This window comes from Leopardus geoffroyi, chromosome D2 (assembly GCF_018350155.1).
Source record: "Leopardus geoffroyi isolate Oge1 chromosome D2, O.geoffroyi_Oge1_pat1.0, whole genome shotgun sequence".
Lineage (NCBI taxonomy): Eukaryota > Metazoa > Chordata > Mammalia > Carnivora > Felidae > Leopardus > Leopardus geoffroyi.
Genome location: NC_059334.1, coordinates 75,031,727 through 75,103,815, shown reverse-complemented (window position 1 = coordinate 75,103,815; position 72,089 = coordinate 75,031,727). Strand labels below are relative to the sequence as shown.

The window sequence follows — 72,089 nt, the reverse complement described above, 5'->3', positions numbered from 1 at the left end:
TTCAAATATGTGCCCCATAGGCAGCGACTAGTAATCTTTCTTTCCTGTTATACACAATACACTATGTTGGCAATATTACTTTTGTAATTAAGAATGAAATGTGAGAATATTGTATTAATTTAACAATTTTAAGAATATAACGAAAGGCTCATAAACATTTGTACCGCAAGAACTAAATGACTTTGGTTTCGTCAAAATAGAAACCAATGCAAATTTGCCAACAAGTATTTTAAAATTCTAGTTCAGATCAAGAAGGAAGAAAACTTTGATGCTGGAGTGACACTCTGTTTTGGCTTCTTTGTTGTTGCCCCTTAATAAATGCTCTTCAATTTTCTTTAAAAACATGGGTATTTCATTGTTGCTGTGGTTAGACGCAATTCAAGGTGTGAAATTAGTATGTGGCAACATGAAAGGGGGGTAGTTCTCTGCCTAACATCGTCCATGACATGTCTTAAACACTGTGGCCATTCAGGGGACACCCAGAAGAGCAGAGTGAGAAATACTTATAGCATATGAGTGTAATAAAAAATGTAATCATGAACAAACAATACATTAAATTGGTAGGACACAGTTTACATTAGATCACAGGAATGGATATCAAAAATATAGTCAATATTTTTGAAAAAACAACCAGCAGTGAAAAATTTATTTATAATACAAACCAGACACTCCAAAATAATTTGTGGTTTACTTAATTCTTACCGTTCATCCTATATTCTTTTGAATAAGCTGAAGTAAGGCACCCGAGTAACTACCTCAGCTGTTTTTAATTTTGATATTGAATTTTCAGTGAGATGAAAACTCTGGTCTATGTAACAAAAAGAGATGGCATTTTTAGAAATTTGGATTTTCCCCCCTCAGTGTAGATTCCTATTAAAAAGAAATGTATTACGATAAATTACTATATTTCCAAATTGTCTCATTATTGCTGGGCAAACAATAATTGCATATAAATTCTGAATAAAGAAATATCACATTGCATTTTATGTGTTCTGCAATATGCACTCATAGAAAATCATTACAGTAACAGAACCAGCTGCATGTAATAGAAAGCAAATGATTTACAATGTTACTATGAGAAACTACTTTATTTCATATTATCATAAAAAGAGCAGAACTGAATATTTGCATGACAAACAGAAGAATCCAGGAAATTCCAAAAGCAACTCGGTTTTTTTTTTTAATAGGTATTAATGCTGGAAGGTGATTTGAAAGCCTTCTACTCTAGAGAATATTAGCAATTATAATTTGCAGTCATTATTAGGCCAACAATCGAGAAAGAAAAAAATCTACAAACATTAATAGGATATAGAAAGAAATACTTGAAGTAATATGTTGTGTTTCTATCACACGACATCTATGTTACAAGAGCTTACATTTAGTGACGTTGAACACTTCATTTCATTTAGGCTGAGAAGTGGAATGTTTTTGTTCCTAAATGAAGCTCAATCCTGAAATTTGAGCCACACCAAAAATCTTCAATGTCTGTATTTTAATGTGTTTTGCATGCCAATCAACGTATCTGCCTATCAACAGCTCAGTCCAAGTGAATTGGCCCCGCCCACGTCCCTAATACAAGGGGGAAATCATCTGCAGACCTCAGGGCCCTGCGCCCTCTCCTCCCACCCATCATGGGCACAGGTGCAGGTGGCATAGGCAGAGCTATGATATGGCTTGCAGAAGAAACGTTGGGCTGGGTTGATGAGACTCCTTCTCAGCCATGAACTTAAGTCCTGGCAAAGGGGAAGGAGCATTCGGATGAGGAAGAGGTGGCAGCACGAGGCAGAGGTCATCTACACAGTCCAAGGTGGGAGTGGGTAGCAGGCTACACAGTGGGAAGCCAAAAGCAGCCTGGGCCGGGAGGAGACACACATCGGTGGTGGATCACTGGGGCAGTACATAAACCCCTGCCACCAAGAATGCCAACCGTCTCCAACTCCAGCTCTCGTCTCCCGGACACCAAGCCCAGAACCGACTCCTAGGCTTAAGTACCCATATCTCTAGTACCTCTCTCTAATTTTACTCCATATATTATCAGTGTAGTAAACAAATTAACTGGTAGGAGTCTCAGTTTGTGCAACCCCCAAAACCTATAAATTATATATATATATATATATATATATATATATATACACATATACATATTAATTATATACCTTATACACAGTTCATAAATAATAAAATAATTGGCATATAATATGACATAATTGTATATTTTATATTTATAATATGGTATAGTATAATACATATAATAGTACATATATAGTATATGTATAGTATAATATATATATAATATAGTATAATATATATATAGCATACTATATATAATAGTATAATATGTATTATATAGTATATATAGTATATATAGTATACTATATACTATACTATATGTATATACTATATGTATATATATGTATATATGTATATGTATATATATGTATATATACTATATGTATATATACTATATGCATATATAGTATAGTATATATATATGTATATAGTATATAGTATATAGTATATGTATATATAGTATACTATATATACTATATATACTATATAATATATATAATATTTATATTTTTTTAATATTTTATATAATACTAAATATATGGTAGCCGCATATATGTTATATGCTATATTTACATGTATAACATTGTATGTTCTTATATAAAATACATATTTATGTATAAGTATATATAAAATCAGAGAGAATATATATTACCTATATACCATTGTTTGTTCCAATTAGCGATCGCACTTTTCAAAGAATCAACTGGTTTGAGTTATTTAGTAAACTTTATGGTAGGAGCAGAGTATAAAACATATTTTAAACATAATTTTACAAGGCACTAAATGAGTACAATAAACTGATTCATGTTTTCATTGCTTACCGTTGTATCTCGCAGTGACCTTACACAGCCACACACCAAATGCTACAAGAGTAGGCCATCCCTCTGAACCTTGGTGTTCTTGCAGGATGTCTTTGCTTTATAAATTTGAGCATTAATGGTCCCTAAAGGATGATAGATGTAAGTGGCTAACTATGTCAAGTGTTGTTAGTCGGCCAAGGAAGATGACTGAAGATTGACTCAGGCAGTATGTAGGTGTAGAGTGGCCAAAGACAAAAATCTGATTGGAGCTTGTTCAAGAGAAAATGGGAGAAAGAGAGAGCAAGTATGGACGAGTCTTTCAGGAAATGTTTCTTTGAAAACACAGAAGCGGTGTCGTAGCTGGAGGGGATATAGGGTCAAATGAGTTGTTGTTTTAATATGAGAAGTATTAGAGAATATGTCTGTGGATGAGATGTGAGCCAGCAGAGAAGAAAACAATTGAGAATGCAAGAGGGAGAAGGGATATGGCAGATGCAATATTCACGTGTTCATGAGAACATATGAGGAGATGAGGCCCATTACCTGTGCTGAGGAACTGTCTTCAGATGAAAACACAGATAGGCAATCACTATAACAGGGGAGGAGAAGGAAGGATAGTATTGGGGCACCTTCGCGGACTGTATTTCCATTAATGCACCCAAACTTTGCATTAGCTTTTCCAGAAGCCACGCCACAGTATCAATTTCAGTGGCAGTTGGGTTCAACCATGGCCCTACATCTTTTCCCTGTATGCTGTTGTGAGGTTGTCCAGTTCACTTGCAGGTGATTTGTAAGACCACGTTCATTAGAGACTTCACTTCAGGTTAATACATTTGTATATGTTTTACATATGTTAATGCATTTTAACAGGCAGCCCTAATGTACAACCATAAGCTGATAGAAAAGGAGATCCGACGCTATCTTATAACATCATGGAGGGGCCTCTCAAATCCATGGGTTCTGGCAGTTCCCCCACTTTTCTTGCAATGTATTATCCCTTCTAGCAAATGTAGCATTTCAGGCCACGTACTCAGGTGATATGAAAGATGTGCAACTCCATTTCCCTGTCATTCAACTTCATCTCTATTTGGGTTCTCCCATTTCCGCTCCTGTCAAAATTCATCCAGAAAACATCCTAACTGGATATATTCAGTCATTTCAGGTTTTACACTCAGTAAGATAAGAATTTCTGTCTATCCTTCTCCCCGGAACAGATCTGAAATTCTAAGGGCTAAACTGAAGCGGAGGCCCCAGGGGAGAAGCCAGGATGAGTCCGTGGCTGTCGTGTCTATTCCCACTGGCCTGTCATGTGTCCCCCATCATGGTGGGGCCCTGGTCCTTGATCCCTGTACTCCATATCTTCCAGATCTCTTGAGTTGGGCAATCATTTAGGTCTACCGGTGTTTTCTTAGTCATTTTCACACCTTTGTCGAGAAGATAAAACTCTCAGAGTTTATCTGGTGCTTCTGATGATGGGGAGCTCATGGAAAGCTTTCCTCCAAGCTTCTCTGTCTAGGGCGTCTCTGCCCTGCTAATCTGCTGCCACTATGTTCCTTCAAGTCAGCATGGTGCAAGGCACTGGGGTTGGGGGGGTGGCTCTCAGACCTTCCTCACTTTCAAGGACCCTCCTAGGAAACAAGATTCAACTGATGACTGCCTTTGGTGCTCAAATTGGGCTGGAGGCTCTATCAACAATTTGCTCAGTTCCCATTGCCAACAAGGGGGAAAGGGAAAGGTCTTGGAGACATTTAAAAATGTGCAGCAAACTTGATCTTCTCCCCCAGTCTTTTTTTCCTTCCCCCTGACCAGTGACATCTTTGTCAGTTCAGGCTCTTTCTTCAACTGGATTGCTCCAAAATTCTTCATTTACTACGTAAGCTTTGCTTTTTATACCTCTTCCCCTACTGGCTACTATGAAATGGGAAAAGTGAAAATGGTCGTTGGAGCAATAGTAAAGTCTGGCTCTGCCTAATGCTGCCTGAAACTGGGAGAAAGGTCACAAGGGGGACTGGGTACTATTGGGAATGAAAAACACACCAGTTATTATCAACATATTATCAACCTTACAGCCACATGAGCTTGTGAGAGTGTGTTTTTCCGAGAAGGCACTGGGCTTTTCATTCCACAGTAAAGTTCAAATTCAATCTGTCAATACAACGTAATCTATCTGTCCCACAACGGTCAACCAGGTTTGGTCCATCACATATATTTATCCACTTAGCTATCAAATTCTTTATCCGTTGCCCTTACAAATGTGATTGTATTCAACATAGAATTCTCTTGCTTTTAAATCTGTTCAACTCTCAATCATTTTAAGCAACTGTGGATGCCAGGAGAATGTGGGGATGCTATGAGGTGTATGTTTAATAGATACATGCCTAAAAATTATGATAAAATCTTATATTTGTAAAATTGTTCACAGTTTAACAAACTGCTTTTCCATACATTGTTGGGTTTTGTTCTCCAGCAAATGTCCAACAAAACATAATGGGTAGGTTGAGATGGTGTGTGAGTTTTGTTCTCCTGAATGAATGAAAATCCAGTGTTTTTCTTTCCTTTCCTTTTCTTTTCTTTTCTTTTCTTTTCTTTTCTTTTCTTTTCCTTTTTTTTTTTTTTTTTGATGTTTATTTTTAGAGAGAGAGAGAGAGAGCAGAGAGAGCGAATCCCAAGCAGGCTCTGTGCTCCCATGGGCCTCAATCCCACAAACCGTGAGATCATGACCTGAGCCAAAATCAAGAGTCAGACGCTTAACCGACTGAGCCAGCCAGGCGCCCTACGTACCCAGGATTTTTCCACAAAAGACTACGTATTGGGATTTTGTCTTCTGATTACGAAAGTGGAAGAATGGGGTGATGTAAAAAGTGATTTTTTTTCTCAATGTGTTCAGTAATACATTTCAACCCCTCTGCAGTTTATGGATGCTGAACACCACAGCCCAGGCCTGCTGCTTCACAGAAGATGCTATGAGTTGCAAAATCGATCAATTGCCTTGTGCTTTTCACTAAAGCAGCGCTAGGCTCTGGGATCTGTCAAGGGTGTTTTGATAATGCTTAAAGCCAATTGAAGAACAAGCATTGGTCAAAGGGTATGAAGGATCTGGTTTCCAAGTTTCCTGCCTCATCCCCGTGTGAGCAATGCCTGAAGACGAGAATCCACCACACCCACGCCCTTCATTCTTTGCGATGGGATAGGAAACAACAATCATTGTATTTGCATTGACTATAGTGCTACCTCTTTGAAATCGAATGAGATTGTGATGTTAACGGCTTCGGCATAAGGTTAGCAGTCAGCATATGTTAGCCATTGCTTTTATCAAAAGAGATAACATGCTTAAAATTAGAGCAGCCCATGGGAGTCAGAAAACACCGATTAGTCGTGCAATGTTTGTAGCGAGGTGTACCAAAGGATGTCACACTGGTGTTTTTAAATTCGTAACATTTCGATGTGAAAATCTAGTGTATTAAAATATTATCTGGTATCTGATCTGTCACTCAAGTTTCTAATTCATCCACTTATAGCGATGGAAGCTTATATTATTTAGCGAGTCCCTATTTTTCTGCGACTCGGAAATCAGATGAATTCTTAGGAAGATGTTGAAATGATTGTTTAAAACGTCATCCTTAAATTCCAAATGAAGGTTTGAAACATTCCTGGGAGAATAGAAACATTCATTTCTATTTTTGTTTGGGAACAGTGTCTGATAATGTTGGGTTTGGCTTAAGACAAGAGTAACTCAGGGTCTCCATTCACTGGCTCCTGCCTGCTGGGCTAGAAGGGCATCTGCCGCAGCCCCAGATCCTTAGTTACTTGGTGAAGAGCAGCCCAGGACGAGTGTGCCATCCAGTCTTACCTTCAGAATGAGGAAAGCAGTTGCAAAGAGAAGTGGGGTTGATCACCAACCTCCCAGCAGCAAACATCTTGTGAGTACTTCCTACGCACCAGGCCCTCCCCGAGCTGTGTCCAACCCTTCATTTAACCCTCCCAACAGCCAATTTAGGGTTGCAGACAAGCAAACCTAAATTTAGAGAGTTTACACGATTTGCCCAAAGTCACACTGGTAGTGAGTAGTCAAGGGACAAAACCTATCCCGGGACAGCCACTCAAGGAAAGCTGAGGGAGTGTCTGTATCCTGGGAACTTTGGAGAAAATCTTGTCTTTGAAAACATTGCCGGCCCTTGACTCCTGATGTGTCTCATGCACCAGACTTCACTTGTATAAAGCCAGTTTGCACCTTCATATGATGCACTTCATACTTGGATGGGAGTAATTTTTTTTTTTAAATGTCATCATTTTTTTAAGACCTCGGTTTACAAGAGCACGGTTATAGACACAGATTACACAGTGTAAACACCTTATCCTCCTGCGCAAGCCTGATAAACAACTACAGTGAAACAAAATGGCTCATTGGGGTGAGTCTACTGGGAAGACATTCTAGCTCATCTGAGATCCAAGTTTGGAGGTAGAAGAAATTTTCAAGTTGCTATTTTACTGAGGAAGAATTTAAGTTGCTCAAGGTTGTACAAGCCATTAGTGGTTTGAACCAGATGACTTCTTCAGTTCGATGTTCCTTTCGTTATACCACTTAACTTCCTGGAAGCAGGTATTTCTTCTCGGTCTACATTTCAAGCTAAGTCCTATGCTTAATTCTGCATCATCAGTGATGATTCCAATAGCTACAAAATGATTATGATACAGTCTCAGTAACAGTCCTGCTCTATGTTATAACCTATAAATGTTCTGAAGGTGACCTAATCCAGACTGGATAAAAGATAAGCACCCAGTTCCAAGTCAAACCTATGAGATATTCAGATGGACTAAAACATTGTTCTGGATGGTGGAAAACTGCTTAGCAGAAACGGTATAAAATCTGACCCTGGAACAAGAGAGTTGGATTCATCCCTCAAATTGTTCCACCTAGTCAGCCTTTCTGTTACACACACACACACACACACACACACACATGCACACGCACATCAAATACTTTTAAAGCCCTTTGCTTTGGTTAGCATACATTAAATATGTATACAGGGAGAGACTACTAGATCTTTTGTATGGGAAAAAAACACAACCACTAAATGTTTTTGCCAGCTGCCCACCAGTTTAATGTCCTCCAAATGAACGTATGTATCAGTTCCAGAAATATTATAATTCTAATTCCTTATTATTTGTTAAGAAATTCTCCATCTTGGATTTTAACTGAACATGAAAAAATGTTAACATGTTGACAAAGTACAAAGATACTAAGTTTACGTAACTATGATAAATCTTACTTCCAATAATATTCAGAATCATCCAGTGTGTGTTAACCTCTACATAAATCCATATAAGTTGCAATGTTCTAGGAGATTTCAGAAAGGCTCAGGATGACACAATTGAAACTTGAAGATAAATATCTAAGTTTCACAAAACTTCTTCCCAGAACCATAATCTTTGCTCTTCCGTAATTTTATATATATGTAAATTTATTTTATTTTGTATGTAAATATATACAGAGAAATAAATCATATACAAATTAGTATGCTATATATATATATGCTACATGATATAACTTAAAAGAATATGTTATAAATTGCACATAGTATGTATTATATATATATTAATAGTATATATAGTATAATGAGAAAGTAAATAGTATATATAAATTAATGAGTTAATAGATATTATATAGCATAGCACACATGATATATATGTATCATTCATAATATATAATATGTTAAATTTATTATGTAATATATAATACATAATATTATATATAGTATATATTTATATATACAATAATATACATTATATAACATAAATGTGTATAACAGTTATAATACATAACATATAAATATATATAGCATATATTATACATAATATAAAATATATATAACATATGTGTTTTATATATATATATATATATATATATATATATATATATAGTAATATACTTATAAAGGGCTTTGAGAACTCTGAAGATGGAAAGAAACTCAGTGGCACAGAATGATTATGACTTGTCAGGATTACAACTCCTTAGTTGTAGATCCAGGATTAGAACACAGATCTGATGCTCAGACCCCTAGATTTTCCACACTACTATTCACAAACTCGTAATAATTTCAATGTCAGCTGTCAGAAAGAGGCACAATTATGAAAAAAAGTTCCCTGCACATATATACAGGAGACTTACACGGATATCTCTGCAGCATTGTTTATGATAGTAAAAAATTGGAAACAATTGAAACATTGTTCAGAAAGAAAAGAGCAAATGAGACTTATTCGTCTTGCCCAACACCATATAACAGTTAAAGTACATGAATTCACACTCTGTGCATTAACGTGGGTAAATTTTTTTAAAAAATTTTAATGTTTATTTATTTTTGAGACAGAGAGAGAGCATGAGCAGAGGAAGAGAGAGTGAGAGAGGGAGACACAGAATCCAAAGCAGGCTCCAGGCTCTGAGCTGTCAGCACAGAGCCCGAAGCGGGGCTCGAACTCATGGAGTGTGAGAGCATGACCTGAGCTGAAGTCGGACGTCCAACTGACTGAGCCACCCAGGTGCCCCAACATGGGTAAATTTTGTTGAGGGAACAAAAATCACACAACATTAATAGTATGATAGCATGAGGAGGAAATTAAAAGACATCCACACAAAACTTTCTGATGTGTAAATATCTATTCTGGTCCATAAATTCTCGTCCTCCTCAGTCTGCATGTCTTTGTAGCTTGAAAAAGTTGCAAAGAATATCAATTGAACTTATGTTTATTGCTACAAGTGAAAAGTTTAAGTCTTTCCAAAACCACTTATATGTAATTTCTTCCAAATCCTGGGCTGTTAGTGTCAATTTCCTCATGTAGAGTCTGTTAATAAAAGTTGTATTTACTTCCCTTCTGTGATGATCATTTTCATTTGTGAGAGAGACTCTCCAGACATTTTGAAGATTTTTTTTTCTCTTGAATTAGAGGATCCTTTATGAATAAGTTACATAGAAAGGGAATCTGCTTTAGTGTGTTGACTGAATTCAATTAGGAAATTAAAATGCAATTTGCTTCTTTGTGTTGTGGACGTACTACTTAGAATTATTAAATATTATAGAATGCTTTAGTGATTCCTATTATAGACTCTTATTTTACAGATGAAGAAACAGAGGTCCAAGGAAGGAAAATTACTTCCCTAAAGATATGTAGCTAGTAATAGGCAGACTGGGGATTAAGACCCAAGTTGCTGACTAGAGCTCTTTATGTTATACACCCCACTGCTTCTCGTGCACTATATGCTGAATCCATATACTGCCCAATCCCAGAAGACAAATCCACCAATCCAGCGATGAAAACAATCATCAACACCTCCCAATAGTAGTTTATTGTGATTATAATTGTAAATCAACTTGCCAAATACTCTTTTTTGACTGATTATGTGAAAATTAATCTATGTATATATCTTCAACGTGATTCTGGAATTTTGCCATATGTATATATGTACAAGTTATCTATATATTTGAAATGTGCGTGTGTGTGTGTGTGTGTGTGTGTGTGCATCCGAAGTCTGAAGATTGTAATGATACTTTGGAAAAGCTTCTTGCTGCCCTTATGTCTCTGAACCTCCAACTGAAAAATAATTAACATCTGTTACATTATGTATATGGGAATCACCTAGTGGGTTATTTAAACACTAAGAGCATTGTAATTGTCCTACAATAGATTTGCAAGTTGCAAGTTTAGAGATGCTGCTGCCCAAAGGGAAGAGTCTTTCACAGTGCTTGGAATAAGTCTCCCTATGGGGCGTTACTTAAAGGTGCAGCACTTAGTAAATATTTTAAACTGGAATCTTCCACTATTGGAGAATAAATATTGACTTTATTTTCTGGTCAAATTTTTCCTAATCATTGCAACTGGCTTTGTAACGGTTTAAAATGAGAAATTTCAGCATTTTACTCCTTTAAGCTGTGTTATTTTCCCAAGCCCTGGTGTTTGGTTTCCCAATACTAAATATTTCTGCACATATCATTAGTCATAGGATAATAAAAACAAGTGACTCTGTTCAACTCTGGTATGTTATCTTTATGTATGTAATCCTTCTTCCTTTTTTAAAAAAAAAATTAATATTTTTATTTATTTTTGAGAGAGAGAGAGAGAGCGAGCACAAGTGGGGGAAGGGCAGAGAGAGGGGGGGAGACACAGAATCTGAAGCAGGCTCCAGGCTCCGAGCTGTCAGCACAGAGCCTGATGCAGGGCTCTAACCCATGAACCATGCGATCGTGACCTGAGCAAAAGTCCGACGCTCAACGACTGAGCCACCTAAGCACCGCTCCTTCTTCCCTTCTTAAATTACCTTCCATGTATATCTTAAAATTAGTAAGAGATTTTTAAAACTGTAAGACAATAAACATTTTGCAGAACCACTTTGATCCCGGATCTTATATAATTGCCGTTATTTTTCACTGTGAGCCAACCACATATTCGATCCAACGGACAAGTTTTTACTCTCTTAGTAAACAATTGAGAAATTTCTTACAGGCAACCACTTCACTTTTACAATGTAATTCTGGCTTCTTTTTAGCTCATTTTTGTTGCTGTTGTTTATTTGCTTCCCTGGGGCAAAAATATGCTATTTTCTTATTCTGGCTTACGATCTTTAGGTCGTAACTTCTGATCTTGCCAGATAGTAAATCTAAACAATTTTGGCCCTAGCTAGGTTTGGGGAAAACTCAAAAGAAATTTCGGTGCCACAGGAAGAGATGTTAGTAATTCCAGTTGTTTCGCTCTTGCCTTTAAGAGTATTCCTTGAATTGAGTTGGAGTGTGTGGTTGTGTTGTTGTGAACTATGGCTGCTAACTCCTACCCTGGAGATGGCTGTATTTCAGAGATGAGTGAATTGATACTTGTAAACAAGTTGATAATCGTTAATAAAGCTTACCAAACAATTTAAGCTCTTTAGAAACACACATCCACTATTATAATTAATTGCCTATTGTTTATTTAATTACAGCCTTTAATAGAGGCATGAAGGCTTCTAAAAATGCAACTTATACAAAATCTGAACTTACATTTGTTTTCACGATGTTTATTTTGTTTCCGTGAGTTTCAGGTGTCAAATGATTTCTCCCTGGAGATCCTGGTTGAAATTCCACCACTGACTATTCAGTGCCCTCTTTAAAAATCATTAAGAATATTTTTCTTTAACGTTGACAATGGCCCACTCTGGGATCCAGCTGCTATATTCACAGTATGATGGTGATTTTGTTTTATTTTCCACACATGGCCTTTTCATACACTGTGTCTCAGAGATGGAAAATTCTCTTTAAAAAAAAGAAAAGAAAAAGAAACCCCACTTTTATAGCATGCTTTCTTTAGAATGACCTAAAACCAGGTCTTTTCTTTCTAGATGGTGTCTAGCTCAGGATTATTCAAGATTCATCTATAGTTTATTCTACCCTGAAGATTTTGGTGGCAAATCCATCCAATGTCTCTTTTTGGAGTGCCTACTTCATGCAGAACTCACACCAGTCACTGTGTGTAAGCAGAACTAAAAAACTGGGAGTTTCCAATAGATGAGAGGAAGTCTGTAGACACTAGCAAGTGCCAATGGGTCCCTGAAAGAATGTGCTAGAATCTGGGTAGTCTTTGAGATTTGTGGTGTCGTCCTTTAGAATTAGGACAATATCTTCTTTCTTCAAGATTAAAATAACGTATAAGGTCATCCCCTCCCTAACTAAAGTTTTTCATTGGCTGCTCTGGTGATACAGATATATTAGGCCTTCACACGCCTCCATTCAAAAAACGTTTAATGAAAAGACCTTGTTTGTTAGTTTTAAGTGCTGCAGCTAGTATCCTGTAAATATGGGGCACTGAGGAATATGGACAACATAATGTCCTCAAATGGAAAAGTTGTAAACCTTGCCTAAAAATAATAAACACAATACCTTACTTTTACAGCCATTTTATTTTATTTTATTTTTACGTGTATTCACTTTGAGAGAGAGAGCCAGCATGTGTGAGTGAGCAGGGGAGGGGCAGAGAGAGGGGGAGAGAGAATCGCAAGCAGGCTCCTTGCTGTCAGTGCCGGGGGCTTGATCTCACAAACCACGAGATCATGACCTGAGCCAAAATCAAGAGTCAGAAGCTTAACTGACTGAGCCAACCAGGCACCCCGTTTTACAGCCATTTTAAGTCGGAAAAGTATATGCACATCTATCATATTGTTTGGGTCTCAAAATTAGTCCTATAAAGGGAGAAAAGGCAGTAAGTCATTCAATAGGTCAAGTACCTACTGAATGTCAGCCACTGTGGAGGGATGATCCATGATACACAAGGCAGTTCAAAGAATTTAGAATTTCCTTGGGAAGGTAAAACATGAACAGAAAGAAATACAATAAAGGTAGTATATGCAGGTCTCTTGTCATTGAGAAATTGAGGGGCAAAGGAGACTCGGTGCCACACTATGCTAGGAAACGTACATTATCTCAGAATACTCCTCCAAACTATTTTATTCACAATCAAATCAAATCAAAACCTATCTACAATCCAACAGCCACTTTATCTACAAGTTACGGACGAGTCGGAGGCTCCCAGAATCTCAGTTCCTTGCCTCAGGAGGCTAAGTACATCACAAGCGCTATACTGAACTTCTGGCAGAGGCAGAGCGTCAAGGAAGGCTCCCAGCTCATCAGCCATTATCCATACTTTCCCCACCAGATCAGGCTAGTCCAGGAAAAGCTCAGCATGAACAGATCCCCATTTTCTTCTCTTAAAAAAAACCCCTTCCATTCCAGCAGCACTGGTGTCCATTCGGTTTTGCCCTAAGGCGCAGGTAAGGCCATAGTCTGTAGCCCTTGGTGAAGGAGAATCCTCTCTGGGTTTGGCTTCCGAAGTAGGATAGTCTACCAGACTGTGCCCACGATGTGTCCTTTTGACGTTGAACCCATACAGTGGCCAGCGGTCTTAGACACGGTCTTCTCACCCTTGAAGAAACTGGGGCTCAGGGCGGGGAAATGACTTGTCCAAGGTCACACAGGCTGATGGTAGCAGACATGGGTGTAAAACCAGGTCTTTTGACTGCAGCCCAGTGTCTCTCGCGATCTTTATTAAATTCCTGTGCCGGTTTTGGAATCTTTTATCGGCTGCCCTCTCTTCCTCCACTGAGGTGGAGGGTGGGGGATGTGTTTCCAGTGAATTTGAGAAGAGTGGATAAGGGGTTGGGGAAAAGTGTGTTTTCGGTCAAGGAAGAGGGCCCATGCATCCCACCACCATTTATCTAAGGTCCGCTCGGTGCCGAGCGCCAGGCATCAGGGTACCCCCAAGACGGTTCCCAAAGATGAAAACTGGGTCTCTTCCTAGATCGGGCTTCCCCGGGCCCTGGTTGCCACCTTTCAGGAACGTTCCCTGGCTTCCCCAGCCGCCCCGTGCAGGTGCCCGCGTCCCCAGAGCCCAGCGCCGTGCCAGGCCGCAGCAGCGGGCGCGAAACCCAGGAGGAGCACTCAGCACTGGGAGAGGAGCTCGCGCCGCGCGCCCCCGGTCGCCACGGCAACCAGGGAGGCGCTGACCCTTGACCCCGCGGCCCCGCCCGGCCCCGCCCCGTCGCGTTCCCGAGATCAACATGGAGAAGGCCAACCCGGAAGTGCCGCCGCCGCCGCCGCCCGCCGGGTGTTAGCAGCAGCCGGCCCGGCGAGGCCGAGCCCCGTGCCCGCCGCCCTGCAGCCCTCGGCCCGCCGGCGCCGGGGCGGCCGCGTGCCCCGTCCCCCGTCCCGCTCCACAGCCAGGCGACCCGCCCCCGCCCCCGCCCGAGAGGAGGAGCCGAGGCGAGGGGGAGGAGGAGGGAGGAGGAGGAGGAGGAGGAGGAGGAGGGAGAGGGAGAGGGAGAGGTTTGCGAGAGGGAGCCAGGCCGCGCGAGCCGCCGGCGGTTCGTATTACCGGGGTCGGAAGGAGGAGCCGGGCCGGGCCCGCCGGCCTGCGCGGGCGGGCGGGAGGTGCGGAGGAGGCGGGGGCGGCCCGGCCGCGAGGAGGCAGGCGGGGGGCGGGGGGGGGGGGCCGGGGGCTGCGAGTTGGGGCGGGCGAGCCCTAGTCGGCCGGGCCGGGGGCGCCCTCCCACCCCCGCAGCCCTCCGCGGGTCCCGGCGGCCAGGCCTCACCTGCCCGCAGGCCCGGGAGCCGCCCGCCCCCGCCGCCGCCTCCGCCCAGGGCCCGTCCCCGCGGCCGGCGGCGCGTGAAGGTGCGGGGTCCTCGCGGAGGCCTGGGCGGCGCGGCCTGGGGATGGTGGGCCCCTGCGCTTCTGCCGCGGCGAGGGCACCCCCAGAGCAGCCGTGCCCCGGGGCTGCCCCAGCAAGGCGCTTGACAGTGAGCCCTGGCGAAGTTGGGCAGCTGTGAGTCTGCCCGTCGCCGTTAAGTGCCCTTAGGATGCAGCGGTTAAGGAATTAGGCTCTCCCTCCGGGAGGGGCACTGCCTGCGCTTGAGAACCCGGTGCAGAGAAAAAGGACAGAATGATGCTGTCCGAGCAAGCCCAAAAGTGGTTTCCTACCCACGTGCAGGTCACAGTGCTCCAAGCCAAAGATCTGAAGCCCAAAGGCAAAAGTGGCACCAATGACACATACACTATAATTCAGCTGGGCAAGGAAAAGTACTCCACCTCTGTAGCCGAGAAAACCCTTGAGCCAGTCTGGAAGGAAGAGGCCTCTTTTGAGCTACCTGGGTTGCTAATGCAGGGGAATCCAGAGAAATACATTCTTTTCCTCATAGTTATGCACAGGTCCCTGGTGGGTCTGGATAAATTTTTAGGGCAGGTGGCAATCAATCTCAATGACATCTTTGAGGACAAACAAAGAAGGAAAACAGAGTAAGTTATATAATTTATTTTGAATTTGGGGGGAGATGATATCTTATTTATGGATTTTCTGTTCTTGGAAATTATTTGTGTAACTGGGGCGTTGGTTTTTGGACTGAAATATGACCTAGTTTTGGGCACCACATTTGCACACATCTGAAGTCGAAGTAGCCCTTCTGAAGAAATATTTTTTAAATGGAGTCGTTAAGGATCCATTACTCTCATTTTGCGTTTAAGGGAAACATCTTAAATAATTGAATATTTTGCATTGAATTGTAAGTAAATTGACATTGTTTCACTACTCCTAGGAGGACTGGATCCCAGTGTTGACCAACTAAAACTTCACGTCTGTGTAAATTGTTATAATCATTAAACATTACAATTTTCCAGGAATTGGAACGTCAGAAAATTAAGTCTTCCAATATCAGGTCACATACTGAACTCTGTCAGAAGATAAATCACCACATTTAGAGCTCAGTATTTCATTGCAGCTTTATAAACTTGGCCTTTATTTTAGCTCAACCATCTTTCAGGGTCAGTACAGCCTGATGGAGTCTAAAGCCGTTACAAGAAAAAAAAAAAAATGAAAACTATGTACAAATACTCTCAACCTTCAATAGACACTAACATTTTTCTTTGAATTTACAACGTATTGGAGGGAGTGTATTACTTCAGAATTAGTTCTGTAAAGTCGGCATGTTTAGACTATGTGGAATGTTCTCAGATTGGAGACAAGGGTTCAGTTCTGATGAAGTGATTTGATGACCTTTTCAATACAAACATGACCTTTTTTACCTGTGACTTTCAAGCTTAGAGTAGATACGTTCTCATTTAAAAAAAGGATAATATAATTTAACACTGGATGTTATGTCTCAAGTCGAAAAATAGTAAATTTCCAGAGATAGGTGTACTCACCCTTTCTTAAGCCTATAATTATTCTGGTCTGAGAGACCCTTAAGATTAATGGAATTAATGAGAGAAAAATACAGGTTGAATTTATAACAGGACTTCAAGTTTCCGAAGCAGCTTGGGTGTTTCTTTCAGTCATAACTGAAATTTATTTGCCCTTTTAAAAACTTTTTATAAGCGTAACTTTCTTGAGGTTCATGTTAATTTCTTATATTTTGAGAACAGCCGTGTCTTATTATTTTCTGTACATATCTTCCTGCAGGCTTCTCCTGGTTGCAGTTTCTATTTTTATTAAAAAATGTCTTTTAAATCGGAACTGTATGTAAGATTTAATATACGCAGGGTAAAAGGGTAGAGGGATAAGTACTGGGAATGCATGAGGGAAAATGGTAAACATTTAAGCTCACCAAGAGATAACAGTATTTTAACAAAAAGAGAAAGGGCTTAAAAAATGTAAAGTTGAATATATATCAGTGATGTTGATCACTGTTTGATACCTACAAAGTGGTATTCAGTTTCCCCTGAGGAGTTCTTCATCAAATTTAAACTGAAAAAAAACAGTGGATAATTAGCAAATAATTTGTTTCAAATCACCAACTTTGGATGACACTCACTCTATAATATTTAAAGTGCTTTGAATGTAAACTTTTAAGTATATTATAAGTTGAAATATTATGCTGCACTTTGGGCATTTTTTAGGTTATCGAATGATGTATTTCAGGCCTTCTCTCCAATGTAAGTTTTCTGAGTGAAAGTAGGCCCAACTGTGAATTCGGAAACTCAGAGGATGAACTAAGCTTTTAAAGTTCCTTCTTGTTGTACTCTTTATCTTTGTCAGCATCCGAATGACAATAAATTTGATCATAAGCAACACTCTCTTATCGTAGTCTCCCTACGGGAATTCTCTATTGGCCACTACATAAAACTGATAAGAACTTTTAGGGGGAAACCGCTTTTAAATGTTATCAACAGGGCTTGTGATGTTTATTGCATGTGAAGCGATTTTCATATGTTATTAAATCCCATTTTCTTTGTGGATAAATGAGGACCACATATTTGATGAGATATCTTTATTGGTAATATTTCTGGGTTTTTAATATATTTAATAGCTTCCTTTTGCAGCACAGCTGTGCACGTGGCACAGTGAGCGATGAACTTGAGCCACCGGTGTATTGCAAGAAAGATATTTAATATTCTGCACAGTGCTGAGCCTTGTCGGCCTATCCCCAAGTGCTTTTTAGAAAACCGGTATGAGTGATGAAGGCCACCAGCTGATTTAGAAGTCCCATGAAGCTGCTGGGTGTGACACTTTTTACTCCTGACGCTGAAGACAAGTATTTACAGCTTGTCTTCCAATTGTGTCATGATAGGGAGAGAAGTATGAAGGCTAAAACTCTTATTTTACTTATTTTTATGATTTGAAATTAAATGCCCTTTTTTTTTTTTTTTTTTTCCTTTTCTTTTCTTCTCTTCTCCTGTCAGGAGAGGGAAAGGGCCTGAGCCAGAACACTTTGAGTGGGGCACGGGAAGAGAACTTCTGTATCTCCCACTTTTATGAGTGTCTGGGTTGCTTCTGGCACAAGATTTAAGGAAATAATACAATGTTTAATAATAGAATGGTAAAATCGTTCATGCTGTTATGTAATATCTATTGATTTTTTTTTTTTTTTTTTTTTTTTACAGCAGAACTGGGTGATGTTGATTTTTTTTTTTTTTTTTTAAATGCTCATGAAAAGTAATAACATTCAGAGTCCCTCGAGTTAGGTATGACTCAAACACATGCAGATTTTAGGACTTTTGTGTGAGTCTGCAGTGCACCTGTGTCCTGGCCTCTGGCACCCTTCCTGCCAATCTTGTCCCGTTTCTGACCACACAGCACCGATTGCTTGGGAATAGTTCCCACATGTGTGGTGGCTTTTGAACATGGGCCTGTGCCCGCTAAAAATTGAACAGAGGCCAGACGCAGTTGAAACCCGGTACTCCAGAGGTGAAAAAAATCAGCATTAATCCACTAAGCCCCAAATGATGTGTCTTCATTTTATCTTTCTGAAGCCTGGGAAAATAAGTACTATCTCTGGAATGATTCTTGAAGGTCTCATTAAGACTTCCCCATTATATCACTTTCAAAACAAAGCAGCTGAAGTTATTTGTCATGCCTAAATTTTAAGTTTATATGTTCGTTAAAAGTGCTTTGCAGTTTTCTCCTTGGGGCGGGGTGGGGGGAGGATGGAAAATATAGTGTATTTACAGTTTGTATTCAAATACCGACTTGCTTGATCCTTCAAAGCTTACCTAAGTCTTTAGTGTTCCCTACCATAAAATAAAACAATGCAACGCACACACGGAATTATAGCTCGGTTGTGTTAAAAATAGAGTTTTAGAAAAAGTATTCAGTAAACATTTATTGAGTGCAAGGCAAACTCTTCAAGTAGCTTACCCTTTAGCAGTAGAAAACCTGTGCTGCCTTCCTCTTTGGCTGTCACTGTCTCTTGATTAAATAGAGGGTTCTATAACATGTGACCAGCCCTGCCTTTAATGTTACTAACATATGTGGTTCATCACATAGGAAAGAGCAACTGTTTTCATGCACATGTTGTTCATCCACTTGGATATTTTCCTTATTGAACTTTAATCTGACATTGGGAAGTTACTTACCGTTTGTGCCTCAATTTCCTCATCTGTGAAAAGTGGATGTTAAATTAGATGATTGGTTTGGTCTTATCTCTGAAATTCAGTGAGTTTTGATTACTTCTACCCTCTTCCATTTATTGGGTTATCGGTTTATTGGCTTATTTTTTTTTCTCAGATTTGCTTTGATTTGTTATATACATGAAAGTCCTGCATGCTTAGGTTTTTTGTTTTGTTTTTGGTATGTTTCTTGCAAAGTGTATTTCGCTTATTTTGTGTAAAGCCTAAGATGGTACAGAATATTTCCCATGTACCCTCCGTCAGAAGCATTTCTCCCCTATTTAAAATGGCTTTATTACCCCAAACTGGGAATTAATAACTGGGTATATAACCTTGTTTTATTACCAAGCTTTTCAAGTGCTAAGTTCTGTATTGTTCAGGGTTTTCTATTCCACAGAGTTTATTGCTGTCATTTCTTATTTCTAGTCCCTGTGTCTTCAGATTTCACCATTTGCCTCAAGGGCTTTTCTCAGTTTAGGGTCTCTGATTAAGGCTTTCTGTTATAAAATATTTTATTTTAATAAATTGCTTGCTTTGATGCAACTAAATCTTAATTGATTGAAATGCCTCAAATTAACGAAGAAAATATTTCTCTTGTGTGCTGCTTGCTAAGATGTGGCTGGTATATATGCTATGTGCTAATTTCCTCTCCTGCCTGGAAAGACCCGTGAACCGGTCTTCACTTGGGGTATGGTAAACATAAGCTTCTTGGGTATCTTCTTAGTAACAAGGAGAGAAAGTACTAATGTAAACTTAGATCAGAGTTCCTTTGTAGCTAAGAAAATCTGTTACACTTTATTAGAGCTGTATTTAAGTACTAACCTGTGTGCGGTTTATGCTTCATTGTTAAGTAATGGGAAAACACTATAGAAACTTTCTTCTAGGCTCGATTTTGCACATTTTTTTCTTTTTCTTTTGGCTGTTTTCCCTATAGAATGACCACTTGCTTGTAACACTGACAACTGAAGACTTTCTCATGGATAAAAGTACTGTGAACAAAACCAAAATAAACTTTGCCTCTTATCCAGTAGCCCCTCTTATCCACGGGGCATCCGTTCCAAGACCCCAGTGGTTGCCTAAAAGTGTGGCTAGTACCCCACCCTAGATACACCATGTTTTTCCCTGTATATGTGTGCCTGTCATAAAGTTTAACTTATAAATTAGGCACAGTGAGAAATTCATAATACGACAGGACAGTTGTAACATATGCTATAATAAGAGTAACGTGAATGGGTCTCTCTCTTCACATCTCTTACTGTCCTGTAATCCTCCTTCTTGTGATCATGTGAGATGATAAAATGCCTCCGGATTGAGACGAAGTGGGGTGAGTGATGTAGGCTTCGTGACCTAGCATGAGGCTACCGCCGACCTTCTGAGGAAGTACCAGAAGGATCATCTTCTTCCAGAAGGCGGTTGACCACTGGTAACAAGCCGTGGAAAGTGAAACCGCGGATAAGGGGGACTCCTGTAACGTCATTTGAGAACGGGCAGTGCAATTCGGTGAACTGACTAAAAGCAGAAGATTTGGCCCCAATTAAGAGAATTTTTATTTGGTATTGTTACGGTGGCAATAGCAAATGAAGCAAGTCCATTCTAACAGGAAGCATTTAGGCTTTCTCTTTTCTTCAAAACCCTTACAAGAGTTATTACTAATTGTCACTTCCTACGTTTTACACGTTTTTCAGATTTTATTCAGGAGAAGGCTTTGACCCACTTCACATGGATCTAAATTCACATCACATGTAATTTTCATGATTAGCGAACTCCAGCGCAGTGGTCTCCAGTATCAACAACATTCTTTTAGTCGTTTTTAGAGAAGAAATATTTGGGGGTTGGGGCTAAATATGTATTTGTTAAAAAATGTGATCCTTTATCATTTTATAGTGCTCAAAAGTAGTTTGTATTGATGAATTCTTTCAGTAGTCTTTACCTCAGTGTCTTTTAACCTTAAACAGTGTTCTTAGGCCACTGGCAACATTTACGTCAGATGGACACATAATCACTGTCATGCTTAGAGTGCCTTGATTTGTAATAATAGCTTAGCCTGAAAAGCTATTTGTACATAACAAGCACATATCCTCTCTTTGTTACATGTTACAACCCAGTTTTTTTTTTTTTTCCTTCTCTTTAAGGTGGTTTAGATTAGAATCCAAACAAGGAAAAAGAGCCAAAAACAGGGGTGAGATAAAGGTCAATATTCAATTCATGAGGAACAATATGACAGCAAGTATGTTTGACTTATCAATGAAGGACAAAACAAGGTCTCCTTTTGCAAAATTAAAAGATAAGATGAAAGGTAGAAAAAACGATGGGACATTTTCTGATACGTCTTCTGCCATCATTCCAAGTTCTCACATGCCCGATGCCAGTACTGAATTTTCAAGTGGTGAAATGCAGATGAAATCCAAACCAAAAAAGCCTTTCCTTTTGGGTCCTCAGCGACTCTCTTCGGCACATTCGATGTCTGATCTGACTGGGACCCACATATCTTCTGAGAAGCTGAAGTCTGGCACCGCTGGTCAGACACATCTTCTTGGACGCCAGATAGATTCCTTCGGAGCGGTTCCGGAGAGTGGTAAGTGACACTTTCTAATCGTAGCCTCAGTGATCTGAACTACCCTTTTAATTTTCAGAGTTTCACTTAGAAAATTAGAAAATTAAAAATTGCAACTTCTTGATAGTTTTCAAGTTTAGTTATCAAATCTTTGTTGAGTGCTGACTATCCTCAAAATTGATGTTTATTAAAGGCAGAACTGGTCTGCATTCAGCATTGTGGTTATATTAAGTGATAACAAAAATAAGTCCCAGTTGCTTTTCATAGCCTGGATTCTCTCTCTCTCTCTCTCTCTCTCTCTCTTTTTTTTTTCTTAATTGCTGTTTCTTCAGTCTCGGAAGCCTGAGACGTAAATGGATATTCCATTTAATCAGAAAGTTCCTAGAAGAAAAACCTTGCGTGTGCAGGAGTAGGAAAGTATATTTAATGCTAATGATGAAAAACGTCTTTGAGAATGTATAGCACCATCATGCCCACCAGAACCTCTGGTTTTGACATTATAGTGTGTTTATATGATTGTTTCTTTCTGAGCTGAGTAAATTACTGATTGTCTAGCAATATGCTAATTATTAATAGCCTGCCTACTTCAGACTGCTATACTTTAGCATTTTAAGATTGTTTTCCTTGATTATTTTAAAGGTTAATATCTTTAAATAGCTAATTGCTCTCATTCTAAAAGCAGCAGTGTGCACACAGAATCTGTCAAGTAGCGTGATGCAATGTGTCACTGATTATGTACTAACTACAAAATTGTTTGCAGGAAGTCTCAAATCTCCACACAGAAGAACATTAAGCTTTGATACTTCTAAAATGAACCAACCTGACAGCAGTGTGGATGAAGGTGACTCGTCTTTCGGAAGACAAAATGACCCATTTACAAATGTGACTGCTTCATTACCCCAAAAATTTGCAACACTGCCAAGGAAGAAAAATCCATTTGAAGAAAGCAGTGAATCCTGGGACAGCAGCATGAATTTATTTTCAAAACCAGTTGAAGTAAGGAAAGAAAATAAAAGGGAGAAAAGGGAGAAAGTTAGCCTGTTTGAAAGAGTGACTGGAAAAAAAGATAGCAGAAGATCTGATAAACTTAACAATGGGGGATCTGATAGCCCTTGTGACTTGAAATCACCCAATGCATTTAGTGAAAATCGTCAGGACTATTTCGATTATGAGTCAACTAATCCGTTTACAACAAAATTCAGGGCTTCAAATATAATGCCATCTTCAAGGTAAGCCTAACATGGGGGAAGTTGGGCTATTTTGAAAAATAGCGTCCTTAAAGTATCACATATCCCTTTAAAAATACTTGAATGTTTTAAATTCCTTTTATTTGACTTGAACAAAATTCTTATCTTATTTTTATAATTAATTATGGAGCCAGGAATCATTGCATACATCTTTGGAATTGAACTTTTTATCTTAGAAGGATAAAAGATTCTTAATCCCTACCCTAGTCTATTTTCTACTTACGTGAGCCAGAAACTCAGCTGACACTTGTGAAGAGAGCAGCATAGCTTTTGATGGGACATGGTGAGAGTGAATCACCAGTGGGTGTTCTTTGAAGCCAAAATTTAGGTGATATGTTGTGTTGCTAGATATTATTTTCCAGGGATTAGTTCCTGGGCTCTCTGGAGAGGATTAGTGGACCATAGCAACCCGTGGGCTATTCTCTAAGAATAGCTGGCTCATGTTAGGTCTTACTGGTTTTCATAGTAGGTGTCACCTGCCTTTAGCAAGTGGCTCTTTAGAAGTAGCTTTTCTTTGTGAATGGTTACTGGAATTTTGTGACCCTTGTGGGTACTGTAAATATATCAAAGTGTATCTATATGATGATTTGTAGGCATGGGAATGATCACTCTCATGGTAATGATAAAGATTAGGTTTTCAAAATCTGAGTTCTCAGTTATGCATATAACGGTACTTTTCTTATTCCTTAGTACAAGTTGGAACTGCGAATATACCTTTAAATGAGATTATGGATTTTGCAGAAGTACACCGTGGAACAGCTGATTAAAGAAACCTTAAGCAAAGACTAAGATGAATGTATTGGAATCCTAAGCAATTATAGAATAGTATCGTAGAGTGTCTGCCATGGGAAATAGAAGTTTTTCCTCAAGGCAGTAATGTCTAGAATGCAGACCGGAGCGGGAACCCTGGCTCGCTACCTCTGTGACCTCTATAAACCTCATCATCTCCATCTTTGAAACAAGGAAAAGAATACCTACCTGGTAGGACTGGGTGATGATAAGTTACAAATCAAGTACATGGTATAAAGCCAGGGCCCAGATAGGGAACCCGTGAACGGTAGCTGTTATTATGTTTTATATACTGTCATATCATACTTTATTCAAAAGCAGTGCTTTGTTTTGTCCCACTATAAGCGAAAAATACAGTGCTAACAAGCACCCGTTTAGACCGTACTCTCCCACCTGTCTTCCGATCTCCTAATGACGCGTTAAAGTAGGCATTTAAGTAGGCATTTAACATTTTCACGGGAAACGTGTTTCTTTCGTTTTCTTTTAGCAATAAATATTTGCCATGGCTTTAAAAAGTATTGTTCGGTTTTCTTTATAAACTACACTCCAAAGGAATATATTTTTATCGTGTGGTATTAATGTTTTATTGAGTCCGTAGTTATGCCGCTCTCAAATATTTCATTTTGAGATTTTTATATTGCATATATTAAGTCCTAAATTACAGGGGTAAATAGGAATATATTTGCTTCTCCCCACTTTCACTGAACTTCTTTTTATGAAGAAGATAATTAAAAACAACTGTCTGAGATAACTTAGAGATTGGATAATTTATATAATTTTAGAGTCAAAGAAAAGCAAGAAAAATGGGAAATGATAGGAAAATAATGTTTTTAAATTATGGCAGCATATGGAAAAATAAGTGTCCTCAGCTCTTTAATTGCCCTTTACTTGGGCTGTTCACATGGACTGCCACAGATTTGAAAAGTGAGTGTGGCATTTTGCCCGATTCAGGCTTTGTTCGGGCGATTTCAGTACGAGTGCTATTTCTATCAGAATTAGAGTTGTTTCTTGATATATGCATAACACGTTTGCAAGCACGTAAAAAAAAAAAACAACCAAAAAACAAGATTTAAAAATTTTATTTCTCTTCTCCCTATTCTTTGGGATGTCAGGTATGCGGATAACAACCATCCAGGTTCCTGGGAAGTTAACCTTCCGTCTGTGTACAAACCATGTTTGTGGTAAATGTAACACGTTTGGAATAAAAGGGTTGCGGTTGCTCTAATGTATAGTGTAAAGAAGGAGGATCGATTATAAATAGATCTTGGAAAAGAAAGCAGTTCAAACTTCCAGAAAGCAGCTTTATCTTGCGTGGAATTTGGAGAATACGGTCAAGGTAGTTATGTCGTTACGTAACAGTATGTTCCTGTTTCTCGCCCCGACATCAGCCGTCAGTGATAGGAGACATTTTAGATTGCTCACATTAATATCTCCACCGAAGGCACTTTTGAAGCTATGGACTCCTATCACTAGGACGTGTGCTGCAGGTTATTTTTTTCCAGTTGTGCTAAATTGATCTGTTTAGAGTCTCCTGGACTCTTGGGACTAGTGTCCGAGAGAATGCGGAGCAAAGTTGAGGGTAAACTGGGTAGCTGTGGAACTGGATCGTGTTCTTTGTGATGTCTCTGGCTCACCTGTGATGGCAGGTGCAGGGAGGCCGTGGTATTGCCCTGCGTGGGCATAGCGTAGGATTAAAACTGGAAAGGACCAAGGAACACTTTCTTAGACATCACAGTTTTCATTTGTTAGTAAAAAGTGAAGTCCACCTGAAGAAAGCACCTTGTAAACCACAAACAAATATGGTATTTTGCTTCTGTTCTTGGAATAGGTCCTGCAGTCTTGCATCAAACTGATAGGAGAAATGAATCAGGCTTTTTGTGGGATTACTCCAACAGAGAACGGGGGTTCTACGCTTGTCCTCGCAGTCACTAACTTGCAGTCTCTCTCATCCCCCTGCCCCTCTTCTCAGAAGCCCGGCCTGCTCTTCCTAGGGAGGTGGAGAGGGTAATTGATCTGTGTGCTGCAGCATTTTCTTACGTAAGTCTTCTTTCTACGGGCCTCCCGTCGTTCACTGATACAGGCTGGTCACTGTTTTCCCTCCCGCCGCCGTGGACAACTTGAGGGCAGTGCCCACATGGCATTCGTGTTTCTGCCCCGAGTCTCCAGCCTGACGCTTGGCAGGTAGCAGGTGTTAGAAAAAAAACATTTTTGAGTGAATGAATACAAAGCTTGGCAGACCAGTTTCCTAAAATGTGCTTTTATTCCTTCAGTCTCCTCTTCCAGCCCAGGGTGGGCTGCAGAGATCGAGATCTTCTGGGACGTGGAAGACAGAGCCACAAAGGCAGATACGTGCATTTTTTGTGTACAACTCAGCATTATTTAGGATCTGAGTGTGTTTAAAGGACTCCCGAAATGTAATATTCATACCCTAAATAGCACATTTTCTGGAGTTTTCTTAAGAACCCAGTGTTAGGCAAGTTACCAGCTGTAATGTAATAACCCCAGATTTCAGTGGCTTATCACCTATCACGGTACAAGCATACAGCTCCGTGTTCTTGCCTCCTGACTCACGATGCCGGGGACGAGGGAAGCCAGTGTTTTGCTCCCTGCAGCCGTTCAGCGCCACCCTAGTATTCGGGAACCAGGCTCCTCCTTTCTTGTGCCACCATTTACCACCTTGTCTCCAAGGTCAGGCGGCAGGCAAAGCGAGCGGAGGCCCCCACGCAGCACGCTTTCATGTGCCAGGCCTGGCCGTGCTGTACGTCACTTCTGCAGATGTCCCCTTGGCCAGAGCGCAGTCACGTCCCAGCCTCAGTGCAGCCAGTGAAGAAATCGGGCTCAGCGATGGACCCGGAAGAAGCTGAATGGGGTGCGGTGAGTACACCGCATTGACTTTGTGGTCTGTGCCACCTCTGAAAAGTCTGGATGCCGTTGAACACCTGGCATGCTGCAAAGCGCCTACTGCACGTGGACTGGAAGGTGTAGTTGGAATTCTTGCCATTTTCAGGAAGATGTTTCATCGCTTTATGATGGGTATCGAGTTATCTGTGATTTAAAATGGCTACGCTTGCTTTTTTTAATTACAAATCACAGGTGCTTTGGCATCATCAGCATCAACTAACGCGTTGTGTGGTTAACGCCACAATTCGTAAAGTCGTGCCTGTTTGCATCAGCGGTATATAATTTTCCGAAAACAAAAAACCCCTGCGTGTTTGTTGCACCATTTTTAAATAATCTGTTCACAGCCATTCCTTCTATAACACTGGGCCGGTCTTCCAGTGGAACGTGGAAGTGGTGGGTGTGTTCAGCACACATGATGCCCTTTCTTTTCAGACGGACACAGACCCTTAGTCAGGTGGGGACATGTGACGAAGTCCTGGCTTAATGAAGAGTTAGCCGAAGAGATGTCGACCATCTTCAGGTCTGTTCGTGAAAACGTACTGGATAGTCGTCAACGTACTGTTGCCTCTCTTCCTCACTACCTTAGACCAGGGCGTTGGCAAACAAGGCTCGGGGGCCAAGTCTGGCTCGCTGCCTATTTTTGTAAGGAATGTTTCAGTGGAGCACAGCCTCCCCGTTGGTTTATGGGTACTTTTGTGCTACAGTGGTAGAGTCAAGTAGTTGTAACAGAGGCTGTATGGCCAGGAAGGCCAAAGCCAAAGGTATTTATTATTTGGCAGTTTACTGAACTAGTTGGCGGAGCCCCAGGCTAACTGAGTGGAGATCTTTGAGAAGGGCAGAGCCATAAGATAGGGGCAGCCTGTGTCCCTGAACGAGTGTGGAAGGCCACCTAACGAAGCATAACTGGTTAAACCTTGTCTGAATGATACATCCTCAGAATATTAAGTGAACTGCAGTTTTTGCATTTACTTCTCACAACCCTTAGCACTATTATTAATCGTGAGGGCACAGGGGCCATAGTAACTTAGGTGTGCTTAAAAAGCCTAGTTGAAAAAAGTTGAAAGAACCACTGATTTGTAACACCAGATGCAGACTTCCTAAGCTACCTAAGCTTCGTAACAGCTATGCTGAATTCTTTTGTGGGTGCCGCACAGCACCTACATCGGTGCACATCCTTAGTGCTGATCTTCAGGGGCTCCTGGGGACTTGTTTTCAACTTACAGTTTGTTGGGTCCTATCTCATACTGAGTTAGAATCTTTAGTGGAATGGGCCCTGAAATAAAAATCAACATTTTTAAGACTTAACCACTGATTCTCAGTCAGGTTTAACAATCACTAATCTAAATTATATCATGTATTTCCTAAGAGCTCAGTAAGTACTCATTGATGAATAGGAATTAGGAGTCCTGTTGGTGAACTCATAGTTCACCAACTCATAGGTGACATCGTCATGTTAGTTTTGCTGACAGGGCCTTCACTGAGGCGGAGGCCAAAGTAAGGAGATCAGCTTGACTGTAACAGGGATGTGGAGAGGGCTATGAGATTTGGCCGAATAGCTAAGACACATCTAAATCATGGTAGGCATTGAAATGTCTGACGGTTTAATATTTATGGCCTCTGTGCACGATTTGTTTCTCAGGGTTCAGGTAAAACCTAGGCATCAGTAGTGATGAACAACACTTACAAAACATGCGTGTGTTTATACGCTACCTATAATAACTTGAAGAGAAACTCTGAGATGCGTGTTCTTCTGAGCCTCCGTGAAAAAGTGTAGGATTGAAGAACTCTACCCAGTCAAGGGAATTCGTTAAGGAGAAAGTTCGTTGGGTATGTCTTATTCTGAAATTAAAAAAAAAAAAATACACAGTCGATAATATAAGCGTACCCTGTATGGAGAGCTGATGTTTGATGTTAAGAGAGGAAGCTCGTCGGAGAGCAAGAACTTACGGGAGGTATTTTTACTGGAGAATTTCGTTTTGGGAATATCCTTCCGTTTGTGACTCACACAAAGAACATGCTTTCCCTTCATTATTTTTCCGCCTTACTGTAGTTGTGAATACCATGTGGCAAAAAGTCTCAGTTGCTCTATGTTCACTTAATGGTATGTTTTATGATATCATTCCGGGTGTTACTGATTTTATTGGAACATATACGCATGGATTTCCATTGGCAGTATTTGCTGTGGAAAACCCTGTGTGCCCCTTAGCTGTTTTTTAGGACAGTGCAGAAATAGTGTCTGAGATCAAGAACTCCTATCTATCACTAGTATTTTATAATTTTGCATGACAGAATGCCTTTTACTTTTGGGATCACATTGACCTACTTCCCTTTCTCCCTTCTTTCTTTCCTTAACTAGTCAATTCCTGTCTATGGTTGTAGCATACCTTTCTTAGAAGGTATAAAAAATTGTTACCTAGAGTGTATACTTAAATGTGTTTCTTATTTTCACAAATCACCCATCACCATAGGCTTATAAGCGTGTAATCATTATTATGGAGTTGCAGAACATGTTCATGAAAAAAAGACTGTTTACTATAGGCCTACATTTTGATTTTAAAAAGTTATAGCGAACAAATGCTCCTAAAGAAATAATCCCATTCATAGTTTTAAAATCTTCATTTTTATAACACTCCTTATGTACCTTTGTCCCCCTCCCGTGTGAATTTACAACTCAGTCTTTGGCGTGGTAAACCTTAAAGTGCATGAGGTTTATGTTAATAACAGTATTTACTTTTTGTTTGTCTAATATTAAAGATAATTTTGCCTATTATTCATGACAGGCTATACACCTTTTACATAGCTGAAAACTTGTAGCCTCATTTATGAGACAGAAAACAAAAACTTTTGAGGTGATTTTTAGAGCCATTAATCCATTAGTGTCCCGGGATTTGCAGAATGTATCCAATGAAACAGTGACTGGGAACACGGAATATGCAATATGATGAGTTCCCTTAACACTAACTAGAACTTTCCTGCTGAACTCCCCAGATGCCACTTGAAACTTTTTTTACCCTTTGTCATCCTAATACTCATTATAATAGCTCTCATTAATTGGTACATTTCCCGATGGGTTAATTTGCAGATACCAACCATGCCATCCTTTTGCTAACTCACTAATGCAAATTGATATTTATAGACTTCAAAATTGAAAACAAAAAAAGCTCCATAACAAAAAAAGACGAAACTTTGTTAAGTTGTTGTTGTTGTTGTTGTTGTTGTTATTTTGAGCTGAGAGATTAAGATACAGAGAGATTTTGTGAGAGAAGCAAACCAGCCAAAAAAATCCACAAAAACTACTGTAGGCTAATAAACTGATGTGAAAATTTCTCAATTTACAGCACTTGACAGGTGCTAAAAGAAAAGCATCTTTAATTTTAATGTGTTGTTAGGACCTCTTTAGAGAGACTGTACAAGTTATTAACAAGGTCCTCTGAGACAGGAGACGGGTAATTAACAAGACCTATGGAGATATAGTTTAGGTAATTAACGAGCTCTTAGGCACTGGACACAGGATAACACAGCGAGTCCAATAGTTAAAGGGAACAAGTTGTTATGATATGATCAAATACAAGATATAGTATATAAGTCCCCTTGAGATTTCTGATAGGAAAGTATTAAGATTATATTCTAGTGACCCCAGTGCACCAAATTTTGTAAATCAATATGTAAATTTTAATTTTTAAGATAGAATTTGAGAGGATTATTTCTTTGTAAGACCAACAAGCAGGGAAGCTTGCTACATATAGATTAATAATCTTTGTTAATCGCCATTAATGAACCTGTGCGTTATGAGAACAATACATTGGAAAGACACAAATGATATGATTCTAATTGTTTTAGACATTTGCTGTTCTGTTTAGTCTTTACCTGTGTCCTGTCGGCTAAAATTGTCTATTCCAAATTGACCTTGCTTTCCTCATTCCCTTTAAAGCTCTCAGGATCAAGGCCAGAAAGGCAACTGGTTTTCACCAGTGTAGCTTTTATATAATATGCACAGGTCCCTCCAGTCATGCTCTTATGGTACTTTCTAGAGATTCCCAATTTCAGACATTTGGTGCGACCTGCATAAATTTGAAATTGTTGGGGTATGAATCGATTTTTGGTTCAGAAGACTCCCACAATCAGCAGACCTTTATTATAAACATGTTATACTCTGAAGATTAAGAATAAGAAGAAAGCCCTTGCAGGTCTCCTGATTCATTCCATTGCCTCCTCAGGGTGACTAATCCAGGCCTTCCAGATGATTTACTCTAAATTTCAGATCTGAGAATCAAATGGTATTTTCATTTGCATTATTTCTGGATACTTACTATATACAAGAAACTCAGAGGTTATCAAGGTATAAATCCTGCTCTTAGAGTTCATAGAAGCAGGCATGTACGTATTAGGTCTCAATTCCATGCTAAGGACTGGACATTGTATAGGCACTGGGGAACCGTGAAAGATATTTAACTTAGGTCGTGATAGGATCAGAGTAATTATCTTAGCTAGCCCTGGAGCTTGGGGGACTCTGGTGGGGACATGAATGGGAAGGGGGAGAAAAGCTAGTTAGAAAGTTAGAACGATTGTGGGGGTGAGAGTTGGTGGAGATTACTTGGCAGTGAGGTTGGAAAAGAAAGGAACGTCTTGGAGATGTTACTTTTGTATGCAGGGGTCTGGATGGTGGGGGGTTGGTAAAGCAGAAGACACAAGGATCATTCCAATGGTATGTCTTTCATCAGTGTCTTAAATTTGATGAAACACAAGTTACAATGGTTCACCTTACGAATTTTCAAGTTTGTGATGGTGGTAAAGCGATACGCATTCAGTAGAAACCATACTTCGGAATTTTGAGATTTGCTCTTTTCCCGGGCCTATGAAATGCTGTAGGATCCTCCCTCATGAGGCTGGACAGCGGCAGCCACCACAGCCTGCGGTCAGCCACTTGGTTACGAGGTCAGACAACTTAACAACCACTCTGTACCCATACAGCCATCCTGGTTTTCATTCTCAGTATAGTAGTCAATAAGTTACATGAGATATTCACCACTTTATGATAAAATAGGCTTCATGTTAGATGATTTTGCCCAACTGTAGGCTCATGTAAGTGTTCTGAGCCCATTTAAGATAGGCTAGGCTAAGCAATGATGTTTGGTAGGTTTGGATTATTAAATGCGTTTTCAACTTACGGTGTTTTCAATTTATGATGAGTTTATTGGGCCATGACACCACTGTAAGTCAAGGAAGATCTATATTACAACAATGTCAGACCTATTTTTGAATCAGAGTTGGCATTTTAGTCTTAATGGAGAGGTTCAAGTTTTGGGTTTTTTTTTAATGAGTTGCTGTTTTGTTTATTTTAGAACTTTATTTTAGAAATTGAAATCACGTGTTCTGCGTTATTGAAGACAAGGAAATTAGTATCAGCACAGTAATAATAGTTCTTGAGATTTTGTGAATACTGAAACACACTTGGCTTCTTTGAACACAACAATGCAGATTTCTGTAATTGCTTATGGATTTTAATGCATTTAAAGCGTGTTCACCTTAGCCCTGTAATGACTACATGTACTTCTCTCCAGCGGTTTTGAGTTTACCAAATCGTGTCCTTGTTGGAACCCTTTTGTTTGTTTCTTTCAAGAGAATAACTTCTGTTTCTTCCATACTTAGCCCTTACTTCTGCATACACTACTTGTCCAGGCCCCTGCTTCTATGTTTAGAACATTTTCTTTTGCGCCACTATGACTAATGACCTCACCCGTGGCTACTTCTTGCCATAACAGTAAAGCTTTGACTTTTGAAATACAGGTACTGTTTTTATATTTTAATATATGGTAGGAGTGTTAACCTGTGGCCAGGTTGTTTTAAATAGCTGCCGATGATAGAAAATAAAGCAACTAATCTGATTATGAAACAATTTCCTTTTTATACGTTTAACTAGTTTCTAAGAATATTAGGATCCAGATATTTGACATTTGTCTCCTTGAACTTATATTTTAAGAACAAATTATTGTTCTTTGATTTGATGTGTTAAATATAATACAATACTATTAGATAACATAATACAAACATTAACATGTGATATATAAATATTGTATGTTAAATATAATATGTCATACATCAGATAAAAATGTGTGTATTTTATGTATTTATTTTAATCTTAGAAACCTTTCTGACAAAAGTGCTAATACCACTTAAATAGCAATTACATGAGTCAACTTGGCCTGGAGTAAAACGTAATTCACCAGTTTTTAAAAATTGTTGTAACAGACATGCTTATGTGGCTCTACTAGGGCTAAGGGTGGGTGGCTTGAAGATAGAATTCATAGTGGACTAAAGTCCTAGTAGCCACGCAAACTAGGGAGAGGGATATGTAAGCAGTGACCCATAATCCAGGCAGAATGAACTGTGTGTTGTTGCACACGGAGTTCACTATAGACAAAAGGTAGACGAACACTTGGCCACAAATTGGGAAATGCTTCCTCAAGGAAGAGGCCTTTGAGCTTAACCTCGGCCATCAAAGATGATTTTGTAAGTTGGGGAATGAGTGGAGAGACAGTTATTTTAGTAGCTAGCAAGAAAACTCATTGAAAAAAAAATGCGAGACGCATTTTGAAAGGATATTTGATAAATGGTGACTGTATACTGTTAACTTCATTAGCTCTTTACTAACTACTTGGTAATTCTGCCATTTCTTTTTTTAGTTGGAGTCTTGGAGCTATACTCTATGTCTGTCATTCCCTGCCCGGTAGGTTCCTGAGGAAGTACGTTTGCTACTTCAGGGGACCAAGGAGCCAATTAGCCAGGGCCCTGCAGCAGCCCTGCGTTAAATATAAGGACCTCTTTGTTGTGGATCCTGGAGGGGGAAAGGGGGGGGAGGTTCAGGTTCATCACGTGTTTGATGCCTAGAGGTAAACAGTGTATTTGTTTCATATAGATTTTTTTTCCATTTTCAAAGAAATTAAGTGCCCCGCATTAATGAAAAATGGAAATCATACTGCACATAATTTAATATTTGTTTCAGAACGTATTATTTGATTACCTTCTTCCACTCAAAGATTTTGCCGGGTAACATGAAAATATAAATACGGTAATAGTAGAATATTCTGAAGAGAATTTAGGAGAGGTACTAAGAGTTCAAATTTAGGCCTCATGCCTGGATTGAGACCTGTATGGTCTTATTTAAAGCCTTTCTAAGCCTCATGTTTTTCAGCTGTAAAATGGAATAACCAGCTTGGTAACCTTGGAGTCGTAGAAGAGATTGAATAATGTAGGTGCACATGAAGTGCTTAGGGTTGTTTGCCACAGGGTGACCCGGAAAGTGGGGGCATCTTCCACGGCATCTACAGAATATGTAATATTCGCTTTAAATAAGTTACATTATTTCCAAGTAATAATGTATTCTCAACTTAAATCTTAAAGTCGAATTTAGGGGCTCATGTTTCTCATTGATAGAGGATATACTTTTGGCAGAAAACAATAAACTTGATAGTTTTTCTAGTTTCTTTCAAGATGTATGTTCCATAATAATCTTTGATAAACTAAATCACATTAAGTAAAATATTCTCCGTATTAAGTAGAAAATGTAGGGGCGCCTGGGTGGCGCAGTCGGTTAAGCGTCCGACTTCAGCCAGGTCACGATCTCGCGGTCCGTGAGTTCGAGCCCCGCGTCAGGCTCTGGGCTGATGGCTCAGAGCCTGGAGCCTGTTTCCGGTTCTGTGTCTCCCTCTCTCTCTGCCCCTCCCCCATTCATGCTCTGTCTCTCTCTGTCCCGAAAATAAATAAATGTTGGAAAAAAAAAAAAAAATTAAAAAAAAAAAAAAAAGAAAATGTATTACTTTGCAAGGCAAATGTATTATAATCAATATTGCTATGAAACCTTGCGTTCAGAAATTCTTGCATAGCTCTAATAAAGATAGGGTAAATATCTAAGCTTTGGTTTTACCTTAAATCATGGTGAATATTTTCTAAACTCATGTGGCTGAGCTTAGATTAAATTGTTAAAGAAGGCAGTTCAGACTATCAAAATAAGGATAAATGCTGGGGTGCCTAGGTGGCTCAGACGGTTGGGCCTCCGACTTCTTGGGTCCAGGTCATGATCTCGCGGTTTGTGAGTTCGAGCCTCGTGTCAGGCTCAGTGCTGACAGCCTGGAGCCTGGAGCCTGCTTCGAATTCTGTGTCTCCCTTTCTCTGCCCCTCCCCCATTCACACTCTGTCTCTCTCTCCTTCAAAAATAAATAAACATTAAAAAAATTTTTTTTTTAAAAAAGAAAGATAAATGCTGCCTACAGAAATCTCCTCAGAACATTCCAGAGTGCCCTTTGGGAAAAGGGTCGCTGCCTTAGGAAATTCACACAGGCACTAGTGTATCCCTTCTAACCAGATTTGGAGGTGGGCTCTTTCATTCTTTGTTGGGGAAAGCGTCCTGTATTCTATTTTTCACCAAGAAGATAAGATTGTGCTTGAGTGGTTTCTCCACTCAAGGTTCTTTAATATGCCTGAAGTAATATTAGTTGATGTTTTTAATGTTCTATCATTCTGGTTTTAAAAAATATTCCTCACATAAGAGAAAAAATACATATAACCAAAATTTAAGGTATTTTTCTATTGTCATCAGTTTATTTTATGCAATAATAGGGATGGGTAGGGTCTTATAATGCCATCTTTTTGTGCCTTTTATCTTTAGACTACAAGATAGTATGTATTAGGGTGATATCCTAAAAAAAGATGTTGGTTTTAGAACTAACCGGACGCTTCACCTACTGAGCCACCCAGGCGCCCCTATGACAATTCTATCAATACTGTGAAACAAGGATGCATAAGGCAGTGTCTCTGTCTTTAGGATCATTGGCAGGTAGATACAAGATACGTAATTAATTGTGCTAATTGGTGGTACAGTTAGTAAATGCTCAGAGAGCTAAAAATGACAGGAGATTAAATGGGTGAGGTCAGGCAGTCTAGGCATCATGGAAAAGGGAGAATTGTCAGAGCCTCAAAGGATGGATCTCTGAAGAGAGAGGAAAGTGCTGTTTTGAATGGAGATTAGAATGAGACCAGTGAATGAGTTAAAAGTTAGTGTCTTAAGTGGCTATCAGGGACCTAGCCTTCCTGAAACTATTAAGGTTGGAGGTAGCCGTGGAGATGGGACCTTGTTAATGGGAACGTAGAATATCACAATGAAGAATTTGCAGCTAATGCTATAATAAGTGTAAAGATTTTTTTGGCATATGAGCGATGTGAAAGGAAAACAATTGTGGGGACGACCAGAGAACAGCGACATGGCTACTGCATGTATGATATGGGCCGGAACAGGAAGAGACACTCACGAAATCGGAGAATGATGCCAGTGAAACCACATTTCTAAGTTCAATTTTTAAGTTCGAATAGAAACCGTTGACAGTGAAAAGTAATTTTATTTATATCGCTTGTAGGAGCAAGAATACGAGGAAGTTACTGTGGCGTCAGAAACTTGCAAATGGGACAAGGTACACTCTTTAAATCAGTGGATTCCTGTGTTTAAAATGTTCTTAGTGGGGTGCTGAGGTGGCTCAGTTGGTTGAGTGTCCTACTCTTAATTTCGGCTCAGGTCATGATCACAGTCGTGAGACCCAGCCCGCTTTGGGCTTCTCAGTGAGCACGGAGACTGCTTGGGATTCTCTCCCTCTCCTCTCTCTCTCTCTCTCTCTCTCTCTCTCTCTCTCTCTCTCAATCTCTCACCCCCTCCCCTCTTTCCCTTTCCCTCTCCCCCTCTCTGCCCCTCTCCCCCGATTATGTGCCCACGTTCTCTCTCTCTCAAAAAAAATAATAAAATGTTCTTAGTTTTTTTTACTATTAATAATAAAGAACCATTTTAATAATGAAGAACCATTCAGAAAAAGCTGGCTGAGGGATACGGTATAATGTATAATTTCCAATAAAAATAATTATATTTACCGACTTTTGGAGTGTCTAGGGAGTATATTTTTACACAAGACAATGTATTTTCCAGCAAAATTTTATAATTTCGTAGCCCTGTGAAATCAGTTCTTGATCACCCGGAAAGTTTCAGGGCTGGCCTTCTCAGCTGAGGGTGTAGAGTGGCCAGAAATCTCCCAGTTGCCCCAGCAGCTCTGCTTCCAGGGAGTATGCACAGGAGTCTGGGCTGCAGATCACCTAATGGAAGGGCCCTGGTAAGTCTGGCTGCCTTGGGCGTCCCTCCTTGAAGGCTCAGCAAAGATGACTGGGATTGGGAAGCTGCTGCTTTCTGGCCAGGGGCCTAATTGCAGGGTGTTCTTGAACCTCTGAGGCCTCCCTGGTGACCAGAGGGCTCCATTGACTTCCTCTCCACAACTTGACTTTGTCCCAGGTACAGAGCCAGCTTGGTACTCTTGGCCCAGAGTATTGTGTGCTCTCTGGCCTTCTTTGCCTAGGCCAAAGGGCCCCAGGACCAACTTGTCACCCCTTCCCCTCCCTCCAGGGAGGAGTTTCCTTTCCCCAGATCCTCAGCCTCTCACAAGAAAAGGCTGATCAACGGTGCTGGGTTGGCCTTGATTGTACAAGCCATAGGGCTTAGGTTTGGAAATTTGTGAATGGTTTGACCTACTGTATTTAAAATAATTATTTCATTTCTTCATCAGGAGAAAATGGCAAGTTAAATTGGATTGAATATGATATTCTTGGTGAAAAGTACCTTAATTTCATAGATCTCTTTAAGTCCTCAAATTTTAGGACATCTTCAACAATATATTCATTACTATTCATGATTGAAAAGCAGCTTGCTCTGAATTTGCTGTCCATGATCTCTGGTGTCATTGACCACAGGTTTTAATTGTCTTGCCTGTGAGATCTCATGAAAGACATCCTGTGAGAATATTAATAAGTAAATTACAGTTAATCCCCATAGACATTTATGTATTAGGTTTTGTTTTACCATTCAGGCATTCAGTGTGTGTGCCCAGTCCCAGGAGAGATAATGTAGTATTTTAATCTAAAATATCACTAATTTGATTTGGAGCTAACTTTTTCTTTTCCTAAAAAGAAGGGAAAAAAAATACTGCGTTCCACCTTGCCTCGAAGCCCTCTTGAAATATGCTAAAGGTTGTGTTTACTAGTGAAATCTCTCTTTGGATACTTTATTTTTTAGGACTTTTATAAAGAGGATCATTAACATTTCTTTTTTTTTTTTTTTTTTTTTAATTTTTTTTTTTCAACGTTTATTTTTTATTTTTGGGACAGAGAGAGACAGAGCATGAACGGGGAAGGGGCAGAGAGAGAGGGAGACACAGAATCGGAAACAGGCTCCAGGCTCTGAGCCATCAGCCCAGAGCCTGACGCGGGGCTCGAACTCACGGACCGCGAGATCGTGACCTGGCTGAAGTCGGACGCTTAACCGACTGCGCCACCCAGGCGCCCCTACATTTCTTTAAACTCCTTTAACATTGAACCTCTACGGAATCAGTGTTTTCAGGATTTGCCAGAAAAATCTCAAATTAATCTGTATTGTGGTCAAATACTCAAACTGGTAGACCTGATTGGTAAACTGGATAGATTCGCTAGTTGAACTGATTTTATTATAGGTCACCAATTTGAAACTTAGGTCAATTCATATTAGCAGTTTATAAGCCTCAGAATAATTCTTCCTATCTTAAAAAGAACTGAAAGACATTCCATTAATATGCTGTCAGGTCTAGGTATAATTAATTAATCTTTGTTACTCAGACAAATGATTTCCTCTGCTCTTTGGGGACTTGAAATCTTGTTAAAATTTGTATTGGCCTACCATTGATTTCCTTGGTCAAGTATTAGCCCAGTTCTTAGACATTGTTATTAAGCACTGGCTGTTGTCGACATCTATTTGTTAAGCATCTGCCATGCTCTAGGCACTGGGTCAGATGCCAGGACTGAAAAGATTAACGAAGTATCATTTCTTTCTTCAAGTAAGTTATAGCAGAAGGGGCGGGGAATCCAGGAATTAAGATAGATTCCCAAAAGGCAAACTTAAAAAACAAATTGTTTATTTTTTTAGAGCAGTTTTAGGTCACAGCAAAATTGAGCAGAACGTACAGAGATTTCCCATATGTGTCCTACCCCCACACATGTGTAGCCTCTGCCATTATCAACATCACCCACTAAGGTGGTACATTTGTTAAAATTGATGGGCTTACAATGACACATCGTAACTCTACAAAGTCCATAGTTTAGGGTTCACTTGTGGTGGTGTACATTCTGTGGGTTTGGGCAAATATATGATGACACGTGTCCACCTTTATAGTATGATACAGAGTGTTTTCACAGCTCTGAAAGTCCTTGGGCCCTGCCTGTTGATCACTTCCTCCCCCCAGACCCGGAAAACCACTGATCTTTTTACCGCCTCTGTAGTTTTTTACCTTTTCCAGAATGTCTTATAGTTTAGCCTTTTCAGATTGGCTTCTTTCACTTAGTAATATGCATGTCATGTCTTTTTTTCATGGCTTGATAGGGCATTTCTTTTTTTGGCACTGGATAGTATTCCACTGTCTGTGGTACCACAGTTTATCCATTCACCTACCGAAGAACGTTTTGCTTCCAAGCTTTGGCAGTTATGAATCAAGCTTCTGTGTGCAGGCTTTTGTGTGGACATAATTTTTGACGCCTTTGGGTAAATGCCATGGAGTGCTCTTGCTGGGTCGTATTGTAAGAGTATGTTTAGTGTTGTAAGAAACCACAAACTATCTTCCAAAGCGGCTGTACCATTTGGCATTCCCGCCAACAGTAAACGAGAGTTCCTGGTGCTCCCCATCTTCATGGGCCTTTGGTGTTGTCAGTATTCTAGACTTTGGCCGTTCTTACAGGTGTGGGATGGTGTCTCATTGTTCTAATTTGCATTTCCCTGATGACACAGGATGTAGAGCATCGTTTCATAGGTTAATGTCCTCTGCATCCCTTCTTTGGTGAAGTTGTCTGTTGAGATGTGGGTTTGTTTGTTCCGATGGGTTTGTTTGTTTTCTTATTGTTGAGTTTGAAGAGTCCTTTGCATATTTTGGATAACAGTCCTTTATCAGATGTCTTTTGCCACCATTGTCTCCCAGCCTGTGGCTTGGTTTGTCATCCTCTTTAATGCCTTTCATGGAGCAGAAATTTTTAATGAAGTTCAGCTTATCTGTTCTTTCTTTCATGGATCATGCCTTCGGTGTTGTATCTGAAAAGTTATTACCATACCCAAGGTCATCTAGATTTCCTCCTGTGTTATCTTCTAGGAGTTTTATAGCTTTGTGTTTTACATTTAGGCCTGTGATCAATGTTGAGTTAGTTTTTATGAAAGTTGTAAGATCTGTGTCTAGGTTGACATACCTTATATTTGAATAGCACTTTGTCATAAAAAACATTTCATGTTCACTTCTTTTAACCTTCTTTTAATCCTGATATTTTGAAATAGGCAGTGGCATTTCTTTGTTAAAAATCTGAAATTTAGAGCAAATAGGTTGAACTAGGGGGTGGGCAATAAGTTTGGAAAGATAAATTGAGTCAAATCCAATAGGCTTTGCAAACCAGGCTAAGAAATTTGTTTTTTTGTGAGGAAGTTGGAGGCCGGAAGTTTTTTGACAGATGACTGACAAGGTTAGATTTGAGCTTTAGGGCGTCCTACCCAGCCGTGTTGCCTAGGCTGAATTGGACAAGGAAGATTGTGAAGATTGTGAAGGCAGAGATTGTGAAGAGGCTGTTGGATTAGTCTGGACTGGGGGTGATGTGGTCTTAGGATCAGAAAGGTAGCAGTGACCACGAGTAGGAAGGAAACCTCGAGAGACCCATGTCCAGAATCTGGCAGCTTACTGATGAGGCATACGAGCTGAAGGCTGGAGTCAGGGGTATCTCTGAAGCCTCACCTTGGGGCACCAGGAGACTTGGTTGTACCAGAAGTTGGAAAATCAGACAGAACTGAAAAGTCAAGATGATGATTGGTTTGGGACATGTTAATTTTGAGGTACAGGTAGGATATCCAATCCTAGACGTTAAAGAGACATTTTGTAAAGGTGGTATTACAGAGGGTGATGCAGTTGTAGTTGAAGAGAAAAGATTTAGCAGTCACCAGGCATTATCGTGGTGGTAGGTGGAGTGGTGGGAGAATATGAAAGCACCAAGGTACAGTAGAAAGAGCTCTGAAAACAGAACCTTAAGAAATACCCAGCGTGAAAAGACAAAGATGACAAGGAAAAGGAGTCATTGGTAACGTAGGAGAAAATCTCGGCTGCCAGATATCACAGAAGCGAGTCCCAAAAAGAAAGACCGGTCTTTTGGTGTCAGATGGTGCTGAGAGGCTAAAGAGAATGAGGCTGTTGGTTGCCTTTGATAAAAATAATTTGTTGGTGATGATTATAAAAGCAGCAGCGAGTGTTGGTGGGGGGGGGGGGATAGTTTCAGATGGTAGCAGGTGAGTAGCGAAGTCAGCGGGGGTTACTTGGGAGGGATTAGAACTTGGCAAAATAAAAATGGGGCAGTGTCAGAGGGCTGTGTGCAAGCTCTGGTGGGAGAGGTGAGGAACCGCAAAGGATTAGGGAACGACTGGGGTGGTGGTGAGTCCGCAGAGCAGGTCCGGCAGAGGGAGCGAGTAGGGGAAGCACAAGGTGAAACTGATCAGCCGGGATTTTGATTGCGTGGATCTGGCCGTGAGTAGCCGTATCTCACCTTGAGGACTCTTCCTTTGCAAACTCGTTTCAAGAAATTCGGTTTGTGACAATGTGTTATAAATTGTAAGGCAGTATATAAACAGGAGGCGGGATTATTCAAATTTCCAGTCACTTTGAGCAGTGACACCATTTCAGAACTTGCAAGTGCAATCAGTCTTTAATAATGTAATTCTAAGTTGAAAATAATTTTGAACGTACTCTAGCTCCATGAGTGTGAAAAGTGTTGTTAAATGAAGGCCCGGAACTTTTCTGCGGCCGGCATGTAAATGTGAATTATCGTTTACAAAGGAGGAGACTGTGTATATTCTGGGAAGAAAGAAAAGAGTGTTAAAATAAGTAGTTACAGAGCAAAAGCCAGAAATCGCAGGGAAAGGGGAAGTGGAGATCATTCATATGAATAATTGTGGTAGATTGTTTTTCTTTGGTTCTCTCTTTTTTCTTTCTTCCTGGTAGATTAAGAGGACAAGCCTTTGTCTTTAACCACTTTCAGTTACGAAGTTAAGAGTTTATGGCATTTATTGTATGTTCTTGTGTCCACTATAGAGCCCCAGCAGGAAACAGATGACACAGTCAGAACAGATCATTGAAGAACGTTTAGTGAGAGACCAGGTACCGGGGGGTGCCTGGGGTTAAGGACACCGAGGAGGGAGGAGGGGATAGCACCAGGAACCAGCAGTGTCTTGAAGGGACTGCCGTGCTCAGGTGTGAAGGGACAGCTGTGGCTGCATCTGTGGTTGTTGATAGAGAAAACCTACTGCTTCAACCTGGAGCACAGCAGGGACGGCTTGAGGCGGCGGTGAGGCGGGGAATGAAAACCCTGCCTCCCCTTCTTTCTGTCCCCCGTCTCTTGCAGGCACCAGAGATTAACAGGAAGCCGCTGGGCAGGGCGGCCCAAATGATGCACTGTGCAGAGGTCGGCCTGCTGGGGCGTAGGGAGGGGCAGCCTGGAGCGGGAGGGGGACGCTGAAAACGGTGGGCACAGTTATTCCAAAACCTATTGCTTTTCAGCCTGTTGTCCGGCTCTTGAAGGTGATCTGAGTCTTGGGCTTTTCGTAGTCATCTCTGACTGGGAGAAACCTCGGGAAGTGGCCCTGGACTCCCCGAAACCAGCCCTCTGTGAGCTCACAGTTCAGAACACCTGTGCGGGAGAAGCGGGGTTCATGGCCCCAGAGGTCGGGCGGCGGAGCTTGGCTGCTTTTCTTTGAATCCTGACTCTTCGACTTAGTAAAACTCTGTTCCCTTGAGTCAACTTCTTAGCTTCTCTGTGCCGCTTTCCTCTTCTGTAAATGGAAACAACACAGCACATCACAAGGATTAAGTGAGTCAACATGTCAAGGGCTCTGAAAGTTGCCCGGTAGGTACCACAGTTAAGGTCAATAAAATACCAGTTGTTGGGGCGCCTGGGGGGTTCAGTCGGTTAAGCGTCCGACTCTGGATTTCGGCTCAGGTCACGATCTCACAGGTCGTGAGTCGGACTCGGTGCTGACAGCGTGGAGCCTGCTTGGGATTCTCTCTTCTCTCCCTCTCTCTCTGCCCCTACCCCGTGCATGCTTGCTCTTTCTCTCAAAACAAATAAACATTTAAAAAAAAATTTTTTTTTAAGTATCCGTTGTCATAAGGCTCACCTTATCCTTTGCCCTTGCTTCACTGTAAACGGGGCATTTTTTCTTGTCCTCTTTTCAGATTCATTAAAAGTGTTACATGTCACGTGTAGTTCTTAGGATATACTCCTCTCCCAACTACATTTGCCACCAAGGAGGAGCCCTGGGGGTCTAGTCCCTACTCTTACAGTTAATCAAGAAGATCGACAGGATAGTGTCCTTTGAAAATGCTGTCAGAAGTTCTTCTGTGATGTTTTAAAGTTCTTCTTTCCCATCCTCAGTAAGGAATTGAATGGTGTTTGAGAAAAGTGACTCCATTATTACCCCCCTCCTTTCCTTCTTTGCTCCCCCCCCCCCTTCCAGCCAGGTGGGTCACCTACCTCCTGGATTTTGCAGGTGACTTGAATTCACTTACTAAATACACAGTGAGTCAGGTCGTAGGCCAAAATGGATTTAGCTTTATAATTTCAGCAGTAATGGGGGTTGGAAAGAGATATTATGGAAGACGTAATAATACCTGTTTTTAAACGCCTTCAAAAGCGCTTCAAGCATTGTTACGTGACTTTTCACTGAAAGATTTAAAATCCTAGAACCAGGAACTTACACAGTTTGCATTGTCTTTTGCTAACAAGACAGTTAATCAGTTTTCATAGATCTTTGCTCTTCTCTGGGTTTTTGTTGTTGTTGTCGTTTCTTTTTCTTGACAAGCCCTGTATACATTTTTGCTCTTGATAGTGGTGCCCTTTCATAGATACTCTTGCTCCCAAGGTTGGTATTTGGTAGAGAAAATGAAGGACAGAGAAGAAAATGATCACTGCCAGCTGCTTAGTGATTTGTGTGGTGATCGGTTTGATCACTTTGTAAAGGTTGGTAGACTTCTCTGGCCTGTCTATGGCAGGCTAGTCTCTAGTGGACATTTTAGGACAGTTTCAAGTTCTCACCAATTTACTTATTTTCTTACTCAGTATTTATTTTACCTTCAAAATAAATTAGTAAGTGATGTTATGAAAGAGATACTAATGGCTCCTTGAAATCTGTTCGAGCACTACTAATTTCAAAATTGTCAGAGTTTACCAATTCTTTAAAATGGGGGAAATATCACAAGGTGAAAAATAAGCTTTTACGTAAGAACGCTAGAATGTTAAGGTAAAATACTTCCTTGGCTTAAAATCTTTTTGAAAACGGGAATTCAAAATGTTTTCATCAGCTTAAAATTTGCTTTAAAGTTCTTTATTTATCACCCCCAAATTCCTTCCGTTTTGATTTCTAACATTAAGTTTGTTTTAATCGTAAGTTGAAATTCATATAGACTTTTTCAGTAGGAGCATGTCTAAGTTTATCCTATACCTGGTTAAAAACACCATTTTCCCTAACCTGTCAACGGCTTAGTTGAGCAGTCAGACTGTATTATTCGGTATCTTGTCTGACAGGAGGACAGCAGTCCAAAGAGAAAGATAACACAAATTGGTGCCACACTTCGATAAATAGAGACATTTTATTTTTCACCAAGCTGATTCGATCCAGTTCAGTTAACTCTTTTTCCCCCTGAAGGACAGATCAAAAAAAGGCAGCCGTGAATGACTGAGTTTGTCATGTGTTTGACACGTCAGTGTGTGAAAATAAAGCCGGCCACAGTGGAGGGGCTGCGCCTTTGGATTTCAGACAATGCCCCGTGCAAGAGCCCTGTCCCTCTGCTCTGCGCTGTGGGCCGCTGGACAGTCCCAGCCCTCAGCCAGAGCGGGGAACCTGGGGACGGCTGGCATTGTTGCGCACGACCCCCTTTTCCCTTCCAGCCTGCGACCGTTGTGATGTAATCATCCCTAAGAACTCTCGGGCATTTTTCAGACTGCCACGGTTTCACTTTAGTTCCATAGGCTAAAGCTATTGGTTATTACGTGATGGTGGTGGTGTCGTGATTTGGGTAACACGTGTGTCCTAAATGTCTCCTTTCTAAAAATCTGTGTTACAATAATTACACCACCAGTATTTCTCAGTTCAGTAATTTCTTCTTGAGATGCAGAATGAAATGTCTATCAGCATAATAATGTTTATGATACTTGTACGGTCATAATTACTTCTTGTAATGCTGTCATTATACCACGGGACATGAATTGCCTAAGTGGCATTTATGAAGGAAGATTTAAATTGTCAAAACCCTGCCTGTTGCTCCACGGACCAGGTCTAGGAGCCCCATCTTCTGCACCCAAAGCCTTCAGGGACTGCTTTCCCCTCCCCCCCCCCCCCCCCCAGCACAGCCCTGCGTTCTGGTCTCGTCAGTGTCCTGCCAAGGCACCGCTGTCGCCCAGCCCCAGGCGCCACGGCGTCTGTCTTCGGAGCCCTCTCTCTCTGCCAAACCCATCCTTCACTTGATCTGGAATCCTGCTTTTCCCTGGACTTTGGCCTTGCTCAGCTAATTGCTGTGGTGGGACATCTCCTTCCTCCGTGTGGTCGAAAGCTTGGACTCTCAAGGGCGTGCTCCCCACCTCCCCAGCCACGGCTCTGCCGTGTACCCACTCAAAGGGAGGTGGTGTTTCTTTTCTGGGTAATCCACGCGTCCTGCCCGTTCCGGGCCTCAGCCGTGCCGCCGGTGCCCAGTGAGCAGAGAGCAGGGCTCGGGCTCTGTGTCACAGTGAAGAGGACAGATTTGAGGGCCAGACACCCCACCCCGACTCTCTTACCAGCCGTGGGACCACACTCAACCTACCTAACCCGTCTGCGACTCGTTTCCTTATTCTGAAAATGAAAGTCATACCCACCTTGAGGGTTGTAAAGATTAAATGGGTTAATTTTGGTCAGGTGCTTAGAATCGTATCTGGCACAGTCCAAGTGCTGGGTAGATGTTTACTCAGTAATTTGCTGAACACGTCCTGTGGGTCACTCTGCTGGGTGTTGTCCATGTTGCTAACTCTTCGTCTTTCCGGAGTCTGTGTGCAGGTGCATCCGCAGCCCCATTTTACAGACGACGCACCGTTAAGTGACTCGCTCAGGGTCACACGGCAAGATTAGGGCAGAATCAGGATTTGCGTTGATGCCACTTGGCTCCGGGGCCCTCGGTCACTCCTCTCCTTTAACCACTGAGGCGTGCTGCAGCCCCGACTGTAAATCGCGTTGTCCTTGAGACTCAGTGGGACGGAGGGAAACGCAGCTGGATGTGTCTCTTGTCCTCTTCGGGACAGCGGTGTGCTGTGAGGCGACGGCCGGGAGGGAGTCGTCCCACTGGTCTGCCGTGGGCCGCCTTGGACTGAAAAATGGGCAGGACGGGAACCGCACGTGTTAGCTGCTCCCACGGCACCCCCGGCCTAGCTGTGCCGTACGATAACGGATTTTATTTTTGGTATTTTCTCTTAAGCCACTCTTTTGTCAGGCTCTTGCGGCTTTGCTGGCACCACTGACTCTAGTCTGGAACCATACAGAACACCACAAAGACAGGGAAGGAGAGAGTGGCTCAGCCACGTCAGCCTGCTGACGGCGTGTTCGTTTGTAGGTATTTAAAACGTGTGTTAATATGCTCTGCCGTGGCACCCGGCTCTACTGAAATACCAAATTTATCCACAGGGATTCTAGCTAGAGAAGGTCAGCAATCGGTTCTGGAAGCTTGTACTCCAGATCTTAGTCCTAGCCGATGAAACGTCGGGTTTGTGAGTTATTCTCCCGCGCAGGTACGTGCACAGAGGCCCTGCAGATTGACCGCTTGGGCCGTGCACCTGCAGCGATAGGGATTTTCCAGACGTCGCATCCAGCTGAGACTTTTCGTGCACACCGCCAAAAGTTTTAAAAGTGAATTTCTTCAAAGGATTCCAATTATTTGGCTGATAAAGCACAGATAATGAAAAAAAATGTATACTTTACAGTTAAGTCTTTTTGTTTGGGAGAAGGGGGGTAAAAAGGTTCTGAGGACAGTAATGCTTTGTCGAGGCTCTAATGTCCAATACTCTTAAGTGCCGGGTCAGAGTTAAACTTGAATGGCAATGATGAAATATTTACTCATCAGATGGCTTTGAAGTTCAGCCTCTTTTTGGTCACAGCCCCTTCCTAATGGACATGTTTCAAAGAAGAAAATGATTATATAGCATTCAGCTGTGACGTTCTCTACTCTCTGCATGGAAGAAAAACACATTTTGTTTGGGTCCATTTGGGTATTTAAATTTTGAAGGCCAGTTGCTTGGAAATCACATTAATGACGGAAATCGTTCATACAACTCTGACTCCATTCTCATTGAGAGGATAGTGTATAAAAGTTAATTTTTCTAATACCTGTATAATGTTTTTAAAAGATTGCTTTAACTCATGTATTCTCCAGTCTTTCCAACCTACATTTATTGAATTCTCCATAGTTTATAGTACAAGGCTTGAGGTGAGTGCATGTATGTAAAATGAGTAAGTTATAAAATTCAGTTTTATAAACTCTCCTGCTGGGTAAAATCGATTATGTTTAAAGATGTTTAGAAACTGTATCTATTTATATATAGTTCTTCAGTTCTGATAATAACTGGAGGGTTTTCCTTTAAAGTTTAAAATTATAGATACTTTAGGATGTTGAGTAAATACTGTTTTTCTTCTACCTCCTGGATTAGGTTTCATTCGTCCAAGTAAATTAGGACTTTAGAAATTGTTTGTGCAGTGTGGGTTAAAAACGTTACGTTTTTGTTTCCTCAACCACTGTGGACTGTGTGATATGCTTTTAACATGGATGTTTGTCTTTTGTTACTCAGTTTTCATATGAATCCAACAAGCAATGAGGACCTCAGGAAAATCCCGGTAAGTTGCCGAGGGGGGGGTTAGTGCATCATCAGAAAAGAAACCACACACTGACCTTCTGCCTGGCATACATTTTTGAAAAAACCTCCATCCCGAACCCCTCAGTTACCTTTGGGTTATAGCTTGATGTGGTCATCTGGGGAGAAAGAAGAAAAGCAAAATTCAAACTCAGTCTTTAACGTACGATAGGGCGTGACTTTATGATGTGTAGAGATTCAAGCAGTATCAGAGTTATAACTGAAGCCAATTTAGAATCTACACATTTTGTTTACAGGCTTTTAAAATTAATGTGAAAGCTGTAGGTCAAGGTCAACATCACGGTTATGAAATGAGAGCGTGGGGAGAAAATGGACGTTTTTTGTTGTTGTGACAAAGATCGAAGAAAGAATAAAACTGCCTGTTAACTTTCAACAATAGGAAAAGCATCTTGGCAAGAGATCGAGGTAACCGGGAGAGTCTTTTAAAGAACCTTTAGGACACTTACCTTCTTAGAACAAAACCAAATATATTAACAGGCTTGGAAGCGACCATCTCAATGTAACTCACATTTTGCAAGGATCATTCAGATATCTTAACTTCATTTTACTGTGTTTGAAGTCCAGGTTTGGATCTCTGTTCAGAGTTCACTGCATCTTCAGTCGATTCTAAAAGCATTAAAATCTAGAGAGTAAGTTACTGTACAAAAATATGGGCACATGTTCTCGGTGGAAAACTGGATTCCCACTGAATAACAGAAATAGAGCCTTTATTCCAAGAGGCTGGTGGTTGCTGTTTGAACCATCTGTCCTTAATGTGTGTGATCCAGATGTATAATAAGAATTTTTTAAAGCAATAACATATCGCAATTTTCTATGATGTGATATGCCTAGAAGAAACTGGGGTGGTGTATAAACCGTTCTAAATGTAGTTATTTGTATTTAAAATTATAGAAAACATTATAGAAGCAGAGGACTTTGTACTGCATTTTTGCTGTTTTATGTAAATGATTTATAAGTTTTGATGTTCCATAAATACTCGAGTCTTTATAATATGGCAGTCTGGCGAGAAATGTCAGAATATATGAAGTCAGCCTTTGATCAGATAGTAAAATGAATTCTATCAGGCGGTTACTTAATCTCAAACAAAATGCAACATCAAAAAATCGATTTAATGTGCAGCTATTGTTTATTAAGTAACCTTAATTACAATTTCTGTGTGCTTGTAAATGTACTTTTCCCAATCTTGTGATTTATTGCCGTAAAAGCATCCTTAGAATTCTTTAAAGAAATATAAATGTGAAAATTGTTTTAGTTAAAGGATTTAAAGGTGATAAAAGAATCCTTGATGTGCGATTCTTTTTCTCTGGAATACTAACTCTTCTAAATGACAGTTGAAGGATTACTAGGTGTTGTTAATTTACCGCAGGATGCAATTAAGAGGAGAAAGCTCATCCTTCTCCGGATCGTTATTGAGGGAAAGCATTTGAACAATTCTTCTGTTGAAGATTATAAGATGTTTGAAGTAATTTACATTAAGTTCTCCAATAAGAGCCATCCCCCGAGTTATTTTTTCCCCTTCTGGGCCGAGTATTTTGTAATTAAGTTTGTATGTCTTCCACGCTGGTGCCAACACCTGTCTGTGAAAGCGCAGTGTTTAAACAGGAGCAGTAGCCAGTTGAAAGGGCAGCGCGAGCTCTTTAAGGCCTAATTAAGAACTGAAAGGGAGGTGAAGGCAGTCGGACAAAAGATGTGAAAGTAGCTGAGATGATATTCCCAGAGCAAAGTTCCTCATTAGAACAATAATGAGAAGATCAGAGAATGCCAAGCCTTCATCTTTCTGTCTCTTTCCCCTGGCCGCCTTGGATGGCAGTTAGTGCCCCACCAATATTTGGTTGCCAGGACAACCTCTCTTGAAACCTCCAGTTATTTTGAGTCCTGATAATTTGCTTTTGTTTAAATTTCAATATTGCAAAAAATATACATTTCCCGGTGTAAAAGGCTAGGCTACGTGTGAAGTAAAAATAGCTCCCTGGTAATTCTCAAAAGTCTCTCGTACAACTGTGTCACTTAAAGTTCCGATTGGAAAACTTCACGTCACGGTTCTGCTGTCCTCTCACCCGGTCCCCACTGTCTGATATCTGCGTATGGAAATTTTGAACCGAAGTTCCGTGGGGATGACAAAGGATGGGTCGTGAGAGGGGAAGAGAGAAGACAAATTTACGTTAAATTTCAATATAAGAAGACAGCTTAAAAACATACGTGCTGTCTGTACGGGGTGCTGGAGGAATAAATACTGAGTACCTAGGAGCCCTGCTGGGGTTATTTGAGCCTCCACCACTTTGGAGGTTTCTCCGTTTTAGAAGTTCTTTTGAGAACAGTGTTAGAAATATCTTTTGGAAAAATAATTAATTTTTATATTTGCCTGAGAGTTTTCCTCTTCAAGCCAAAGAACTTCTGTAACCAGCAAATAACTCCATTCCCTATTGTGTGTGTTAATGTTAGTCTGTATTATTTTGTTGGGAATTGTACCAACGAACAGAAGGAGACATCTATATGTCTTCACTGAATAGGTCAGTCAGTGTAAGCATCTGATGCCTAAAATTAGAAGGGTTAACTGGCTTTCAACTGTGGGATGAAACCTGGAACTAAGCACAAAACTGTTTTTAATTATTTTATATTCTTTTCCAGAATATAGTTTATAGTACATGTGTTTCTAAGATGTTTTCCTGCCTAGAAACTCAATGCAGAAATTTGGGGGGAAATTTTCACATAAAAGGACAAATGGAAAATTTATTGAGAAGGCCAGAAATGTATTTCCAGGAAATCTGTCTATATATAAGTATTAGATGGTCGGGAGGGGGGACAAAAATAAGCCAAATAGTGGCTTTTCTATGCCAGATTATGGCTTTAAAGCGTTGAGCAGTATTTATGGTAATTGTTTTGAGAGATTAAATTGTTAGATCGATTCATATCATGGCTTTCATGTAAACTGCACATGTCAAAATAAGGATTCTTTGACATGTTCTTCATCCTCATTGTCTTCACAGAAATGTTTAAAAGCGATTTCCATTACATTATCTGATAGTCCTGGTGTGGTGTTAAATATAACCATCTGAATGATTTTCTAACTGTGTATCGTCACTTAATTAGTTTGGAGGAATCAGTTCATATATGTGTAATTTGATTAAGATTAGAGAGACTCAGGCTGACGCTGTTATTATGTTAAACTAAGAAACACATAAAACAGTCAACTCGGCAGTAATGAACCCCATTTAGTGCAATTTCATTAACCCCTGCAGTTCGCCCAAGAACTCTGTTTTTCGGTAAAGTTTTATTAGATAAATGAAGTCACATGAGTTGGATGTCGCTACTTTTTTAAAAATGGAGTTCAGAAAAAAATTGCTTTGTAGACCAGGAAATCTTAGAATTGAAAGGAACCGTGGAGAACATCTCATTTATCAGATAAGGGAAGTGAGGCCTAGGCCGGTATCTGTCTCAAATCTATGCAGAATTACTTAGGTTATAGTAAGAAAGTTTAGCTTATTTTTAAGACATTTAAAAAATATACTTACTTCAATATTGAGTACTACTGTAGCTTATCTTTTCTTTAGAAATCTGCTTAATGTAATAAATGTTTAACAAGAATGTGGTTAGGAAATTAAGAAGTTTTATATCTCTAAACTGCTCGTGACCAGTTATGTAAGTTAGTAAACATGTGAGTCTGTGTGTGTGTGTGTGTGTGTGTGTGTGTGTGTATAGTCTTATTATTACAAAAGATTGAGAGAGAAGAGAATAAAAAGTAAACCAACACTTCTCTCCAGAGTTGTTGTGAAGTAATATTCTTAAATGTTTTTAGGGACAAAGGTAATATGACTCCTAAAGTTGTATCTGCTCCCAGTTTCTAGTGCTAAAATAAGTTGTTTTAAATATAATCTTATGGAATTGAAGCTCACTTTTCCATTAGCATCTGCTCTGTCCTTTCTGCTAATCTGTTGGAGGCTTTTATTACTTGTCTTTAATGTTTCATTCAGTAGCTTTACAACTAAGCTCCTCCAAATGATCCTACCCACTGCTCCCATTTTAATTTTCCTAGAACTTCGCTTTAATCATACTCTGCCTCTGTGTAGAAACCTTCCATGGCTTCCTCACCATTGCAGTAAGTCTCAGAAGTCCTTAATAATAGCATCCAGCATCCTTGACAGTCTGTCGGAACCTACCATTTCAGCCTCTTGGCACTCTGTCCTGAACCTTATTTTCCAGCTGTTCTCCACGGATTACCTACTGTTGACCCTTATGCCTTGAATCACGTTTCCTCCTTTAAACGAGCAGAGCGCACTGCTTCAGATGCCCATGGCGTTGGATCAGTTTTGGGTCCTGAATTTTTCCTTTATCCTTGAGAAGGGAGTGACTTTGATAACCTAAGCATCGAATGGGTATCTGTACTTCAGGTGTTTCTCCGGACAGCCAAAGTCAAGGTGCCAGGGGGGAGGAGGGGTTACAAAGTTACACTTTGACTTTCCTCATGAGCACCAGACACATATCAAATTAAAGTAGATCCTGAAAAAGGACTAAAGACAAATTTAACCCAGTGGAGAGAAAAAAGAGTCAAAGGCCTTTCTGCATTTACCCAGCAGTCCCCGTTCTCTACCCTCCACTGGATAGATTAGATCAGTTAGTCCTTAAGAGCTAGACCCGTTTCCTCAGTATTACAGGGTTTTTTTTTTTTTTTTCCCTTAAAGCCAAATGGAAATGTTTTGAAAGAAAGTGATAAAAACCTTTTTTAAGTTGTTGATTAAGGACAGAACTGTGTAAAAAAGGCATCAAAGTTGTTACTTTATATTTGGACATATATATATATTGCATATATACACATACACTATAATGAAAAATCTAAATACTCCACACCATAGGTGACGTTCCAGTGCTGTTTTGATTAAATTTATGACAGATGTTTTTCTTTTAATATTAGAATGCTTTGTAATAAAGGTCACATCCATGTCTTTTTCTGTTTTATTATTTTTGTGTAAAAAGGAACATTCATCAATAGGATAAAGTTAGCAAAATAAGTAAATGAGTGAGGGAGAGAACACAGATCCACTAATCCTAAGTGTTAGTTAGCATGATTGTAGTTGAACTCTGAGTTTCCTAATAACCAGGGCAAAAAGGGAAATGAGTTATGTGGGTAGTAGTCCCAGGAGGAGGAAATAGACCAGTTACTGAGGGGAGAAAAAGCTTTGTTTGCCTCTAAATTAAAACAGAAATTACTCCCATGGGTAATTACTTCTTACAAGGCTGCTCATTGGTTTAATTCTGAACGACTTGAACATTTTACAGCAAATTGGAGAAGCAGATTTGATACGGCTGCTTTTTGAAACCATCTACAGTAAAAAGCCAAAGTCATAGCATTAAACCACAGTTCAGTAGAAGCAGTTCATGAGGGCTAAGCTATTGTGCAAATGTATACTTTTCCATGGCTACTTCGAGTTTTTCCAAGTCAAATCTTAGAGATCTTTAGTCTTTGTCTATTTTAATTATGTTTGTGGTAGAGCATTTTATCTCTTAATCCTAAATTGTGTGGTCAATTTCGTCTATTAGGACACTGTCCACAACGTAAGGAACCGTTCTAGAAAGATTTAGAATCACAATCGAGGCTTTGGTGTGTCCGCCCTAGTTCTTGCCTCAGGACTGGCTAGCCACTCTGAACGTCACATTGGTTCTAGCCGAGGACACAGAAGAAACTTGATCGGGGTTTGAAAAACCAAAAGTTGAAGTTCCAGATAATTCTTAACTTGCCGTCCCCTCCCCCTGGCCATGTTCTGTCTACTGAAATGACCACCTTTCTCCTCTTCCAGGACAGCAACCCTTTTGATGCCACCGCAGGGTATCGTGGTCTGACCTACGAGGAGGTCCTGCAGGAGCTGGTGAAGCACAAAGAGCTCCTCAGGAGGAAAGACACGCACATCCGGGAACTCGAGGACTACATCGACAACCTCCTCGTAAGGGTCATGGAGGAGACGCCCAGTATCCTCAGAGTGCCATACGAACCGTCCCGGAAAGCTGGCAAGTTCGCCAACAGTTAATAAGCCAGTCGTACTGTGCTTGCGTTAGGGGCAAGAAGAAAAGAGACAAAGGAAGAAGGAAATCTCGGGACTGCGAGAAACCACATGATCAGGCTTCGTTACATACTCGCCTTCATGGCGAAAAACTACGTCCCGTGTAAATACTAGCAGGGACTCTCAAGAGTGACCTGTGAAGTGAGCTAAATTACTTACACTTTTAAAGTGAAAAGGGGCCAGATTCTCCACGAATAAGCAGTTCCTTCGGCTTCACTTAGGTGCTGGTGTCGCCCACGAACCTGCCATAGGCCTAGGGGCAGCTTCGGAAGTACACGACTCGTGATTCCTCAGGAATAGATTTCTCCTAAAGCAGAATCGACGCCGTGGCCGGTTTCTCAGAAGTCGGGTTTGTAGACACATTTAGCTGCAGGAATACCGTTCATTGTAAACACTCAGAAAAGAGTTCCTATTTTATATGCATCCGTATGTGTACATGAATATATGTTCATGTATCTTTGTGTATAAAATACATGCATATACCTCATATATACATGTGTTTTTAAAACATTTAAGAACAACTGGTTGCCTCTAAAATTAAGACACCAATTTCTCAATGTGAAAATCTATGTGTGCTCTCTCGATGCAAAACGAAATCGTCATCGCTACCGTATCACGTACGGTTTGTTACCGGGAAGCTGCTTCAGATCGCTCTTGACTTTGTGAACCTTGGTTTCACAGAGCTGCTCCCCTGTGTTATTCCGGTATCAGATGTTGCTCTTTTTCTGAAAGGAATGATCCAAAGTTTTGTGAGTTTTCTTTTTGTTTTTGTTTTTGTAGTTTTTTGAAGCATGACCTATTTTAGGAAACTTGATTAGCTTCACGAGAGTAACTTGTCTTCACGTTTGAGTTTCGTTTAAGTCCAAGAGAAGCTAAGGTCGTCTGTTTTGTTGAGATTCTGAATGCCTTTAGATCACTAGCCCGAAAGATATTAGGAAGTTAGATCTGAAAATCATTCTGAGGGGAAAAAAGGAGGTGATCGTCTGATGCCTGATAACCCAAAGCAACGAGCAAATTCGAGGAATGAAGAATTAGGCTTAGTTTCAAGTTACGTAAATAATAGAACAGATGGTTGCATTTGGGTCTTGAACCAGAAGAAGAGTCCCCGAAGGAAGAGTGAATCGTTGGAACAGACCTTCACTAGCGTGGCCCTGGACACAGTTGTACATCTGCCCTTAAGAATTGGTTTATCACAGAATTATATGTTGGCCCTTTTCTTAAGTCAGTTCCCCCCAAATGCCAATGCTTCCAAGAATTATCTTGATATATTTGTACGAAATTAGCCTGAAATTTACAGTGGAAAACAGTGGTCTAAAAATATCGCTAATCATCTGCTTATTTTTTCCCGTAAAAATCTAAAATAAATTATGAAACACTGAATCTGTGTCTCCAGTTTTCAAAGGGAAAATTTGCTTTTCTCTGGAGACATCTCTGCAGTCTCTTAATGAACCTCAGTTTTGTCTAATATTTATCTCTATGAAGACTCCATTGAAAGTTCAATGCAAAGCAGAGAGAAGAGTTTGGCTCATTTTAATATTCTGAATCAGATAATACTTGGCCAAGTTTAGATTCATAAGCTAAAATTGCTTGTTTGTGTTAGCTGACTCTTTAGTTTTCCTATGAGAGCATACATTTGGAAATTCTGAGAACTTCTCCTACATACAAAAAATTAGGATTTTTTTTCTTTTTTCAAAAATTAAATAACTTTTTAAATGAAGAAATGGAGAAGGAAAAATAACTTCCACCAACCTTTTTTTCCCCACTTATAAATTTCTGTAATGACCCTCAGAATTTGGTTTATTAGTATTTTATTTTCCCATTTGAGGTCTGAGTCATTTTTTTTTAACACGGTGCCACTTTTAGTTAACATTTTATTAAATATTACAAAACTTTCAGCATTTTTTTTCTGATGTTAGTACAACCGAAGCTCTCCTTACACTTTTTAAAATACTAAAGTCCATGTGTTTGCAGTATTGTGATAGATTATCTGCCGATACTTCAATATGCTTTGGCCAAAAGATGTCCGTTTCGTATTGGGGATATGTTTTACGTAAATCGAGTTCATTAAAAAGCATTACTCAAATATTGCCCTTTTTATGAGGAAATTTACTTTTGAGGAGAGATTCTTTGCCAATATGAAACTGTTAAGGATTAGACCAATCAGATGTGAATGATTTGGTTATAACTGAATCGATACTTTTGTTTTTAAATCTAAGACAAGACTTGTATTGAAAACTGAATCAGCACTTGTCATGGCCGATTGTCGGCACTTGGGTCCAGGTGTCGTTCCAGTGTTTATGAACTTCCACTCATGACCCAGAGTACAACTTCGTGTACGTTTTCGTAATTGGTCACTACAATATGCTAAAGTCAAAAAGTAAAAATGAGTTCCCAAGTAAACACATCAGTGTTTCCGTGTTTGGACAGAAGTGCAAACAGAGTAGTTTTAGTTTCTAATGTTGTAGGAAAAAGGCCATCAAGATCAGTAGGAAAAAGGCCATCAAGATCACCTTTAGTTAATTTCTCCAAAATGTGACTTTTAAGCATTCCAATGGTGTATTTTGTTAGTAGCGTAGAAATAGAAATAAAATACGTGTGCTCATTAAATAATGCACAGCACAATAGACTTTATAAACAGATTTTACTTCTGCTTTTATGCTGAAAACTGCATGCGGTAGGGCATTCCCACTGTGAGAGAATTTCCTGAAATCCCAGAATGGGTATCTATCCTAAACCTATCTTCGGCGAACGTACTTCTGTTACCGATAAAAGTATTCCTGCTATTATTTTCATAACAGTGTTTTACAGTTGGTTCCCTTCCAGTTCCAAAATTTGGCTTTGAAAGTTGAACACGCTGTCTGTCCTACCATCCCATGCGTCAGGTTTCGTTTTCTGAATACCAGGGTCAGACCTGGGAAATGTGTATAAAGTGACCCGTCACCCATTCACGAAAACGTTTAGATATTTCTTTGTGCCGCTGTATTCTGCATTGAGCCCAGTTTGCCGTCCTCCCGGGAACGTCCTATCATCCATAGACTATGCACAGCTACGTCTATTGCTTTTGGCAGTAAATGAAGATTTACTTGTAATTTTCCAGCTGTGAAGATGTTGCCTCGTATTGAAAAGGATTTCATGAATGGACACCTAAGTACAACTCAGCGCATTAGTGACAGACTTGCTTTCCTCACATCCGTCCATCACCTTTTCCTCCAGCCTCGCCTCCCTCCTGCCTCCCACCCCCATCACAGTGCTTATTGTTTAGCAAGGAGAATCTTAAAACAGAAACTAAAAAACTGCTGTCTTCAATGTATCTAGTCGTTGTTACACTGGAGCTTGTTATTTTCCCTCTGTAGCCTTTTTAGGAGAAGCACCCTACCTTGGATTTGTAAATCCAGCCGAAACTTTTTGCTGTCCACGTGTTCACGTGTCTTCTAGATAGGCTAGGTGTCGTGTGTGTGCGTGCGCATCAAGCATGCTCATTCACTTGACGTCTTTGAAGTAGGAGGTAAAGGACCACGGTGCCGCCGGTTTATGGAGATGTAGGGGTCTGTCAGCACACATCGCAGGCCCCCGTTTCCACAGCTTTATAACCTGAATAATCCAGATGCAATCATTGGAAGTATTTAATATGCAATAGGTAGCACCTTAACTAATTAATCTGCATATGAAGGGTTTTCTGATGTATTTAATAGGAAGTGTAGAAGCTTTCGAGCATTAAACTAGAGTTGACGTTTTATTTCATTTATTTCCTATGTCGACATTGGCATTTTCCACTCTTACGATGGAATGGAAGTCTGTAAGAAAACGATACATTGGACTCATTAATCCTTGAAGCTCCCAGGTGGTTCGTTTTTTGAGGTACAAAAAAAAAAATGCTGCAGATCTGTAAGTGTATATATTTAGCAGGTATTTGAAAGATAAAAGCATTATTTATAACTGATGAGTATTACACTTAAGTAAAAAGCTCTGGAAACTTGTATACATTTTTTTGCAGGTACAAACTCAAAAGTCTGTAAGCATTGCATACGTGACAGCTGTATAATTTATGTAATCTGATGCATGAATCAGAATTTTATATAATATATAAGTATTGATTTATTATAGTTGATTAAAGTGTCTAATCTTAATTCAGTTGTCATAATTTACTTTATTTTTTTATTAAAAAAATTTTTTAATGTTTGTTTATTTTTGAGAGAGAGAGACACACACACACACAGAGCGCAAGAGGGGGGAGGGGGCAGAGAGAGAGAGGGAGACACCGAATCCGAAGCAGGCTCCAGGCTCCAAGCTGTCAGCACAGAGCCTGACGCGGGGCTCGAACCCACGAGCCATGAGATGGTGACCTGAGCCGAAGTCGGCCGCTCAAACGACTGAGCCCCCCGGGCACCACTGGTTGTCATAATTTCTTGCTGCAGAGAAGACTGTAGGATGTATGCATTTGTACGTGAGTCCTTTGAAAAGTACTTAGGATGCCTCTTACTTGATGTATTACGATAGCAAGTGTATTTTAAGGCCTAAACTCACTTCACTGCGGAAGTTGTTTTGCAAAGTGACTCAGAGTGGTTTTCCAGCACCTTAGAGTGGACGTTCTTCAACAGATGTGTGAGTGCCCTCTGTGTGTGAGGCATCCCCTCACAAAACTGGAACTTACGGTTTGGTAGTGAATGACATTTTAGTATTTAGATGGAGGCTAAGGCCTCTCTTGAATGCTTTCTATTTCTGCATTTTTAAAAATGTTAATTTGAGAGGGAGAGTGCGCGTGGGGGAGAGGGGCAGAGGGAGAGAGAAAGAATCCTAAGCAGGCTTCATGCTCTCATGCTCCGCACGGAGCCTGACACAGGGCTCGATCCCACAACCCTGGGATCATGACCTGAGCTGACATCAAGAGTCAGACGCTCAACCGACTGAGCCAGCCTGGCGCCCCTCGTTAGACGTTATTTTATTTACTCCTCACAACAGCCCTGTACGGTTAGAACCGTACAGGCTTTCAGAGGAAAGTGAAGACGACTAACGAAAAATCTACGTGTGAAACTCGAGAGTAAGTTGGCAGACCCATAGCACTTCTCACCCCTTACCGTCCAGCAGAAATCACTCACCCATCACCGCTTCCACCCGCTCGGTCCAGCAGTCCCAGGGCACACCTGCCCGTCCCGGTGCTGGCTGCAGGAGGCAGGAATGGAAGGAGGATGGCTTGGGTGCGGTTATGTATATGGCAGCGTATTAGGCAGTTCCGTTACTCCAGACGGTGAGATGGGATCCGTGTGGAGTAGTTTGGGCCATAAGTTGCACACGTTTGGAGCCAGGGATTTCTCTGCAGACCAGAACACCTTCCTGTTCTCTAACTGCTGGGAGGGTCCATTTAACGTATCCCTTGCACTCCCCCCACATTGCTCCCCTTTCTGCCTATCCCCACACGTATGTTCCCTTAGTCTACTGAGACAAAGACATTTGGGGTCATTTGGGAAGAGGCACATTTTTTTTTTTTTTTTTTTTTTTTTTTTTTTTAGTGTTTAATTTTTATTATTTTTGTGAGAGAGAGAGGGAGACAGGATCTGGAGTGGGCTCTGCAAGGACAGCAGAGAGCCTGATGCGGGGCTCGAACTCACAAACCGCGAGATCATGACTTGAGCTGAAGGCAGATGCATGATGAGCCACCCAGGAGCCCCAAGTGTTTATTTATTTGGAGAGAGAGAGCAAGGGAGGGGCAGAGAGAGGGAAAGAGAATCCCAAGCAAGCTCCGTGCTGTCGCGGGGCTCAAACCCAGGAACCATGAGATCATGACCCGAGCTGAAGTCAAGAGTTGGACGCTTCACTGACTGAGCCAACCAGGTGCCCCAGGAACAGGGACATCCTCTTAACGTGGCCATTCTCCCCCTAGCGTTTGTTGTAACGCGATGCCTGTCTCAGAAACGTTCCTGTTCAGTTTTTCAAGGTAAGGGGCTTGTGACCTGGGTGTCTGACATTCTACATTTCCTCCCCCCGCCAAGTAGTTTTACATGATAACACAAATGGCATGCTTTCACGTTTTTATGATTGTACAGAGATCCTACTTACAAGCGACATTTTTTAATAAACCTGTAATTACCTGCACTAGGAATGCTTGACTCCGTTCTTTACCTCCTCACATCCTAAAATCTGTCAAACGTTCAATGGTTTCATCATTTGTTGGGCATACCAGCATTTATGCTGGGAAGCCAGCGATCAGATTTCTCCGTCGGGTTTTCCGTTGTAGTGCGTTGTGGTCAAACGTAAGGTATGCCCAGCTGGTCACTGACATTAGTGCCCCAAGTTTGCACGTCATTTTTTTTTTTCTTTTTTAACGAATTAGAACGGAGCGAAGGTTCCACCATTATAACGTTACGTGCACTCTCTTAGGCTCTGGCAAATGACCAGAGAGTGTAGGAGACCGAGTCCACAGGTCGTGTTCGGTTCCCAGCGAACTTGCTCATTTGTACAATAGCCTCAGTGCACGGATTGCAAGCTCCAGGGTTGACAGGGTCCGGTGGGTATGGTGGCGAGTAAGGCAGGCCCGGGGTAGCAGAGCAGGGATTCCTGGGGACAGTAATGGCAATCCGGACAGCCCGCTTTCTAGCTCATGCGGCCATATGGAAATGAACGTGGGGCCAGGGCCGCCAAATCCGATCTGCCTAGAGAAAATGAAGATACAGATTTCCACGTGGAATATGATTTCCAGATGTTAGCAACTAGTTCGTTGGTTTTTTTTAACAAGCGGTCACCAGTGTACTATCTCGTCCTTGGTCACTGGGTCTGAGGTACCATCGAGTCATCGTCGGAGCAATTCAGAGTATGTTTTACTCCCCCCCCCCCCCACATGGTTCTGTGTTTCATCAAAACCTGGGTTGGCCAAGGGGCCTGCGGGCTGTGTGGGAGACGTGACAACCCTGTTCAAGGCTCGCAGGGGGTGAGAAAGAGTAACTATTCAATGGGTATAAAGTTTCAGTTATGCTACATGAATAGATTCTAGAGCTCTGCTCACGACCTTGTGCCTACAGTTAACAACACTGTTTTGTGCACTTACAAAATTTGTCAGGAGGGTGGGTCTCATTAAATTTTCTTCCTACAACAAAGAACAAAGCCTTGCCTGATTAGCCTGTCCCTGAACCCGAGTTGCTTTTAAGAAGGATAACAGTCCAGGTAAGTCCAATTGCACTCTGAAGGCCCCTGCTCTAGTGTTTAGAGCTTTTTAGAATGTTTTCTCAGGATCTCTTATATACCTTTTTTGTGGTAATTATGATTTTTCGATAGCTTATCTATGATGTCCTTGCCTTTTGGCAAAAATTGTGTTAAAATTCCTTAGTGTCTCAAAGATCAGTGATGCACATAACATTGTGCTCTGTTAAGGTCATGTGGTATGTGAGTTTCCAGTAATACTGACTTTGTATTGACTCTCTGTTCCCATGTTGCTTTTGTTAGGATATGAAATACGTATTTCAATGAAAATATAACGGCTGTTGATTCCATAGTTTGTCTGAGTTTTGTACATCAGCCATTTAAAATTCTACCACACTGTTTGACTCCAGCCAGATCAGGAAAGGTGAATCGTTTAGATCACTGGTTCTTAAAATGTGGTCCCTAACACAGCAATGTCAGTATCACCTGGGAACTTGTTAGAATGCACTTTCTCAGGCCCTTTTCCAGAACTACTGAATCAGAAACTCTGGGGGGTAGGACTCAGAATGTTCTTAGAATAAGCCCTCCAGCCACATTCAAATTTGAGAACCACTGAGATAGAGACCCCACCTTCTTTTTGTAGCTTATTATAATCTTTTATTTTTGTTTACTTAATGTAACTTTCCTCACCAGTCCTGAATTTATGAACCTATTTTTTGTTTCTTTAGTTCCTTGGTGACTACTTTACATTAAAGAAACTTGGTCGTCAAGATTGATGAAACTTAATAGAGTAGAATCCTCCTAAGATAAACACAGTGCATTATGCAAAGGAGACACATAATGAATACTATGGATTCATTGATGCGATGTTTTGGTTCGCACGGTGAGATTTTGGATTGGAATTGAGACTATGGGCCTCTGTGTAAAAATGCCAGAATGTCTTCCCTTTGTTCTGACTTGGTGATTATTCTACGTTTGGTTAAGGAAGGCAGTATCTTTCTCTGCTGGATATGGAATGTGGTAGAATAAAGTTGTGACTCTATGTGTGAAATTGGGTAGCGAACCTTAACAGAACAAATGAAGCCAGCTTATGACTGTAGCTCAGAGGCTTTATTTAACAGCCACCTCATAACTTTGCTGGTTAGAACCATTTTGTCAAATAGTTGTGAAAGCATATATCATTTTCACAATTAAAACTGGGTTGAATTCTCTCATTTCCAGGGAAATGTAGAATGAAATTTAAAAAGTCTTGTAAGATCCTGCATCAATTATTAGAAACACCAAGTGATTAGGAAAAGGCCATCATGCATTAAATTTAAGCAACATGATTTAAAATAAGGGTGGCAGGAGAGAGAGCATCTAATGTAGGGAGAGTCTATGGGTTTTTATCCCTTGGTGGAATAATGGCTAGAACATTACCAGTGTGAAATGGATTCAGAGACATCTGAACACTGGCAAAAGTTGTTGGGGTTGGGGTTTAGTTTTTGCGAGGTCCCCCCGTGGAGACATCAGTGCCAAACTTGGCGAGTTGTGGAAGGAGATCTAAGAGCACAAGGGCATAAATTCACGGCCAGTTCAGAATCCTCACCGTGACCCTGTAGCTTGAACCTCTTTCAGCAAAATTCTGCTCAAGTTAGTCTACAGAGTACCAAAATCGGCTTACCTATTTCCTTTCCTTTCCTCGCTCTGAAGGAGGGGTTAGTGAGAGGAAAATGGCAGAGGAAGCCACCAAAGTTGGGTGCAGGCCGGAGTGAGCCAGGCCCGCAGGTAAATTGGTTGCCAGCCTCAGATTAGTTTAGGTTACAATCTGAGACCCTACGGGACGACCACCTCTTTTAAGAAATAATTCATTTGTCAGGGTGCCTGGGTGGCTCAGTCGGTTAAGCGTCCGACTTCGGCTCAGGTCATGATCTCGTGGTTCGTGGGTTCGAGCCCCGCGGCGGGCTCTGTGCTGACAGCTCAGAGCCAAGAGCCTGCTTCGGATTCTGTGTGTCTCTCTCTCTCTCTGCCCCTCCCCTGCTCACGCTCTCTCTCTGTCTCAAAAATAAATAAAACATTTACAAAAAAATTTTTAAATAAAGAAAAAAAAGTAATTCATTTGTCATAAACAGTTGACTGATCCAATAGCGGCACTAAATGGTTTTATGTTTACATTTAAAGATTTTTTTTTATTAATGTACTGTTATTGAACATCTTTCATGATTTATAAGCTGTAAAATATTTTAATCCTTGACTCATTTGTTTACCAAGCTATTCACTTAATGCTATATAATATGTAGCACTTGAGACCATCTGTTGGGAATATTTGAATAATATGCATGCTGTGAAGATATGTACAAGTAAAGCACAAAACACATGAAATATTCAGGAAGAGTTTGTGAAGACAATCCATGTATTTTAATTAAAAAAAAAAAAAATGTGGACTGAAATCTAGCAGTAAGTCTTTCCAAAAAAGCAGCTCACTTCTTATTCTGGGCAAATTGCTCTGCTGAGTGGCATTAAGATGTCATTTTGACTTTAAGTGAATAGATTTTAAATGAAAACACTGGAATTCATACTAATTGGAACTGTGCTTGAACGAGCTCTTGTTAAGTGAGAGGAGGGCTCGCAGAGAGATGGTAACAGCCTCACGGGATCCACGGACAGCGGACCGTGTTGTGCAGCGGGCCAGGTCGGGAGGCTGTGACAGGGACGGCTTGGGTGTCTCGGGGTCATCTTTGGAGGAAGGGCTTGGGGGGAGCATCGAGTTTAATTTGGTAGTCTTAGGAACGCTGAGCTGTCTGCGGTGACTCTATTATGGAATCCTAGGTCTTTAATCCCTTCGGAGCTGAGGCCATTTGTTTATTTCTTTTCTCCGAATTGATGGAGGACTGGGGCAGGTTGGTACCATGGGTGGGTCCCCCAGAGCAAGGGATCTCGTGTGAAGGACTGAAAACGGAGGTTTCTTAAGTCACTCAGCTGCGTGGAGGCACCCAGATTCTTCCACGACCCGCATGTTATTTTAGTCACGAGAGATTCCAGGGAGACTTGTCCATTCCTGGGAGGCTTGTTGTTTCTTCGGGGTCGCACCACTTGAGGAGCTGTGGCCTAGACACCTATCATGATGCCCCCTCTAAGAGTGCGCCAGAATGGTGTATCCACGGGACAAAACTTAGTTCCCACCAGACTTAGGGAATGTTTCACTGATTATAAATCTTAATCCTGGGATTCATTCTTCAGTGGGGCCTTCTCCGACGGCTTTCAACTCTTGTGTTTTGATGCCTAAACCAGGCTCCCTTGGAATTCAACCTATTTTTAGTGCCTGTTACTTGCTGGTCTCACAGCGACAGGAGTGACCTCACTCATGGGTGTCCTGCAAACTCCCAAAGCGTATCTCCTGTCAGAAGCCAGATTAAGGGGCACCTGGGTGGCTCAGTCGGTTAAGCATCCGACTTCAGCTCAGGTCATGATCTCACAGTTGGTGAGTTCGAGCCCCGTGTCGGGCTCTGTGCTGACAGCTCAGAGCCTGGAACCTGCTTCGGATTCTGTGTCTCCCTTCTTCTCTGCCCCTCCCCTAGTTACGTCCCCTACTCTCTCTCTCAAAAATAGATAAATACACCTCAAAAAAAAAAAAGCCAGACTAAAACCACAGCAATGTACCACACCTTAATTTCTGATTTCGCTATTGCAAATATCTCACTATTATGGGATTTTAACATATTATTTCAACCTTTTGTCTGATCCTTACTCTTTCAACATTATTACAGACTCCCTAGGCATATATTATTATCCACCTAAAGTAGTTTGGGACTTTCTTATCTGCGGATTCCCACAAACTGGCCAATCACTTTATAAATGCCTTTTAATTCTCTCTGCACTGAGTTCTTCCTATTTGCGTAGTGAATCATCGAGTTGAACAGATTCCACCTAAGTTATTTTTCGGTCTGGCAATCACTAGTGTTTGGCATTCCCTAGTAACTAAACAAATCTTAGTATGCATTTTTGTGTTTTGTTTTTTTAAGTAGGCTTCACCTCCAGTGCAGGGCCCGAACTCATGACCCTGAGATCAAGATCCGAGCTGAGATCGAGTCAGATGCTTAACCTACTCTCAGAGCCGCTCAGGTGCCCCTTGGTCTGCATTTCTCAATGATAAATTTACTCCTACTTTTATGATTTGTAGACGCTATTTCTTTCCCCTGACTCGTTTACTTTCATCATTTGAATCGCGTGGATGTTTGTAAACCACCTGTTTTGTGAAATGAGTTACCATGAATACATTTCCATCGTAGGAATACATTTCTTCCGATCGCACTGACTTCCCTCCATACAAATTGCCCCGTCTGATCTCTGCCAACCTCCAGCAAACCCCCATCCTACACATTCATTTGTCCTTTTGAGTCGAGTAGTTATATATATTTTTTAATATCCCCAAAAGACACAAAGAATTCCTGGCAAAGAGCTGAGTCTCGGATGACACCATAGCACTGATGGATAACCAGCACCATGCCCGCTATATAGTTGGGACTCGATAAATGATTGCTGAATGAGTGAGCAAGGTTTTTTAACCAAGATTCATACAGTTGTTACGAATATCTATTATAAATAGTGATTTTATCTTATGAGGGAGCCCCCCCCACACACACACTTTGAAATGGATGAACATGAGGGTTTTTAACAGGTAGTGGGAGTTGGTTCTAGAGGAGAAACAACAGGTACTAACGCATTGCTTGGGGAAACGGGCAGGACGCAGAAATAAATGCATCTCAAATTATAGGCAGCCCGTCAAAATTTAATAAGCATGCTTAATCAACTCCTTCATTCACTACTTTAGTGAGGGTTTGCCATATCTTATTGTAGATTCTTGTTTCCTTGTCTGCGTGCCCTGCTCCTCTGTATGCAAGCTGAACGGAACGAAATAGCTGCTCACCTTTGCTTTCCCACCACTTACAGGTCACACATCACGTTCCAGGTCCTTCCTGGAGGCCTGTTAGAGAAGGGAGGGGAGGGTGGGGCTCAGTAGCTGGTTCTTTGAAATAGGATGTAAGGTTTTACTTTTTTTGTTGTATGTGGTAGCCTGCTGAGATTTTAATTATCTGCACTTTAAAATATTGCAACCATGGTTATTATAAAAACACTTTCCATTGTCCTTGATGAAGGGAGGAGCTCCCATCCTAATATGGCTTATATTTGTAATTAATGAGAAAGAAAGAAACCTTGAGTGGTCCCTAATTGAAACAGAGAGTACATGGGTCCACTTTTGTTCAGGAGTCTTATGGAAATTCTAGATATAAAAACAGTTTTCTTAATTGTACCATGATGCAAAAAATAAATAAAGCATCTTGCTGAGGACACTAAGCAAGATAGGCTTTTCTGACTCAAGTGTTTTATTGAATGTACATGTCTTTCATTGAACAGTCAGGAAAAATGAGTCCAGAATAAAACCTCAGTGCAGCATGGTAAATAGGTTTCCCCTCGAGTGTTAATTGATCAATGAACAGTTACTGCTATGTCATGGACATTGGTAAAGCCTCATCTGGGCTCTCCCATCATCCACTGATCGGAACCTATGTCCACCTATCCTCCTTCCTTCCACTCAACAAATTAAACACCTGCTCTGTGCAAAGCACTGTTCTAAACACAAATGATACAGAGTTGAACACGATGGACAAATAGTGCTGTAATCAATCAGTGATGTCTACCAAGGGTTCAGGAAGTCCCTGCTCCCTCATCCCATCCCATTAAAAAAAAAAAATTTTTTTAACGTTTATTTATTTTTGAAAGAGAGAGACAGAGTGTAAGCTGGGAGGGGCATAAAGAGAGGGAGACACAGAATCTGAAGCGGGCGCCAGGCTCCGAGCTGTCAGCACAGAGCCTGACGCAGGGCTCGAACTCATGAACTGTGAGATCATGACCTGAGCCGAAGTCGGACGCTCAACCGACTGAGCTACCCAGGCTCCCCCCACCCCATTTTCAAAGGGCATTTTTGAGTCTTTTAGGGTCTACTCCATAACCAGTTAGGTGTTATCTTTTTATGACGGTAGAAATTTATGTCATCTGATGATACCAATTTTAGTATATGTGCTGCCGAAGCGAGCACCATCTGATGATACCAAGATGAGACAATAGTTAATGATAGATGTATCCAGTATCGCAAAGAAGTAATGATGAGCTCATATGCAATGCTTCCATGAGTCTCTTAGTTAATTCATGAAGTTTAATTTTGAAAAAACGTAGTCAAAACCTGGGAGATGTTTCCAAACCAGATTAGAAAGAAAGAAAGAAAGAAAGAAAGAAAGAAAGAAAGAAAGAAAGAAAGAAAGACTAAATTGTCTTCAGTATACAGACAATTCTCAAATAATTAGAAGTAATGATGTAAATGGACTATTGTTATCCTTTTCTGCATTGCGGAAAACTCATTATCATTCTCCACTTGGAACTGCAAACATATCATTTAGAAATGAAAGATGAAGAAAGTCTGTTTTATTTAGGAAAACTTCACCAACATTTATGACACAAGATTTCTTTGCTTTGCAGAAAAAATAACTCCCAGACTGCCCAATGGATTAAGAGTTGTATATAAAAGAAATTCTTTTCAGTAGCTTCTAGACTGAATAAACTAACTGAAAAATTTTCATACTCAGGATCTAATGATGTCTGATTTAGCCTTTTTATTGAGAGTAATTACCTTCGAAAGATGAAAACCGAGCATCAAAGCAATGGGAAAAAGATGAGCCAATCAATAAATAGACTTACAGCAACTGAACGCCATCTGGAAAAAATACAAATTCAAATCCAAACCTCACTTTTTATACCAAAATAAATTCTATATGGTTTAAATATTTAAACACAGATAGTGAAAAGTACCAAAAAAGTGTGGAAGCTTTTGTTCCGTTTTTGTTTTGTTTCTTAACAATGTCAGAGCAGAGAAGGTCTTTCTTTCAAATCACAAAGCCTGAATTCTATAAAGGAAAAGATAGATATATTTGACTACATAAACCTTTTAAAACATTTGAACAATGACAAAATACCATAAGTAAAGTCAAAGGGCAAATGGTAAAATGGGGAAAGATTGCCTCACACATGACAAAAAGGTCTAACTTTTCTATTATATAAAGAGCCGCCGTATACCTGTAAGATAAAGGTAAACCATTAGGAAAATATTCAGAAGACAAACAGGCAGAAGAAGAAACCCAAATATCCTTATAAACATCTGCAAATTAGAAAAAACAAAGACGGTGCCATATTTCACCTAGCAGATTACTTGGCGGTGTTAATGCACAAGCTTTCCAGGAGAGGTCATTTGCAGCAAAACTTGAGATGAGCTCTTCGGAGGACAGTTTCACAATATCTGTTAATATCTTCAATGCATAACTTTTTTGATCCAGTTAACTTTTTTCTAGGAATTTATCTTACAAATGTTCTGCAACATATACAAACAAGCGCTTGCCGGAATGCTGACTGGCAGCACTGTTGATGATCACACAAAACCGGAAAATCGGCCACCTGCCAAACATTTTTGGTATCTCATGGAGTACTAGGCAGCAAGTAAAAAGCAGGAAATCTGTACATAAGCTGATATGCCAAAATATTCAAGGCACATTGTTAGGGGTAAAGGGAGAGGCAACAGAAAAGTATAGAGAGCTCCCAGTAATTTTCCTATTAAAATATGTATGGGTATGTGTGTTTGCAGGAACATTCCTCAAGGAATATATGAGATGGTGGTCATTTATGAAGAATAGGACTGGGTATTTGCATACGGAGACAGATTAACTTTTCGTAATGTCTTTTGGTCTGTGTTAATTTTTCATCATATCCAGGTGCCAATTTCAGAATTAAATAAGATACATCTTTTGATCAATTTCAGGAATATTTCACCATTATCTGATTATAGACTTCAGCCACTCTATAGAATTTGGGGTGTCTGTATTTGGAACGTATCATGCAGGGAGCTTCAAGCAAACCACTGCCCTGCTGAGGTGAGTGGTTCTCCATCTGGCCAAGAACAAGAGTCCTCCGTTTTCAAAACTGTCAGCTTTCCCTATTCTCACATCTGGTATCCACAACACATGGGGCCCTTCCCCTTAGAGCACAGAATCCCTGTGACCCAGGCTCCCCATGAAGGCTGATGCTGCCTCCGCTGGGGAGCCACAGGGAAGGCGCTGCCCATCATGTTTCTTACCATAGATTTCCGGCAGATATCAGTCTAGGAATTTCTCTTTAAATTTTCTGTAGGAGTTGGATGGCGAAGTTCTAGAATTCAGTTTCTTTACCGGATTGCTTTTTTTTTTTTTTGCCTGGAATCTTAGCACCAAATTCAGAGTTCAGTACATATCTGCGTGCTTAATAACTATTTAAGGATCCGGTTTGTGACCAAGACATTTGTTGTAAATCTTTTACGGGAGAAACGGTGACATCAAAGTAAACTGTAAACAAATGATCAGGCTTAATGCCTCTCTGATGAGAGCGTTTGCTGTTATATAGGTGAGATGTAGTTCAGACGTGCTTTCCTTCTGGGGAAAACAGCTATCTCTTATGGAGTGTTCTTGCCAAAGATATTTAATCTTAATCTAATTATGAGAAAATAATCAGATAAATCCAGGGGTAGTACATTCTAAGCAGTTATCTTTGAAATCCTAAATGTCATGGAAAACAATAAACAAAAAAGTGTTGCTTCAGGTTAAAATAGTTTCGCGAGACATGACCAAATCTATTGCACAGATATTGGGTCTGGATTAGGAAAAAAAAAGGCAAAAAATATATATATTTGGGGAACATTTGAGAAAAGTGAATATGAACTATTATTAAGTAAAATTAATGTTAATTTTCTCAGGTATGTTGATGGTTAAGTAATAGAATGGCCTTCTTATTAGGTAAGGGGCTATTAAAGTATTTGGGATGGAAACATTTTGGTGTTTGCCATTTACTTCAAAAGGGGCTCAGGAAAAAGCACACAGCCAGAAAACTAAAGCAAATGTAGCAAAATGGCAACACTTTATAAATTGAGACAAAAGCTATTTGGGTGCAGAGTGTATCTTTCTTGTAACTCTTTTAAGGAAGTTTGAAACGTTCAAGTGAAAAAAATGGAGAGGGGGGAAAAAAAATCCGATTCGACTCATAAAATCATACTGTTCGTAGAGAAATACCTACAGCAAAACCCAAAAATATGATGGTAGTTAAAGAGTACTAAAATTAAAAGTTTAGTCGTATCGCTCAGTATTAAATAGTAATAATAGTATCTAATTTTAGGAGTATCAGATAGCATAAGCATAAAATAATGAAAAAGAAGAAAGATTTTTTTTTTTTAGCTTAGATTCTTTACTTTCTGCCATCCCTGCGGATTTGACAGTTACCGCTATTTCCCACGGGGGAGGACGTTCTCTCGGTAAAGGTCCCTATCAGTGTTTTCACTTCGTCCTGGTTCATTTGACCTCTTTTGACGAGCAGCAGACTGACCCCCGGGCAGCCTCCTTGACCGGCCTCCTTACACCTTCTCCCGCCGCCGGGGAGTGTTTCCATCAGGGTCCCAGGTGGCTTGTTTTTCTCAACCTTTGCCCCGACCGCCCTTTTCCTCTCGCTCCCCAGGTGTCTCTGCTTTCAGACCTCACCCCACCCCCCCCCCCGCCCCCACCCCTGAAGCCTTTGTCTAATTAAACTGAAGTGTTGCCACCTGGCAAAGCCTTCCTTCCTGGGCCTCTTTGGGTGGGTTTTTTTTTTTTCTTTCCTTTTCCCCCTCTGGGGCTGTCATGAATTTCTTGTCAGCATCACTGGCCTTTCCTGCCCTCCCTGCCCCAGGGCTGGGGCTGGGGCTTCTCCAGGTGCCCAGTTCATAGTCATGATGTAAATTGCTGTTGGCCTTTTCCAAAACCAGGAAGGCCCGGCGGAGACGAGACGGCCCCCTGCCTTTCCAGACCCAGGTTCCAAACATGGGTGCCCCGGTAGGTGTTTTCAATCATCAGCATCTGTTTTCTGGAGCTGGGGCATGTCTGGGGGGTGTGTTACCACTTGTCAGTAGCCTGTGTGGCAAGAAACGTGCCGTCCGTCTCTTCCTTCCTGGGGGCCCTGTCGCCCCTCCTCACCCTCGTTTGACCTTTTCAGTCTCGCCCTTTGAAATTTAATGCCCCAAACCTTTCCTATCATTCTCCTGGAATCCCCAAGACCTCCCAAATAACACCAAAAGCAAATAAATCTTAAAACAGTTGAGGCCAAGTTAATGATTTTCGTACACCTACGTCAGGAAGCAACTCGTGGGTAAGTTCTTTTCTGGCTTTCCCAGGTTTGAGCTGTGATCCGTCCAATGTGTTGGACCTATTAGTACAGCGACTGGAGTGTAAAAATCTATGGAGACGAGAAATGGAAAAGTGTGGGTACCAAGGGACAGTCACACCGCAGGCTGGAACATACTATCTGCAACGTAGATGCAGCCTTCGTTAAGTACTTCACCGAGTTAGCACCATCCACAAAATACAGGTAGCCTGGTGGCATTGGCACTTCTCCTGACTCTTGGGTATTTATTCTTCCTTAAAGTTTCCAACGTTTGAGAAACAGAGACTAGTAAAGCTGGAGAATCTGAAAACGTGAGTATCTGGCCCTGACCTAGTCAGTGACGAGCTTTGTAATTTTGTTCAAGTTACCAAACTGGTTTGTGTCTGTTTCCCCTTTGCTGTAAACCGAGGAAGGGGGTTGGAGGGGCTGGTGGGTTTCATGACCTGTACAGCCTCCTCCAGCCCTAAAGCTCCATGACTATGCAATACGGTGGTTTTGGGGTTTTACGTGCTTCCCCTGTGTAGATTCTAGAAAATGCCTTTTGAACCCTGAGGGGCCTTTGTGCTTTTCATGATTCTGGTAGCTCGGTTTTGAACAGCCAAACCTGATCAGAAGCCAGGGTGAGGCTAATATAAAACGAACCGTGTGACGCTCCAAGACGGGAGCGTGGGGGGAGGCACGGCTGTGCATCGTCCTCCTTGATCTGAATCCCAGAGGAGCCCCTCTGCAAACATCCCTGGATGCCTGTGCCTGTGTGTCTACATTCTACACCACCGAGCTGTGCCTGGTTTCATCACCTCTCCCCAAGTGTTTGATGATGGCAACTTTGATCTGAGCCTGAAACTCCAAATCAAAGTGATCGTTTGTTTAATATTTGTCACACATCCGGAAA

At 40.8% G+C, this 72,089-nt stretch overlaps 1 protein-coding gene across 3 annotated transcripts; it reads left to right on the top strand.

The window, feature by feature from the left end:
- Positions 1 to 15,016: 15,016 nt before the first annotated feature.
- Positions 15,017 to 57,951, top strand: RAB11FIP2 (RAB11 family interacting protein 2). Of its 3 annotated transcripts, none has more exons than XM_045439097.1 (5): positions 15,017 to 15,677; positions 21,395 to 21,837; positions 22,577 to 23,045; positions 26,541 to 26,726; positions 47,688 to 47,723. In XM_045439097.1, the coding sequence occupies exons 1-4, from the start codon at positions 15,325 to 15,327 to the stop codon at positions 26,677 to 26,679; spliced, it is 1,404 nt and encodes a 467-aa protein (XP_045295053.1). In that variant the 5' UTR covers positions 15,017 to 15,324; the 3' UTR covers positions 26,680 to 26,726; positions 47,688 to 47,723. The 3 variants fall into 3 exon arrangements, with proteins under 3 accessions (XP_045295053.1, XP_045295054.1, XP_045295052.1); XM_045439096.1 differs by lacking the exon at positions 26,541 to 26,726 and adding an exon at positions 53,564 to 57,951 and having other exon boundaries at positions 15,040 to 15,677; positions 47,688 to 47,733; XM_045439098.1 differs by lacking the exons at positions 26,541 to 26,726; positions 47,688 to 47,723 and adding an exon at positions 23,754 to 24,367 and having other exon boundaries at positions 15,030 to 15,677.
- Positions 57,952 to 72,089: the final 14,138 nt, after the last annotated feature.

Excerpts from the sequence above, each read along its gene's own strand:
- RAB11FIP2 (XM_045439096.1), top strand. The coding sequence starts at position 15,325 with ATGATGCTGTCCGAGCAAGCCCAAAAGTGGTTTCCTACCCACGTGCAG. Across the intron at positions 15,678-21,394 it reads AAACAAAGAAGGAAAACAGA|GTGGTTTAGATTAGAATCCA; the intron begins GTAAGTTATATA and ends CTTCTCTTTAAG. Across the intron at positions 47,734-53,563 it reads AGGACCTCAGGAAAATCCCG|GACAGCAACCCTTTTGATGC; the intron begins GTAAGTTGCCGA and ends CTCCTCTTCCAG.